At 38.4% G+C, this 72089-nt stretch overlaps 1 protein-coding gene across 1 annotated transcript; it reads right to left on the bottom strand.

Annotated features, from left to right (window-relative positions):
• Positions 1–54942: 54942 nt before the first annotated feature.
• LOC110919863 (probable serine/threonine-protein kinase clkA) lies at positions 54943–56178 on the bottom strand. Its single transcript, XM_022164110.1, has 2 exons — positions 56008–56178; positions 54943–55938 (listed from the first exon to the last, which is right to left on the bottom strand). Exons 1-2 carry the CDS (start codon positions 56176–56178, stop codon positions 54943–54945), a joined length of 1167 nt encoding a protein of 388 aa, XP_022019802.1.
• Between the last annotated feature and the right edge of the window lie 15911 nt (positions 56179–72089).

Below are 72089 nucleotides of genomic sequence, written 5' to 3'. Positions count from 1 at the left end.
AGCCACCAATCATATAGAACAATATATATAGTAAAAGTAATTGCCATTAAACCAAACCAAATCCATATGAAAGGTGATCCAAAATCATAAGTAAGTTATCATTGTTTAGCGGAAGCGTATAATCAACACCCAACATAATTAAGTACGAAACGTCATAAGTGTTTAATAAGATAATCACGATCCAAGCCCACAACGACCAGCTCCTCCATGTGCAAGCTGCATGTACCTAACGACCTGCAAGGCATGTAACAGAGGATCAACAACTAGTTGAGCGAGTTCACAGAAAGTAAATGCGTAATAGTAAGTTCGTATGTAACAGGTGGCTCTACTGGGTCGTTAGTACGTTCTATTGGTGGGGGCTTCCCATGTTGTATAACCACTAGACTATTCGTAACCATAAGTATCCTTCACAACCGAGGATAGTAGTAAGTATAAATACACGTAGGTTTTACGTGAGTATCCTTCACAACCGAGGATAGTGATAAGTATAAGTCTACGTAGATTGTAAGTATGTGTCCTGCACAACCGAGGACAGTGAATAGCATAAGTATGTGTCCTGCACAACCGAGGACAGTAAGAAACATAAGTATGTGTCCTGCACAACCGAGGACAGTAAGAAGCATATGCATATGTGGGCTTTACGCCTGTGTCCTGCACAACCGAGGACAGTAAGTAGTATAAGCATACGTAGGTTTACGTATGTGTCCTGCACAACCGAGGACGCTGGTATGGTAGTCTAGTATTAGTGTCAGTACGAATCTATTCAACCTTATTCCTTCAATCCCATTCCCAAGCCCTTGGGAATCCCATGCCTTAGTAAGGGTGTGAACTCACCTTGGTTTGCTCGGTATGCTAAGTTATGTGCTAACAAGAAATCAGTCAATCAATCAATCAAGGCCTAAGGTGATGCATATATATACAGTCAGTTCATGTTCGTAATGATTCGCATGCAAGTAACATCACAGTATAACAGATAGTGTGCTTAGCAGTTTGCATCTGGTATCAAGTAAACAGTCAATCAATCTCATGCAACTTCAAGTTTCACATAAGCGCTCTCTCAGTTAATTCCAACATAGTTATCCATTGACATACCCAACTGAGTTAACAGATTCATTAGAGTTGCATAACTTGACAGAATTAATACAGTTAACAGAGTTTATAAACTTGATTCAATTAACAGACTAAACACAGTTGATAGTTAATAGTATTAACACACTAACATATGTAACTAATTAACAGAGTTATCAATTGGGCCGAAGTCAACTTTAAACACTCGGACTATGCATATCAACTTAAAACTCTGACCCTTTTTCATCTTACAAAGTCGGACTAGCCACACCTTAATGACCTCGGACCCCTTATATATATATCATAAAGTTTGGACATCATCAAGCATTTAAAAGTCGGACTAATGGTTCCCTTTAAAACTCGGACCAAGTGAATCAACCAAAACTCGGACTGAACATGGTGTTTCTACCAGAAACTCGGACCTTCTTGTGTTGTTTGAAAGCTCGGACCCCTTTACAAGGGTTAAACATCGGACAAGGGGGCATGGGGTTAAAAACTCGGACCAATAGGGATGTGGGGATGGGGTTAAAAGGTCGGACCAGGTGAGGAGATTGAAACTCAGACAATCACCTCTCCATTGAGCAAAACTCGGACCAGCAAGATGTTTCATCAACAAGATCGGACCATGTTCACTTATAAAGAGTTCGGACTCTTTGCTACCTTTACAACTTCGGACATTAACATTTCCTTAACCAAGCTCGGACATCACAATCAAGTAAAGTTCAGGCATAAACATTGATAAACTCGGGGCTTGAATCACATAAAGGTCGGACAAGCTTGAAATTAAAAACTCTGACAAAACACATACTCATACGTTCATCGAGATTGTACCAGTTACACTTCTTTCATTCAACAGTTACGTTCTATTGTCATACAATCAAACCCTAATTACACTGTGTCAGTCTAGCATCATCTCAATCATCACATCAATCATGTATTCTTAATCACCAAACCAATCGATTAAACAACCATTCAGTGTCATTATAATTAGAATCAAATCAAAATCACAGAACATTATATGGAGAACTAGGGTTTTCAAGAGTTCACAAGAATTAAGAATCGATACAATCAACAATCATTTAGGGTTTACAAGTATTACAATAATTCATAAACAATTACCTTGAATGATTCTAGAGAAAGAGAGGAATCAAGAGTGAATATCTTGGTGATGATGATTGCTAGAGAAAGTGAATGTACGTGCTTTGGTTTTTGTGTGCAAATGATTAGTGAAAAGGGATTAGGGTTAAGTATCTCTAAGATTTCACTAATTACCCTCTACCTCCCTAAGTATTATATTTTACACATGTACACCATCTCATAACAATTTCATAGTTCCACCACCAAGTTTACATATTTGACAAGTTTATCACAATTAACACATAACCATGCACAATCACACAACACACTTCATTGTATCAAAACGTATACAATTCCATAGCAACTAATTGTGCAATCAATCAACTAAATAATACAAGAATGTGCAATAAATGCGAAATAGAAATCTTGGAAATTCGAGTTGTCACAGTTATCTTAGATTATTGGCAGTAAGTGGGGTATTGTGCACATTACTGTTGTAGTATCAATTTTAGGTGGGCGCGCCTAAATCATGATACACGCCACTTTTAGGTGAATGGACCTAATTAGTGATATACGTCTATTTTGGGTGACAGGACCCAATAGTGATATGACCACAGTCATAGATCCGGTCAAATGACAACTGGACCAGATAATGATAAGATAAGGGCAACTGTAATCGCTCTTAATACTGTAAATTATAACAAATGCGTCGTTTTAAGTAAAATGAATGATTCACTCAGTATTTCCTGCTCCTGCTGACAAAACCTTTTTAAAACGCGTTTCAGGTAATTACAGTAAGATTGGAGTAAGAGTTGGATACAACACCGAAAGGCTTCAAGAAGTGGCTTATTTTATTAATTAAATCAAATTAAGAAATATTGTTTTATGTAATTGGGTTATCCCTTATTAAAGCTACCTTTGTAAAACATGGATTTATCCCATCTATTTAATAAATAAAATCCGGTGTTTTCTAAACTCTGATATTTTTCCTAACTCACGGTCCTGATGAAATTTCCGCTGCAATATTTTTCAAAATAATCCCCGATACCACTTGGCTGTTCGCGGCTCCCGATTCCGGCCAGGGTGGGTCGGGGGGTCGTGACACCTTTATCCTCCTTTCACTTGATTCTGAGTTTTACAGAACCTTCATATATCCTTAACTAAGGATCGAGTATCCACAGAAGTCTCTAGTTATTTGGGCTTGACCCCAGTCTTTTGGGCCTGTCCCTAGTATCGCCAGTAGCGCACGATGATTCTGGTACAGCTCATGGCAATGGGACTAGTACTCGCTATTGGGGCTGACAATTTCATTGTACTGTCTGTATCCGGGATCCTACGTATAATGGTAGACGTACCATACATCCGTTCCTAAGGTTTCTAACGTTTTCATGTTAGCTAAGGTTTTGGCATTTTCATGTCACTAAGTTTGGATAGTCGCCAGTGAGGGCCATACTCCAGTTTACACAAGATCCTTTGGGCTTATTCCCAGTTTTTTGGGCTTGTCTCCAGTTTTTTGGGCTTGTCCCCAGTTTTTTGGGCTTGTCCCCAGTTTTTTGGGCTTGTCCCCAGTATATTGGACTTGTCCCCAGAATTGTTGGGCTTGCCCCCTTTTCTCTTATGTCGGCTTAGTCCCAAGTTCTATTTCATTTCAGGTTTCTGAAGTTAAACAACTAAGGATTCTTGATCCTTACCTTCTACTAAGGTTTGTCTTTTGGTTATCTTGATTATGAATATTAAAGGTTTAGGATCCTAACTTGTATTCTCAGGTATGATCCTTAATCATTTTGAATTTATTCATTATTTATATAAGTGACCCTTATCCTTTGACAACATGATTTATGATCCTTAAACTATACTACTTTTTAGAATTTGTCGATTATAGGATACTTGATCCTTGATCATATCTTAAACTTTCTGAGAAGATTTATTAAACTTTTATTCTTTACTTAATAAATTCAAACAAAGTGTATAACAATAGTTGAAAAATGAAGATTAAATTTTTATTTATTCACAAAATGTTAAACCCTTAAAGGTTGTCAAAATTGCCAACCCAAGTTTCTACCAGCAATACGTGGCCCGTCCACTTAGGTTGGCAAAGGGTGTCCATTGTTAACAGGTCTTAAAAGTGCAAGAAATAAAAGATGGCAGGATAACAAGTGGTTTCATCCCCCAAGCAGAGGATCCCTCCACCACCTATTATCCTACCTATTATCTAAGGATCCAGGATCCTCAACCCTAATAGCTATTGTTTAGTTATTATAGACCAACATTGTTTCAAAACATCACAACCAAAAAACCACTACCAAATCCTAAAAAATGGGCTCCGACCACGTCTAGAAATATCCTTCATCGCCCATTTCTGCAGCTCACACCTTGGCTGCATCACCACTAGCATCAGCGCCTCCAGCTTGATCATTCCCGCTGCCACTCGCCTCAATCGCCAAGACCTCCGTAGCCTCCTCCTCATCATCCAGCTTAGCCAGCTTCGCCTTCCAGCCCTCCTGGTCCCAAGTGGTCCTGTCAAAGTCAGGATCCTCTGCCTCCTTGGACATTTGCAGCTTGATCTTGTACATGGTGATGGCGGCTGAGATTTTAGCATCCTCCAGCAGCTCATGCTTCTCATGATCAGCATTTATCTGGGCATGACCACCTGCTTCTTCGCCAGATTGAGGTCTTTTTCGAGGGAGGAGATGGTTTGATCCTTGGCCAGGGAGATCCTTTACAAGTCCAGATGCTTCTGCTCAGCCTCTTCGACATACGTATCAAAGAGCATCTGGATCTCGGTGAATTTCTGCAAAAAAAGATAAGGTAAAGTTCAGGATTCATGATCCTCAAGTGGGCAGGATAGTCAATCAGGATCAGTGATGCTTACATAGGAGAAATACTCCTCAAACTGGTGGCGGATTAGAGGCAAGCCTTCCAGATTGTCAGCTTCGGTGGCCTTCCTCTTCTTTCCCCCTGGAAGTGACATGTTTGGGGATTATAGCGTTCGGGCTAGCAACAGTTTTCTTCTTTGCAGACCGAGGACCCATATTGCTGAGATCACTGACACTGAAGCGGGAGGCTTACTTTGAGGATTTTCCAGCGCCTACCAATCCAAAACAACAGATAAGTATTCTTGTTTTATTTTCATTTAAACATTTAATTATATACAAACATGGATACTTATTTGACATTGTGACTGAGCCTGAGGATATTTTTTGAGAATCCTTGGTGTTTGCTTGGAATGATCTTGCTGCAGGATCAAGGTTCCAGAAAGCAGTGATCCTCTCTTCTGTTGCAGGCGATGGAATGATATGAGAAACAGAGATAGCTGCAAAATAAAAAAAGAAAGAGTTAGTTATCTTCACAAGAACAGGGTTATCCTATGATCCTTCTATAAGGATCATCTATCCTACCATGAGTGACCCATTTTCTGGGGAGTTCCTTCCCATCAGGGATGGAATCCCTCCTAACGAAGAAGAATCGCATCTTCCTGTTGGTGTCATTTTTTGTGGTCTTGAGGATTGGATGAGGTTCACCGGGTTTGAGTTTGAATAGAAAACGGTGTGAACCATGGCTCACAAGGTTATACAGTTCGGCAAGCTCTAACATCCCCAACTCTATACCTTCCTGCTCAATAATTCTCTCGAGTGTATATAAAACCCTCCACATCATTGGCATGGCTTGAATGTAGCACATGCCGGTGAGAGAGAAGAAGGATTCAGTGAAGGTAGGGAAAGGATAGGAGTATCCTATCAGGAATGGAGTGGCCGGAAAAGCGAACCAGGTATCAGAAACGAAATCACTCTTAGCGGTAGGATCGAAGGGTTTGAAGACAGTGTTCGCCGGAAAGTAGTGACGGATCCTGTCGATCTCAGGATCAGCAAAGCAGCAGCGTTCCTTCGGAGAATCTTTGATGATTCCTTGGCTCTTAAGAGGGCTATCTTTTTGGTGATCCTTAGCCGGTGAGGAACTTAAAGTCATCTTGGCCATGGTGATGGTAAAGAAAGAAGGAACAGAGTAAGAAGGTGAAGAGAGAAAGGAGAGAGAAGTACCTGCTTGATCTTCGAATGAGGATTTAAAGGGAGTATTGCTCGAATTTAAATGCACATTAGTCCTTATCTCTAACCTATATATAATGCTGATTTTGCAGGGATGTCGCCGCAGTGACGTATAATCTGCAACAGCTAGTTAGAATGTAACGGCTATATATCCGTTAGTTTGTTGCAAATAAGATCAGAAAATATAACTCGCTAATTTACACTTTACTCCTTATATTTTGGGGGCAATTGTTAGAGGAGGATTTTCCAATCCTAAGGATCATGGATCCTCAAGTATTGCCAGGGTTATCGATCCTCAATTCTATTTGAATTAAGGATCCTCAGTAGGCGTTGTAGGATCAGGATTCGGGATCCTTTTTGTTATCCTTATACTAACGATTGTTTTCATTATATGTGAGCTCGTTTTGTAGGAGCAAAGGCATGGACCAGTTCTTACCGATATTCCTGGGGAATATGCTCTCGATATTCCGCACGTGCATGGCCTAGTGAATGTTATGCAGATCGTGGGGAGCTTGCACATTTAGCGGATAGTTAGTTATTTTAGTTGTTTCCTAAATTTAAAAGGGGATAACAAGCTTGAGTTAGAACACTTGGCTAATTTTAGCAAACACACACTCTCGAACAGCTCTCGGCAGCTTACTTAGTAATTTCATACACTTTTACACTTTTGCACACTAGTGATCATTGTAAGAAGCTTGTTATCATCCCGAGTTGTAATACATTTCTGTTTAATCTTAGTTGGTGATCGGTAGTTTCCATCACCCGAGGTTTTTTATGCCGGAGATCAACTCTTGATCAACGGCTTTTACCTCGTATAAATCCTTGTGTCACCTCTTGATGGAGAGTGCAAAACACGAACATTAAGTGTGTTAAGTTACGTATTTTATTGTGTTTTAAGTGATTACGCGTCGTGAATATGATAACTACGGGTTGTTTATGGTTTTTCAGGTTAAATGCGTAATACGACGAAGTTAGAGAGCTTAGAGATGAAAAGGGACGAGCACAAATGATTATTAGAGGGATATCAAGTTAAATGGGAGTTGTTCGACTCGAGAGATAGCTCGAATGTGAAAGAAACGCGAAACAAAAAAAGTTCAAGGGGTTGTTTGTCATTAAAAGCAAGTTGAAACGTAGCTTATGGTATGGCTTGTGTAAGTTACGGCCAGGAATAAATAAAAGAAACAGAAACTATAAACTGTAACCTACGGTAATAGCCGTAGGCTACGGTTGAGTCTTAAAGGGAATCCGTCAAGATCATCACGCAGACTTCTAGATTGAGGGGACTTTTTTGGCCGACAATATATGTGTCTTGAGAGATCTTTTCATCATCAATAATAGTCAACAACCTCATCATTATTCTGGGTTGAAGGATCACGTGAAGATAGGAGCAATATCAATCACATCATATCATCGATAATATATATCATTGATATACATGCAGCTTGTTGGGGAGTCTTGTACGTGAACAATAGGTCAACAACATAAATATATCATTCACATATTGGCGGCGCACGTGAATTAAGGAGGCAAGCAACACGTGGACTTGGAGGGAACATTTTGACAGCCGTACAAAAGAAACGGAAGTCACGTGGAATGTTATAAAAATTGATGATCACAATATAAATACTATATTATACATTCATGAATTCGGGGGTGGACATGGGCAGCCTATGGGCAGACATAGTGGGCCAATTGAAACAAGACTTTTGTCACAACAACACAAATATATATCATCACGGTAGATTAGAGATGGGCCGCACAAGGATTTTTGGATTGGGCCGACATATATCTCGTGGACACTTTGGACTTAGCATCAACACTTGTTACGGCAAAAGGGAAAAACATAATAATCATCATCTTCGACGTCATAAAGGAAAAGATCAACCAACCATCATGAGCGGCTAGTGTTTTATGGTTTCCTCCGGATGGAGGGTTTGTGTAATTAGGTACTTTTATGTGTTTTTAATCATTGTAACTTGGTGATCTAAACATTCGATGCTTTTCACCATGGATTTAAATGACTGATTGTAACTGGTTGCATTTATTTAAACCTTGATTTCTAAGCATTCAGTTCCCGAGAGTTCTAGTAATTGGGATATATTTGACATGGGATTAGGGTTTGTAATTGTAATTGATAATCATTCCATAACCTCCCGTTATGTATTGACCGGAGTACTTAGTCGTTGGTTATCAAAATTGGTTAATTAGGTTAAACATTTATGTCTATGTGAATGTTTTGATTAAACACATAACTGAACTTGTTTGCAAACCTGAAATATGGAGGAACCTTTCTTTCTTATTGTTTAAAACCATAAGTTTTTAATTCATAATTTAGTTAATCTACAAATCAAACAATCATCAGTTTATTTTTTTATAGTAGTTAATTAAAACTGAGCATTACACACTTTCCACAACCTCCTCTGGTTCGATATCCGACTTACTCTAGCTACTAGTTTATGTCAGTTTTTGCATGTCCTTAACGACAGACATCAAAATGGCGCCATTGCCGGGGAGGCGTGCGCAAAGTGTTTAGTGTTAAGTTTTTGTAAAATAGATAAAAAATTCAAAAAAAAAATCAAAAAAAAAAAGAACCAAAAATAGTATTTTATTCGTCACATATTCCACTGTTTGCCTTTACCTTGGGTATACTAGTTTTGTCTGTGCAGATTTATTGCAGATCTTATTATAGAAAGTGCTTACTGGTCATGCCGTGGTTGTGGTAGTCCATGTCACACGCGTGACGATTGTCCTGTGTTCCGGAAAATATGTGAGGACGAACAGAGGAGAGCAGATGAATTAGATTTTTATTCTGATGATGATGTCCACCCATACTATTCTTATTCTGATTCGCTGCGAGTTGCATATGATTACCAGTCAGATACGGATTATTGTTATGATGAGCAGACATGGGATGAGAGTAGCTATGATCCGCGGATGGTACAAGGCTCGAGTTACCAAGAGGAGTATGACGACTGTTTTGATGAATACTCTCACTTTTCTTATGAAGATTATCAGGTACACTATCAAGATGCCTATCATACCCAGTATACAGTTGATCAGGGTGAGTCTGAATGTGCACCCCAGTCACATGGTTAGTATCAATCACCCCAATTTGGAAGTCTTATGGAATATATGAGACAACGAGACCTGGCATACGTTGAAGAGCAATTGGCGAAATCTGACCTATCAGTAGAGGACCAGTTGGACATGTGGATTACGAAGTATAACCTTTTGATGGCTGAAGTGAAGGATGATGGGCCAAGAATGACTCCAATGGAAAAACGCCAAGCCAGGGATAGATGGGTCTCTCTACAGATGTCTTCTTCTCAAGTAAGGGACGAGGGTGTTTATACTTATCAGACCGAGGAGGAGAAAGAGCTTGCTATGTCGGAAGTGACTTTGTCCAAACTCGAGCAACATTTATCAGCACCCAACCTTTCCGATGAAGATCGAATCAGCTGTTTAGTTTCTAAGTGTCAGAATTTAAAAATGAAGATAGAAATAGAACAACGCCTTTCAAGATTACCTGATGATATTAGAGATTATTCTCACATGAAGGAGGAGGTTGTGGAGGATAATACCACACCAATGAGTCCTTTATCTGATGAAGAGTCACTGTTGGATCAGATGGTGTGTGTAGATGATGAGGCAGAATAGTCTGAGGAGATGAATCTGTGTACGGAACCTCTTCCCATATCAATCATTCAAATTAATAAGTGTGGGGAAGAGGGTTCGAGGAAGAAGATGAGGAAGGTGACGGTGAAGGACATCGAGCGGATCATTATAAAGTGGTTGTGCAATAATCCAACTTATTTGCTGATATTGAGTAAAACGAAACGCTTGTGGAGAGTTAACTATCGAGTGTATGTTGGGAACTCGATAGGAAAGTGTGGACTAAGGCCGGACTGCAGTGCTTCAGTGGACATCTTGATAAAAATTAGACCCCGCTGCATCAGTGATATCAGGTAGCGTGCATTCGTGGGAAATAGAAGGGGTAAATGTGCACTGAGACCACCATAGCACATATCAGGTACGGTTTGGCTGAAGACCTTTAAACTTAGCGCTCTCAGGAGGCAGCCCGAGGATGTAGAGTATTGTATTGTATTTTGGTTTGGTTTCGTTTGGTGTTGTTTGGTTTTGACAGATTTCTACGTTCCATCTTCACTGATGCAATGAGTCAAGTGTGGGGATGTTTGGCAACATCCCCGATGAGATCTCAAATTATCTATGAGGGGCGTATGTTCCGGTTAGATCGCAGCAGCTACACCCCTACAAACACTCACTTGTTTTCTGATCAGGTGCATGTGTCTCTCTATCTTGTCTTTGATTTCATTTGTTTTCGTGTTTTTGGTGGTGTGAAACTTTTGTGTTAGGAGTGGTTTTTGTTTGTGAGTCAAGTGTTCGTTAGCCGTTCATGGTTTGTGGGTGGTATCTCTCGAGTTTAGATTATAAATTGCACCATACATTGGGGACAATGTATCCCAAGTGTGGGGATGCGGTAACTCGAGAGAGGGTTGCTAGGATTGATGATCTTAAATGCTTGAATTGGTTGAAATTGGTAAAAATTGAAAAATTTTTGTTTCTCAAGTATTCTTGAAATTCATGAAAACCAACATTTTCAATCGCTAAAGGGTTCCTATTGATATTAAACTAACTTAGATCCCTAGTCATGGTTGTCCCTTTAAGTTTCATGAGAGTATTTCTGACAAGTTTTTAGAAAATAGTTGAGAAGAGATGCCTAACTAGGGGTAACATGCTTTAGGAATTACACATGCTATGTGTCGGCAACCCTTATTCCTTTTATTCGGTGAGATATTTGAGCCTACTAGAATTATAATTGAATTGCAATACATGTTCATTTGCTGAGAGTAGGCCATATGTTGCTTTGTGTTAGAACTTGTGTGGTTTGATACGTGCCGAGACTGTGGTTTAGCTTATGCACATAGATGATAAAGGCATTAGGTTCCTTTCATTGTGTTATTTGTTGATTGTTTATCCATCCCACCTTAGTTAACGATGTTGAGTCTTTTACCTTTCGTTTGTTACACCTTGTTTGACCCGTTTGATTACCAATCATGAATGACAAATACATGTTAGATGTTTGTTAAAAAAAATGAAATGAAAAGAGAAAAAAAAGAAAGAAAAAAAAACAAAAACAAAAACAAAAAGTATTATTATGTTGGTGTGGAATAAATGGGTCGAAAATCACCCAATGTGTTAGTATTGTTGTGAATAAGTTGTCATGGTTTGGTATTCATTTGTGTTAGCCAATAAACATAAAAAAAAACCAAAAACATTTCCTTACCTTTACCCTTAACCCAAAACCAAAAAGTCCTTTTGATTTGTGCTACGTTATTTGATACAGTGGAGGTGTGATTGCTATACAAGCTTATGATTGCAAGGTAGCATATTTGGTTTTGAGTGAATTACATACTAGCACATTACACGCTAGTCTTGATTAAATCGAGAGGAGTGATTATTGTGAGGGGCGTGTGGCATGTGTGTAGTAATATAAGCATGTTAGTTTAGTTAGACAAGTCTTAAAGTTTATATATTTGTCAGATTGTCAATCTCGAATGTGTTAGTCTATGAGACGGGTATGACTTGGGATCTTAAACTGCTAATTTGGTAAGGGATTCAATGGTGATTTGTTAATAAGGTGAGTGATGTTTATGAGGGTTGCTTGTGGACAATCAATGACAAGTGTGGGGATGTGATGGAGAGTGCAAAACACGAACATTAAGTGTGTTAAGTTACGTATTTTATTGTGTTTTAAGTGATTACACGTCGTGAATATGATAACTACGGGTTTTTATGGTTTTTCATGTTAAATGCGTAATACGACGAAGTTAGAGAGCTTAGAGATGAAAAGGGACGAGCATGAATGATTATTAGAGGGATATCAAGTTAAATGGGAGTTGTTCTGGTCGAGAGATAGCTCGAATGTGAAAGAAACGCGAAACAAAAAAAGTTCAAGGGGTTGTTTGTCATTAAAAGCAAGTTGAAACGTAGCTTTTGGTATGGCTTGTGTAAGTTACGGTCAGGAATAAATAAAAGAAACAGAAACTATAAACCGTAACCTACGGTAATAACCGTAGGCTACGGTTGAGACTTCGAGATTGAGGGGACTTTTTTGGCCGACAATATATGTGTGTTGAGAGATCTTTTCATCACCAATAATAGTCAACAACCTCATCATTATTCTGGGTTGAAGGATCACGTGAAGATAGGAGCAATATCAATCACATCACATCATCGATAATATATATCATTGATATACATGCAGCTTGTTGGGGAGTCTTGTACGTGAACAAGAGGTCAACAACATAAATATATCATTCACATATTGGCGGCGCATGTGAATTAAGGAGGCAAGCAACACGTGGACTTGGAGGGAACATTTTGACAACCGTACAAAAGAAAAGGGAAGTCACGTGGAATGTTATAAAAATTGATGATCACAATATAAATACTATATTATACATTCATGAATTCAGGGGTGGACATAGGCAGCCTATGGGCAGACATAGTGGGCCGATTGAAACAAGACTTTTGTCACAACAGCACAAATATATATCATCACGGCAGATTAGAGATGGGCTGCACATGGATTTTTGGATTGGGCCGACATATATCTCGTGGACACTTTGGACTTATCATCAACACTTGTTACGGCAAAAGGGAAAAACATAATAATCATCATCTTCGACGGCAGAAAGGAAAAGATCAACCAACCATCATGAGCGGCAAGTGTTTTATGGTTTCCTCCGGACGGAGGGTTTGTGTAATTAGGTACTTTTATGTGTTTTTAATCATTGTAACTTGGTGATCTAAGCATTCGATGCTTTTCACCATGGATTTAATTGACTGATTGTAACTGGTTGCATTTATTTAAACCTTGATTTCTAAGCATTCAGTTCCCGAGAGATCTAGTAATTGGGATATATTTGACATGGGATTAGGGTTTGTAATTGTAATTGATAATCATTCGATAACCTCCCGTTATGTATTGACCGGAGTACTTAGTCGTTGGTTATCACAATTGGTTAATTAGGTTAAACATTTATGTCTATGTGAATGTTTTGATTAAACACATAACTGAACTTGTTTGCAAACCTGAAATCTGGAGGAACCTTTCTTTCTTATTGTTTAAAACCTCAAGTTTTTAATTCAGAATTTAGTTAATCTACAAATCAAACAATCATCAGTTTATTTTTTTATTGTAGTTAATTAAAACTGAGCATTACACACTTTCCACAACCTCCTCTGGTTCGATATCCGACTTACTCTAGCTACTAGTTTATTTCGGTTTTTGCATGTCCTTAACGACAGACATCACCTCTTTATTTGATTTGCAAGTTATTCATACAATTGTGTCACATCTTTATTTGATTTGCAAGTTATTCATACAATTGTTCATACCTCACTACAAAAGATTTGGTTGCATTATCCTTGCTTGATTTTTGACATACAGGACATCATATTCTGCGGCGAAAAGGCACGCGAAGGAAGCCAAGGCAGAAAGGGAAGATAAGCGAACCAGGATGTCAATCCTCACAACTGATAAAGTGATCATGTTCGATAGTGATGACAGGGATACTGTCCAGGATCCTCACCATGATGCTCTGGTAATAATGTTATATGTTGCTAACCATTTTGCACGCAGGATACTGGTGGATAATGGCAGCTCCGTCAACATAATTCAGCTTGAGACACTGAAGAGGATGAATGTATCCGCGATGGATATTACTTCGAAATCCACTACGCTCATTGGGTTCAGTGGAGAAGTCAGGAATACTGTGGGAGAGATATAGTTGCCCGTGTATGTTGAAGGGGTCAACTCAATGCAGCGCTTTTGTGTCATGGACTCCTTATCCTGCTATAATATTATATTGGGTAGGCCCAGGATCCGTGATATGAAGGATGTGCAATCAACCTATCATCAATGCATCAAGATCCCTAACCCTTGGGGAGTAGTCAAGGTGGAAAGTAATCAGCAGGAAGCAAAGGAGTTTTATTCTTCTTCGATGAAATCCTCGACAAAGTCTAGTGCAGCATAGCAATTAAAGATGCGAGCCCAGGATATCATGGAGGCTACAGAACAGGATGTGAAGAAAATTATCCTGGATCAGGATAATCCGGATATCTCGGTGTTCGTGGGAACCAATATCCCACAGGATATTGAAAACCAATTGACTAACTTTTTGAAATGCAGGATGTCAACATTCACGTGGAAACACGAGGATATGACAGGTATTTCCAAGGATATTATAACTCACAAGCTCGGAATTGATAGGTCTTTCAAGCCTGTCCAACAGAAACGAAGGAAGTTTGCTCAAGAACAGAACGCAATCATTCAGGAAGAAGTTGAAAGATTATTAAAGAGCAAGATGATTAGGGAAGTGAAATTTCCCAAATGGATGGCAAATGTAGCTGTGATGCAAAAGAAAAACGGGAAATGGAGAGTCTGTGTAGATTACACATACTTGAACAAAGCTTGTCCCAAGGACCCATTTCCTCTACCTCATATTGATTCAATGGTGGATGCTACTGCTGGCCACGAGATGTTAACCTTCATGGATGCCTCCTCAGGATTCCAACAGATTCAAATGGAACCCTCGGATCAGGAGGATACTGCTTTTATGACGCCAACAGGTATTTATTGTTATACTGATATGCCTTTCGGTTTGAAAAATGCAGGTGCAACGTACCAAAGATTGGTGAACATGATGTTTAAAGACAAACTTGGGGACACTATGGAGGTGTACATTGATGACATGGTGGTAAAATCTAAGAAGGCTGAGGATCATCTCCGGGATATTGAAGAAGCATTCGACATTCTGGACCAGTACAATATGAAGCTAAATCCTGCCAAATGCCATTTTGGAGTGGGAGCAGGAAAGCTTCTAGGATACATGGTGACTAAAAGGGGTATAGAAGCAAGCCCGGAACAGATCAAAGCTATCCTGGATATCAAGTCACCATCCAACATGAAAGATGTGCCAAGATTCAGATTAACTGGACGAGTAGCGGCATTGAACAAATTTATATCAAGATCCTCAGAAAAATGTAAAGAATTCTACGATATCCTGAAGAAGAATAAGAGGTTCGAGTGGGGAGAAAAGCATGAAGCAGCCTTACATGAATTAAAGAAATATCTTTCGACTGCACCTTTCTTGATGAAGCCCGAGGATGGTGAACCATTATCCCTGTATCTTGTAGTATCAGGGAATACAGTAAGTGATGTTTTGGTAAAGGATCATGAAGGTCAGCAGTATCCTGTCTATTATGTTAGTAAAAGTTTATTAGATGCTGAAACTAGATATTCACACGTAGAGAAATTGATATTGGCCCTAGTTATGGCATCAACTAAGCTTAGACATTATTTTGAGACACATAGGATTCATGTTAAAACTAATTATCCTATTAAAAATGTGCTTAGGAAACCTGAGATGTAGGGTAGAATGGCTAAATGGTCAGTAAACTTAAGTGCATATGATCTAATATATGAACCTAGAAATGCTATAAAGTCTCAGGCTCTAGCAGACTTTGTGGCTGATTTCAGTAGTGATATTCAAAATGAAGTAGACCTAGAAGTACAACAACTAGGAGAAACCTTAGAATCCTGGACATTATATACTGATGGTGCATCTAATGTGAGAGGTGTAGGATTGGGTATACTACTAAAATCGCCACAGGGGACATATTACCCCAGGCTATTAAATGTGAATTTTCTGCTACCAGTAATGAAGCTGAGTATGAAGCTCTGATAGCAGGATTAGAATTGGCTAAAAATATAAATATTAGATGTTTACAAGTATATGTTGATTCCCTGTTGATTACTAACCATTTCAATGGATCTTATGCAGTAAAAGGTAGAAAGTTAGCTGAATATCTTGAAATTGTTAAAAAATTAGCAGGATATTTTGAAATTTTTACACTTAAACAGGTACCAAGAGAAAAGAATGTTGAAGCTGACGCTCTAGCAAACTTAGGATCTACTGTCAGGATACCGGAGGGAACTCAAATACCAATAGTGCACATCTTGTATTCTGCAATGGAACATTTCAAATCTCAGGATCAAGAAGTAGCTTGTATCCAGGATCCTTGTGAAGGATATCTTGAGAAGGATCCTGAATCCTGGATGACTCCAGTTGTGAAGTATCTTAAAGAAGGAGATATCCTAACGAATGCAAATCCTAAGGCTTTCAGGATGAAGGTATCTCGTTTTACTATTATAAATAATGTTTTGTATAAGAAATCCCTTGCAGGTTCGTACCTAAGGTGCTTGGAAGATCCTGAAACCAAGGAGGTACTTCAGGATATACACGAAGGAGACTGTGGCAACCATACTGGGGGCAGATCTCTGTTCTCGCAGGTGTTGAGAACAGGATATTACTGGCCGACCATGAGCAAGGATGTCGCGGAGTATGCTCGAAAATGCGATGCATGTCAAAGACACGGAAATATCATGCATCAGCCTGCAGAACCATTATATCCTATTGTATCCCCTTGGCCGTTTATGAAATGGGGTATGGATATAGTGGGAAAGCTTCCAAAGGCACCAGGAGGAAAGGTTTTCATGTTGGCAATGACGGATTATTTCTCCAAAGTGGATACTATTGATGAAAGGAGAGATGCGACAAAGCTAAGAACGGTAGCATATCAACAGAGGATATCCAGAGCATATAACAAGAATTTAAGGACTAGAAGGTTCCAAGTTGGAGAGTGGGTGTTAAGAAAAGCTTTTCAGAATACTACAAATCCTGCTGATGGAAAGTTGGCTCCAAAGTGGGAAGGACCTATGAGATTGAATCACAATCAGGAAAAGGAGCATATTGACTCAAGAATATGGAGGGGGATATGCTACCAAGATCCTGGAATGCTATACACTTAAACCTCTATTTTAAGTGAGTTTAGAATTTAATTTCTAACTCAGGATGGTATGAATTCTATTTCTTTTAATATGTTTAATATTATTTATTCTTTTAAACCCAATACTGACTTAAGCATCGGAGGGGTGTTAGCCAGGCTAGCACCCACATTAGCTTACAATTGTTTTGCAGTATATGCTTCAGGATATAACTTTAGGATACATACTCGGGATATTTCGAAAGATTAGAGGATTGACCCCCTCTCTCACGATTAAGGGATACTGATCCCTTCACAGGTTTAAAGGTATTCACCTTTCTCTCGAATTGGGTTTAAACACCCCGCTTGGAGCGCAAGTTATCCAGGGATAGTTCAAGATAGCGGGACCAGTCCATGTAAAAGTGGCTGACAATTTCGTTATCGTTGGCTATATCCTGGATCCTAAAGGTATATGAGGATTGATCACCCTCTCTCACGAAAGGGTATTTTCATACTCTCTAAGGTTTAAAGGTTATCACCTTTCCAAGTCTTGGAGTTTATACACTCCCGCCTGTAGCGCATGAAAATTTGGGTTTCTCCCCATCAGGATACTAAGGATTTATCTCTAGTATATTTTTGAGTTTGCCCCTTGTGATACAAGAACTGTTCAGACGATTGGAACCAATGCTCAAAAAATTTCTAAAGTGTTTAAAGACTTTATGCACAGGGGACATTCCCTCTAAGGCGATTGTGTAAGGCTCAAAGGATCAAATTCGGACCTAGTGTACCAAGTATTTCAGACTGGGGACACCTAAGTGGAAAAAGTTGCAAAAGGATTGGAGTTTGATAATACGGTTACACTCTATTCCTGGTATGATCTCTCCTTTGTAAACTTTCGCAAGTATGTTTGATAAAAGGCTTAAATATCCTGATTAGGATATATTCTTAGGATATATTCTCAAAATATGTTTCCGGAATATGTTCCAAGATATTAGGTCGGAATACTTGGGATATAACACTTGGGTTAAAAGCTAAAACCGTATTTTAATTAAACAAGTATTGTCAAAACAAACATTATAAGGTGGAAATGAAATGTCCTTATTTCTTTAAAAGCTTTATTTGAATTACATGGATTTTAAACCCTATTAGGCAAGAGTCTCAGTAGGATATTACCGAGTATACCGATCAAGACATTTTATTGAGACATTGGAAATTATTACACTAATTTGTGGAAAATCGAAATTTAAACTAAGGCTATACATAACAAGAATTAAAAAAAAGGCAAGTAAGTCAAAAGTAGGTTATATTATTAACAATATCAAAAGTTGTGCTTTTGGTTTCACCTCAAACCGAGGCCCATCTGCCAAAAGCATAATAGGTTCCTTACCATATTTACACAACGGTTGAAGGTTTCATCTCAAACTGAGATACATCCTCCTCCAACCGTTGTATTGTTCAAAACATGTTATACTAATTGGTGACCAAGGGCTTCATCCTGAAACCCAGGACCCATCCACCCTCGGCCATCATGTTATTCTAATGCAGGAAATATAAATTGTTCAAAGACTGGAAAAGTAAATTGTTTAGACAAACACAACCATTGAATCTAAAAACGTATGCTCAGGCCTAGGCACGTGTATCCATCATCGCCCACTTCGCTGCTTAAGGAGCAACACCTTCTTGATCAGCAACGTCTTCCTCAACGCCTGCACCAGCATCATCCTCGGGATTCTTCTCAGCATCGCCACCAGCATCGGCCACCGCCTCTGTCACCTTAGCAGGCTCCTCACCAGCATACTTTGCAGGATGTTCCACAGGATTGCCTCCGAGATCCACTAATTTAGCTTCCCAGGCCTTGACATTCCAACAGGGGCATTTGAAGCCCAAGGCTTTTGCCTCATAAGCCATCCTTAACCTGGCTTTGAGAAGGGAAACAACAACGGATCCTTTGAGGCCATCCCGATAGGAACTCATATCCTGCTGGTATTGAAGATGAGCAACATCTAGCTTGGCTTGAGCATCCTCATTGGCTTTGTGAATGGCAGCTTGGTGCTCTTGGGTCATCGCCTTCAATTTATCCTCATAATGCTGAGACTTGGCAGCAACGATCATCCCTTGGTCAGCAATGGTGACTTCAGTTTTCTTGAGCTTCACCTCCAGCATCTTGTTAAGCCCGCAGGCTTCTTCATACAAGTGCACGAGACGTTCCAGGCCCTGCGATCAAAAATACAGGTATCAACATATATAGGATGTCCAGGATAATGATTAACATATGTGTACATGATATCAGATGAGAATTTTTACCTGATTGAGAAAGCCGGTCATGAAACTGTTGGATTCAACAAACCCGTGGTTTTCAAAGGGGAGGGTCTCGGATGAGGCTGGAGAATCAGTCTCCTTTCTCTTGCGGGAACTGGAGGCGCGTGGCTTAGTAGCAGGAAAGGGCTTAGGAAGGATTGCCGGTTTAGAGGTGGATGCTGGCTTAGAAGTGGAGGCAGGTTTGATGAGTTCTTTCTTCACTTGGACAGGAATGGGGTAACTGTCCAGTTCATCGTGATCGAAAACCTCTCGAATTTTGGTTGGTGCTGCTAAATAGGGAAGATATCTAAGTCATTATTCTTATTTTTTATTTTACAAATATACAAATATTATGTGATTCTTACCAGACATATCTGATGAAGAATATTGGCTTGAACTCGGAAGATGTTGTGTAAAGGATCTATCACTATCGGGCAGCTGGTAGATCTTGTTGATTCGTTCTTGGGATTCTTCAGTAGGAGGGGCTAACTCTTTGAAGTTTGCTGCATAAAACACAATCAGGATATTAGTACAGGGTACACTACCAGGATATGTTTAGGGATGTCCAAAAGCCCTAAACCCTACCAGAGGTCAACCACTTCACCGGAAGGCTTTTGCCCTCAGGAATGGAGTCCCGTTTAACAAAGAAAAATTTTCGTTGCCACCCATCCTCGTTTTTTGAAGCTTTGAGGATGAGGGGGTTGCTAGAAGTTGTGAAAAGTAAAAAGCGGCTGTTGCCATGTGATCAGAGACGGTAGGCAATCGGAAGGTCTTCGATACAAAGATCGGGGACATGAAGGGTTTTGATCTGGTTAAGCATGATGAGTACTCTCCAGACCATGGGCATTGTCTGAGCAAATCCATGATAAATTCCGGGAAGGGATATCGAAGGCCAAGAGAAAATGGGTATGATGAGAAACAGATCCACTCCTCGGAAGATACATCGGAACGAATGCTCCGGTCGAATGGACGAATGATCGTCGTGTCAGAAAAAGCGCCATAAGTTCTTAACTCAGCAATATCAGCATTATCGAAGGAGCACACCTCCTTCTCGGGATGTTTGAGCAGATTTTGATCGACAAATGACGAGGTGGACTCGCCGGAGTGAGAGCGTGTTCTGGTAGCCATCTCGAAATTTGAACGAGAAAAGGCTAAGAGATGAGAAAGGAAAGAACCTGAAAATTCCGGGAGGGGTGGTTGTTTATCAACAATGAAAAGGGAATATATATAGGGGCTAATTGGATAGCCATCGAGTAGAAAGCGTGTTGGGAGTTGCACCAAGTCACATCAAGCGTCGTTTCGATTTAATAACCTCGATTTTAGAGATAAACTTTAAAATATATCCATTAGAATTGGTATACCAACAGATATATTTTGGGGACAATTGTTATGGGTGGTTTTTTAGACATATATCCTGACTAATATTCTGCCTCTGTTTGTTTGTTTTTAATCAGGATACCGGATCAGGATATTGGTAACATCCTTATACGATATCCTGGTAATAACTGATTTAACCACGTGCAGATTGAAGGGTGTAAGTCTCCAACGTTCAAGTGGACTTCTTCTCCTCAAGACTCGGGCAAATCAGTTGGATTATAGACGTTGAAGCCGGAAGACGTGGACCACAACGTTCACTTGTGGAATATTCGAAGCATCCCGGTTTTATAGGATAGTTTGTTGTTTTCATATTAATATAAATGGATTGATCGGATCAGATAGCAACACACATAATCATTCGCACACTCTTTCTCTCTACTTGCAAACACTTTCAACGCACTAACACTTGTACTCAAGTTTCATTGTAACACTTAGTTGATCCGCATCATATCCTGCACTGTATCCTGATATTTGAAGTAACAGAAGAACAAGGCAACTGCGATTGTCAGCTCCCGAGTTTTTGTGCCGGCGATCTAGATTGATCAAGGGCTTTCCTCGTACATCCTGTGTCACCCTTTACATATTTGCTCATTGTTTGATCACAAATATGGCTTGATATCCTGAGCCGTATCCTGAAACTGTTTTTGCAAACAACTTAATTAGCATATTTTCAACACACGTTCTTAGCACACTACCTCACTTAACTGATTTGATCACTTAATTGCTTTGGTAATTTTTGACCAAAACAGTTCACCATCCTCAGGCTTCATCAATAGAAGTGCAGTCGAAAGATACTGCTTCAATTCCTGCAAGGCTGCTTCTCTCCCCATTCGAATTTCTTATTCTTCTTCAGGATAGGATATCGTAGAATTCCTTGCAGTTCTCCGAGGATCTCGATATAAACCTGTTTAACGCTGCAACTCGTCCTGTTAATCTTTGTACCTCTTTCATGTTGGAAGGTAACTTGATATCCAGGATAGCTTTGATCTGTTCCGGGCTGGCTTCTATACCCCTTTTGGTCACCATATATCCTAGAAACTTTCCTGCCCCCACTCCAAAATGGCATTTGGTAGGATTTAGTTTCATGTTATAATGGTGCAGGGTATCAAATGCTTCTTCAATATCCCGGAGATGATCCTCAGCCTTCTTGGATTTTACCACCATATCATCAATGTAGACCTCCATGGTGTCCCCCAGTTTGTCTTTAAACATCATGTTCACCAGTCTTTGATATGTTACACCTGCATTTTTCAGAACAAAAATACTTGTTTGTGTCATGAAAGCGGTATCCTCCTCGTCTGCAGGTTCCATTTGGATCTGCTGGAATCCTGAGGATGCATCCATGAAGGTTAACATCTCATGACCGGCGGTTGCATCCACCATCGAGTCTATATGAGGCAGAGGGAACAGGTCTTTAGGACATGCTTTGTTCAAGTCTGTGTAATCTACATAAACTATCCATTTCCCATCTTCCTGAATTATTGTGTTCCGTTTGGGAGCAAACTTCCTTCGTTTCTGCTGGTAGGCTTGAAAGACCTGTCAATTCCGAGCTTGTGAGTGATAATATCCTTGGAAATACTTGTCATATCCTCATGTTTCCATGCGAATGTTGACATCCTGCATTTCAAAAAGTTAGTCAATCGATTTTCAATATCCTGAGGGATATTGGTTCCTACGAGCACCGAGATATCTGGATTATCCTGATCCAGGACAATTTTCTTAACATCCTGCTCTGAAGCCTCCACGATATCCTGGGCTCGTATCTTTAATTGCTTTCCTGCTTTGGGCTTTGTTGAGGATTTCATTGAAGAAGAATAACACTCCTTCGCTTCATGTTGAGCACTTTCCACTAAGACAACCCCCTAAGGGGTAGGGATCTTGATACACTGATGATAGGTTGACGGCATAGCTTTTATATCATGGATCCATGGCCTACCCAATATAATATTGTAGCAGGATAAGGAGTCCATGACACAGAAGCGTTGCATTGAATTAACTCCTTCAACATATACCAGTAGCTTTATTTCTCACACAGTATTCCTGGCCTCCCCACTGAACCCGACAAGTATAGTAGATTTTGAAGTGATATCCATTGGGGAAACATTCATTCTTTTTAGTGTTTCTAGCTGAATAATGTTGACAGAGCTGCCATTATCCACTAGTGTCCTGCGCACAAAGTGATTAGCAACATATAAAGTTATTACCAAACCGTCATGATGGGGATCCTAGACAGTATCCCTGTCATCACTGTCTGACTTAGCCTCCTTTGCATGTCTTTTTGCTGTAGAATAAGAGGTTCCACAGATATCGGATCCTCCTGATATAAAGTTAACTATCTTGGCATCCGCAGGAGGTGATGCTGCTCGTTCAGGATCCTTTTAAGTATCCTGACCCTTATTCTTCTTTCTTCCCAGAAGATCCTTTAGATATCCCTTGCTCAGGAGAAAACTTATTTTCTTCCTCAGAGCAATGCAATCTTCCGTGACATGTCCGAAATCCTCATGGAAGGCACACCACTTGGATTTATCCTTCCAATCAGCTTTTTGTTGGTTCTTCCTAGGCCACCTCGCTTTGTATCCTAAATCCTGCATAGCATACATTAGTTCAGGTACATTAACAGAAAAGCAATATTCTGACAATTCAGGATACTCCTCAGGATCCTCGTCTTCAACAGCATTCACTTTCTTGTTGTCATTCCTGCCATATGCTTAGAGCGATATGGTTTATACGAGGATTCTGACTTCCTGTTAGTTGATTCATAAGTTGCGGATGAATTCATCCTCTCTTGCATCTTTTTATCATCTTCCAACCGAATGTATCTCAAGGCCCTGTTTCGAGCCTCATCCAGGTTCCTGTAAGGATTCATTACAAGATTATGATAAAATTGGGAATCCTTTTGCAAACCCATTTTGAATGCCTACACGGCTGTTGCAACATCAAGATGTGGGATATCCAGAGATTCCCTGCTAAACTTGTTCACATAATCCCTTAAGGATTCCTGTGGACCTTGAGTTATCCTGTAGAGATCACTGGTCAGTTTCTCAAAACTTCTACTGCAAGAAAATTGACTATTAAACAAATTAACTAAATGAGCAAACGATGTAATTGAATGAGGTGGAACATTTAAGAGCCATTTTAAGGCTGATCCTCTCAAAGTAGAACCAAAACCCTTGCAGAGGCATGCTTCCTTGAGATTCGGAGGGATAGGGTTAATTTCCATCCTTTCCCTATACTGAGCAATATGCTCTTCAGGATCCGTAGTTCCGTCATAGAGCTTCAAGTTGGGGGTTTAAAATCTTTTTGGGATTTCAGCATCACAAATGGGATATGCAAACCGGGATATCATGTGGCTATCCTGGGACACTTCTGGAATTGGTTGGACCACCCCCGATACATTGGATATCATGTCCTTCAATTTCTGAAGCTCCCTAGAGAATGCTGACGTCATACCTGCATCTTGCAAAGATCCAATACCTTTAGTAGCAAGAGTATTAGTATTATTAGACACGTTTCCAATCTGAGGATTCTGGCCATATCCTGAAGCATATCCTGAACTTCTCACAGTTGACACCCTAACCGAAGAGGGTATCTTAGGAGTATGATTCAGGGAATGGCTAAGCACAATATTGCCCCTGTTATCCTCGGTATACAATGCCGAACTGAAGTTCAAAGCCCTGGGCTGTAAGGGAGTGACGGTATCCTCAGCAGGCCTGCTTGAGCTGGATTTTAAGAGTTATATCTCTCTTATCAGCATTTGGTTGGTCTCCTGCTGTTGCTTCATCTGATCCTGTATACTTCCAAACAAAGTTAGAATTTCATCATTAGAAGCCAAAATAGGAGTACCCCCTGAGACAGCAGATCCTTGAACATTCTGAGTGGGGATAACATCCCGTTCCACATGAGTTTCAGTTCTTCTTGAAAGATCCTGAGGCTGTGAAGAGGCTTGCGTCCTCGGAGGTGGTGGGAGCACCAAACCAATTGTTGCAGAGGTTGTAGCAGACACGGTAGAAGAGCTTATGTTTGATCTTGAGGCCATTGAAAATAGTGTAGAAAAAAGTTTTGAAAACAAAAAACCAAGTGGTAATTTTGCAAAAGCTTTTAGTAGAAATAGCACCACTTGCCCTACGGTGGGCGCCAAAATTGTTTTGGTAAAAAATTACCTAAGAAATTTAGTGATCAAATTAGTTAAGTGAGGTAGTGTGCTAGAAGTATTCGTGAAAAATATGCTGGTTAAGTTGTGAACAAAAACAGTTTTCAGGATACGGCTCAGGATATCGAGCTGTATTTATAATCAAACAATGAGCAAAAAGGTAAAGGGGTGACACGAGATGTACGAGGAAAGCCCTTGATCAATCTAGATCGCCGGCATAAAACCTCGAGAGCTGACAATCGCAGCTGCCTTGTTCTTCTTATTACTTCAAATATTAGGATACAGTGCAAGATATGATGCGGATCAACTATGTGTTACAATGAGAGTTGAATACAAGTGTAAGTGTTCGTGAGTGATTGTAGCTAGTAGAGAGCAAGAGTGTACGAAAAATTGTGTGTGTTCTATCTGATCCGATCAATCCTATTTATAGTAAAATGAAATTAACAAACTAGCCTATAAATCCGGGATACGCTGAATATTCCCTTTGTGAACGTTGTAGACCACTTCTTCCGGCTTCAACGTCCCCATTTTAACTGCATAGTCCGAGTCTTTGGGAGAACAGGTCCACCCGAACGTTACAAGCCTGCCATGTTAATCTGCACGTGAACCAATTAGTCATTACCAGGATACTGTGTCAGGATGTTACCAATATGTTGATCCAGTATCCTGATCACAATAAAAAAAATAACAGAGTCAGAATATTATTCAGGATATATGAGCAGAAAACCACCCATAACAGACTGTTGGTCTATAAACTTTTCAATTCATTAGAGAACGAAACTCTGCCTTATTTGCGTCTTTCTATTTTGGCCAATCATTTCTTAATATTCATTCATAGGCAGATCTTAATCTTGATCCTTATCATTTAATCATTTTAAGCTCTACATTATATACAAAAGTATAACGACGTCGATTTTTATTTAGGATTCCATACAAATCTTAGACATGATATAACTTATCGAGATCTCTTTATTTTCAGGTACCTGAGGTTCTTCTTGAACCACCATGTCTATTGTCTCTTCAGGAGATCTTATTACTATAACATCGACTTGACCATCTTAATTACTTGCTCCAATTTTCGAGGAATTTTATTATTGGAATCAACTAGTCTACCACGTTTTAGGCGTGCAATAGACTCATTACAAAAATACGTGGTTGTCCTCTTAGGACACAAATATAACCGAAGCATAAGTAGTTGATTATGTGACTTACTTAGTCACTCTATTCAGGTCAGTGAACTTGTCTGGTAATTTGTTCTTTAATATTGGTAAATGGATTATACTTTAAACTTCTAGTTTACAGTTTAGAGTCTGAGGATCAAGATGACATGATAATTCATTTCACTTTTCACTTTCCAACTGCTTGTTATCTCCCCCTAATGTTGGGAACATTCATTCACTAAAGTGAAAACCAATGAGCCATAAACAAATGTCTCATTAATGACTTTAAGTATTCAATCATAGACGATTATTTATACCCAACATATTCTCAAACTTTTTAGAAGTCCCATCTTTTTGCGGTGTGGTGGATAAGTTTCAATATATGTCGCCCAACCAATATCTTTGATGAGACATCTTTGGTTCCTGACCAAAAACCAACTGTATGGGGGAGAACTATAACTTATTGGCTTGATGTAAATTGATGGTACTATATATAAAATTACATGTACCTAAATGAACTTTTGCTCCTCTCATGATCATTGGGTTTGTAACCAATAGTAGATGTTTAGTGATCATCTCAACAATAACACTTATTCCAATGATCGTTAATAAGTTGGGAATCAAATTCACTATTATCAAATAAATATACTAATCTGGATTAATATGTTTGCTATCACATTAGCTAAGCCACAATCACACAAGATTTAGGTTGTGGATTTGATAACCATTTACCCGATGCATCGATTTAAAAAAAAAAAAACTAAATGGTTTCATGTTAGAATATGCATATCCTTTAATCACTTCCATAATATTAGGTGTATCGTTTATTTTGCAAATATAGAATTCCCCTCGTGAGCAAACATTAAATGCTAATTATTATCTTGAAAAATCTTCTAGTTCTTCATTCTGTTTTACATCATCATTGACTCGGTGTGGTCTAACTGGTCATGCCAAATAACTAAATAATTATGATCCATAAACTTCTGGTTTATGATTGTATGTGTATTACTTGCTCGTATGTAATACAAAACGTATGATACGAGAGAATATATTACAACTTCAAAGTTAAAACCATCACATTATGCAATAACTCCTTAGTTTGCCACTTTTGGTGGTCCATTTCATTATCAAAATGGTCATCATTACAATTCTTATATTCAATCTCATCATCACAAATCTCTCAAATAGGTCCATATTACATTTACAATGATGAATATATAATCACATTCACTTTTGGGAATGGAGTAGAACCAAAACAAGCTTCATAGCTTTTCATTATTTACTCGGTCATAATAGTATAAAATCATCTCTTTTTTTCATAATTCTTATAGTGATATTGCTACTTTAGGAGCATATGTCTCAAGTGTGACAAATGAAAAGAATTTAATCGATTTTCCTTGTAAATAATGTTCTCTTTGCTTACCATCAATTGAGAAGTAGTTGAGTCGTATAAAATTTATCAATCTTATATCTTACGACCTTTATAACGATCATTGTATAGTCATCACATTATTAACATGGTTGATCTCATTACATGAGCATCATAACAATTTCCTCAACTACCATGATTACGAACTTTACACCAATTATTATATTATCACATTCAGTTCAGTGAATGGATTATTACCAAACAACTATCATGGTGACATCATTACAATTTTCTTAGTTGTTATATACATGATTGTGACCTTACATTGGTCATTATATCATCACATTCACTTCATGAATGGATTAGAATCACACAACTTTTATGGTGGTTGTTTCAAACCTTACATATTCTTTAACAATCTTGCTTCTTCAAGAGCATATTTGAGGTTTGACAATGGAACTTGTTTTATTCCACATGTATAACTAATCTTTTCACCACATAACATCAATTATATTGCAGAATCACTAAAATTTATGAGGCCAAAATCTTACAAGAATCAATAAATTAACAATAAGCTTTAGTGAGTTTGAAACTTCCAATGTCACATTATAAATGAATCTTGATCACTATTCAATCATGTTTATAACATGTGATCATATACACAACTTTAATTTAGCTGCCTCATTGAAGACTGTCTATATACATAAACAACGGCATATTAATGTACAAAGTCAAATTGTACAATATATAATTTATATAAGATGCCTTCTCATCAAATACAATATAATAAAATATACATTTTTTATTTTCCTTATTAATCATGGTTAAATAACGAGAATATATTAAAACACTATTAAAACGTTTAATGTAATATATCCACGTTATATCTTTCTTATGATAATATGCTAACTGCATAACTCTATGATACATTACATAGGTTTTCTAAACAATTATAAAGTTTTTAATCATATAGTGTCACCCGAGTATATGAATCATATAAGAAGCATTTCTATATATGAATTGTACTCAGAGAAAGGAACACGTGACTATTATAATAAACCTATGTACATACATCATGCATTCAACCATAATATAACATAACTATGTACACAATCATATATGAAATAAAAATAAGATTCCTAAAAACAAATAATACTGTATGACGGATATCATACAACATATATTTTTCATACAAACATTTCAAATATTTAAATTCTCAGGTAATTAATAAAAAAAGGATTATGAAGTTAAAACATAAGTATGGATGTGGTAACATCGATCAATATAAATTATACAATTTCTACATGATAACATAACTTTACATCATACTATTATAATTATTATAATGTGGAAAATAATAATCTTCCCATAATAAAACAATTAAACAGTTAAACAATTGGGCTATTATATATGTACACATTAAACAATTGCATTGTTATACATTTACACTTCTACTCATATTGACCTTTTAATTACAATAATACTAATAATATTAATTATGATAATTATGAATAAAGATAACATGAGATAACTTCATAATAAGAGCAGTGTCGTTTCTATACTTCTATAATAATAATAATAATAATAAATGTAAACATAATATATTATTAATAATGAATAATTATAATAAAACTTTTATGACATATAAAATACTATTTATAAAAAATAAAAATATAATGGTGTTTTTTTATATTGGTGCGGTTCTGTTAGTTAAGTTATTTTTACACATAAAACCATAACCGGACAATAAAAACAGTAATAAAAAACAAAAGTAAACCATTGGTTTCTCAATCAATTCGCTTATTCGATTTTTATGCTCACCCTACCGATATACCTTAATCGAATCGTTGGCTGTTCATTTTTTTTGTCATGATCCAATTTTTCTGCACCTGGCTAAAAGAGGAAACATAACAGTTCTACCCACCAAAAACAAAGATACAAATACATCTATGGTGGTTCTCAAAGATCTTAAAAAAGGTATTTAACAAAGAGAAAATTACAAAAATGGCCAGCTCATGCGTCCTTGGAGCTGGGCATCACGGATTACGAGGGAGCTTATGCGTCTGCAGGGGTGAATGATGCCTCCGCCAATACTCAAGTGACACGTGTCTCAATGATTGGCTTTCAAAACTAAAGACGCTTCGAAGGCATCTACGAGACGCATCACTTTAGCTTGCGTCTGACTTAGTGTGATGCGCCTGGCTCAGACCAATCTCCGATGCGTCTTTGAGAGTCTTTGGATGCGTCCGCCAAGGCATCACGTGTCAAGTTTTGGATGCCTCTTTAGAGTCTTCTAATGCGTCCAAAGACGCTTCCCTTGTCAGCTTTTGGATGCGTCTCACGCTGCTTCTTATGCGTCTCCCGTGTCAGCTTCAGAAGACGTCTGACTCGTTTTCTTATGCGTCCAGTCCAACGCCTCTACTTATGCGTCATGAGACGCTTCAAGTGTCAGTTTGAGAAGGCTGAGTTGTGACGCTTGGCATGCGTCAACCGAAGACCTCTTCAATTTGACGCTTTAGGACGAATATGGACTCTTGTGAGGAGTCCCCCAGACGCTTTAGCGAAAAAAGTAGTTTTCCTTTTTATTTATTTTATGTATTACTCGTTTTTTGGGTTGTCGGGACCATTACTCAAAACATTTTACCAAATTTGATCTCCAACTTTTTACAAAAAGTATCTTCATATTTTTTTTCTTTCTCTTGATATGGCAGTTAGATTTGTCGTTTACTTTGTTTACTTTGGTGGCAAGTGGGAAGTCGTTGACAGGAGGCTTGAGTACGTGCTCAAAGCAGATTCACTTAGACGTGGTTTTGAAAGTTCTACTACAATTTCTTAGAACACGTTTTTAAAAAATCTTAGTGAGTCAACAGGTCTTCAAAACATCACATGTTTATCTTACAAAATGTCAAGTTTTAGCGATCCCGTTGATATAATTGATGATTTCGATCTTACTTTTTTTTTCAATATTGCGGAAAGAAACCCTTACGAGTTGTTTAAATTATATGTGGTGCAAGAAGTTGGTGTTGGTTCATCTTTGGGTTCTTCCAATGACTTTAAATGTCCCGATCTTAACGAACATGTTTTTCCTCACGATGAATTTAACGCAACTGATGTGTGTAAAATGCAACATATAAATTACATCAATTAAGGCATAAAACTAACCCTTTTTAAGCACTAATGTTGGAAAAGAGTGTTTTTGTCTTCCTTTTGTATTTTCAGGATGAAATGAGCTCAAATTCACAAAAGAAGCAAAAAGACAACTAATTCTAGCATAAATACAAGAAAAGGAATAAAAGTAGACTGCCCGAACCCTCAACGGCATCCTCCAAAGCAAAGAAGAGAAAACAGAAGCCTGAACACACCCCGTCCAGTGAGCACGGGGGCGTGGTGAAAAGACAAACTTGTAGAAGCTTCTATTGCCCACCACGGGGCCGTGTCCAGTGAGCACGGGGGCATGGTGAAAATACAGCAGGCACATTAATTGTAATTGCGAATTACAATTAATGAGGAGAGAGAGTGTCAGACGGGCACGGGGGCGTGTCCAGCGGACACGGGGCCGTGCCCAGCCTTCTGTTCAGGCTATAAATAGGAGTGCTTGGTTTCATTCCATCTCATCCCTTGGCACACCACCTCTCTCACACTTCATCCACCACCCACCACCACCATAACACCATCATCCACCACCATCATCCATTGTCCATCGTAGAGTGTGTGAGTCGTCTCGGGATCCAAGATTGATAGTAAGAGTTCTTGACAATCAAGGCCATGTTTGCCTAAGTCTCTTACATTACTTGGTGAAGACAAGTGTTTAGTATAATACTTTTTATTTTTAATCTTTTGCACTTTTTATTTGGTTTTGTATTAATGACTTTAATAACTAGTTGCTTATGTTGAAGGTGATCTTTCCTTATCGTTTGTCCGTGGTGTCTTGGCATTATTTTACTGTCTATATAAAATAAAAGATTTTCACCATTCATATCTCCACGGTCTATATGGAGATATGTTGGCTACCTGGTCGGGGGTTAAGGGACCGGTTTGGTAAGGGTCTTGCCCTTGTTCAGCGTTTAGAGGTCCTGCTTGGGACCTGGGTCAACTTTAGTAGGATCTCCTTCAATACCCATAGGTATTGGATGGCGGGGATCCAAACTCTTTGACCCCCTCATAAGTTAACTACTATTAATACTATAACCCGGCTATTTAGGACTGTATCCCTGCTGACTCAGACTACTTAGCCGAGGGTAACGTCACCGCCAAAAGCGGGGCCTACCATAATTTGCATTAATAACTTAATTCATTATCTTCCAATAATCCAACCCTTTAGGATTGTATCCTTGCTGACTCAAACTACTGGGTTGAGGGTAACGTCGCCTTCAAAAGAGGGGCCTACTACAATAACTAAGATAATTTCTTAAACAAGTGCAAAAGTGCGAAAATAATCAAAGGTTATACTAATACACGAGTCGAAGCCAAGTGATTCATCTTGTCTATCTGTTTTTATTTTTATTTTATTTTTCAGCATTTAGTTAGTTTTTATTTTCTTAGTTTAAAAACATTTTTTCTCACTTTTTGATTTGATTAGACGTTGAGGATAAACTGGTATTAAAAGCTCTTGTGTCCTTGGACGACCTCGGTATCTTACCAACACTATACTACGTCCACGATGGGTGCACTTGCCCATATGTGTGTTTAGTGTTACTGAATATCGTGTTTTATAAATTTAAAACTTGGCTAAAGGTGTAAAAAGGGCTTAATTATATATCTAAATTCTATACACACCAACACACATCAAGATTTTGGCACCGTTGCCGGGGACACAAGGATTTTAAGAAAGCTTAAAATCGACGGCCTAATCAGTTTTTCAAAACCTTTTCAAAACGCGCGCACATTTTTCTGCATTTTAGTTTAGTTTGCATTTACAGTAGCCTGAACACGGGGCCGTGCTCGCTGAACACGCCCCCGTGCTGCATATTTTTAGTTAGATACCCAGATACAGAGTCTGAACACGGGGTCGTCCTCACTGAACACGCCCCCGTGTCCAACGTGACCAGTAACTTTAATTAAAACGCCCAGATACAGACCCTGAACATGGGGCCGTGTTCACCCAACACGGGGCCGTGTCCAGCCTCTGTTTCCGTCTTTATTTTTGTTTTCTGGTCCCGAGACTCAGTTGTGGTCTGTTGAGTGATTCTTATGGATCAATACTCAGGAGGTTACAACTACACCTATGATGAGGATGATTATATAGGTAATTATTGCACTAATTGTCGTAACACACGCTCGGTTCAATATAATACTTCATATCAACCATCCAATTCATACAACTATTATGAGGAGCCCAGGTACGAGCCATCAACTTCATACACATCCTATGAAGACCAAAGGTATGAACCTCCTCCCTCATACTCATATTTTGATGAACCAAGGTATGAGCCCTCATACTCATACTTTGAAGACTCAAGATATGAGCCACCACCTTCATACTCTTATTATGAGGAACCATGGCGTGAACAACCCACCTCATATGGGTACTATGAAGAACAAAGTTTCGACCCTTATCCATCATATACTTACAATGAAGAACAATGGTGTGAACCATCTACTTCATATGAGTACTATGAGGAGCCAAGGATCGAACAACCGGATTCAAGCTTTGAGGATCCAAATTCTTTTTCTCTCACCGAAGTGACCAATAGGATATTAGAACATATTAAAACTATCGAACGTTACATGAAAGAATCTTGCGCAAGGGAAGAGGAATCCCACGCAAGAGAAGAATTAAATTGTAATAATAACGTAGAGATAGTTGAAAATGTAAAAATGGAAGAACAAGAAAGTGAAAAACCGACACATGAGTTAAACAATGAAAAAGGTGAGTCCGATAATGTTAAAATTCATGAAGAGTCTAATTTTGAAGAAATTAATCTCTTGTCACCTACTTTCGAAAATCATTGTTTAGTAACCCCTCATGCCAAGTTTTTAAAAGAGTTAAACACTAGTGCTAAAATCAAAGAAATAGTGAGTGTTAAGTTAACTAATGATCAAACTTCGCTAATAAAAGAAGACCCTTTTGAAATTAACATTACACCGGTTCCATGTTTCTTTCAAAATTCATTTATTAGTAATATCACCATTGATAAAGATCTTTGTGTTAACATAATGCCTAACTACATTTTTGAAAAATTAAGTATTAGTGACTTTACTCCACTTCAAATACCCATTTTTCTATCCGATCGGAAAGTAATAAAATCAATCGGTGAAGTTGAGGATGACTTGGTTCAAACAAATCAAATGGTAATCCCAACCGACTTTGTCATCCTCGATGACGCTCCTCTAGTGTTGGGACGACCTTTTGTAAAAACTCATGAAGCTTTGAAAAACCGGAAGTACAACAATCTACCTCTTCAATTAGGGGCATTCAAAAGGAGCATAGATCTTGAGCGCTCAATGAAATATCCTTTTGGCAATAATGACCCCCTAATTGAAGATGAGCCAGAACCACCCGATAAGGAGGGTCTAGCCAAGGACCCTTATAAACGTGGCGCACCACGGAGGCATTCCGTGGAACTATCCTTAGTTTTAGATTAGTTTAACTTTTATGCTTTCTAGTTTAGTTTTAATTTTCAGGAATAAAACACACTCGGGATGGTGAAGGATGCTAAGGGAAGCTTGAACCAACACCCCATGCACAAAAACAGAGCCTCTCGACAATTTTTCTTCATTACAGCAAGTTCATCACGGGGTCGTGCTCAACCCAACCCGCCCCCGTGCCCCAAACTCTGCAGAAATGCCCAGTTCAGGTATCTGGACACGGGGCCGTGCTCACTGAACACGCCCCCGTGCCCAGCCTTCTGTTTACTTTTGGTACTGGCAGTCTAGACATGGGGCCGTGCTCAGCCAACACCACCCCGTGTTCAGCTACCCAGTAACATAAAATCTTGTTTTTAACCCACTTTTACACATTCTAATCAACTGAAAATCTTATTTTTGGGACACATTGAGGACAATTTGTAATTTAAGTGTGGGGGGATGCTAAAACCTTGAATTTTGCAAGTCCTAATTACAAGCCTTACACAAAGCTCTATTGGAACCGCTAAACACCCCAAATTTTTTCAAAAAACTTTTCATTTTTTTTTCTTTCTTTACTTGTCTTGGTTTAATTTGGGAATTTCAAAATTCTAAAAAGGTTATATTTTTATAAATTTACAACCGATAACGTCGTGATAAAAAGAACCAACATGAGAAAATTATGAAACGGCATGACAAGCTTAGTTAAAATTTGATTATAAATACTTGATCACATATAAACCCATTCTCACAATAAGTGAGTTTTGAGCCTTTATTGAGCATACAAATACACATCTTTAGATTAAATGCTCATTTTTCGTTTCTTGTGTGAATAGCCGCTTGGTTTCTTACGACTCTAGAACTTGCCACGACGATACATTCCCGGTCCTTACCAACTTAAACCCGAGTAAGTAAATGATGGAGGCATTAGGACTAACCCCTTTTTATTTCTACACCATTATTTTTCTTTTTTTTACCACCTACCCAAAGTCCCCCTAGTTAACCCCTTTGAGCCTAAACCTTTTCATTTCATTACCCTAAACCCTTTTTACCCACCGAAAAACCCTTTTTATTTTTCACCCTTTATTTTAGTAACAAGCTCGGTTTTTCGCAAGCTCGTTCTTTTATGTGACTGATCAAATATATATATATATATATATATATATATATATATATATATATATATATATATATATGATGAAGTTAAAAACAAACAAAGCTATACAAACAAGAGCTTGTTTGGAGAAATACTAAAAGTCAATAAAAAAGTGTGTTACCAAAACCGACGCTTTTTACGCTTTTCGCCCTTTTACTAACCACTAACCCAACCACCCACCTTTAGCCCAAGCCTAACCCTTCACCCAAAAAGTCCTCTTGATATTTACAAAGGTATAAAGTTAAAAAGGAGGAGGATTGATTGCTTGGCAAGCCTATGGAAGGCGTAAGCTCCATGCCGCTCTCGAGTGATTCACTAAAAAAATACACCTTCGGCCGAGTGTTGAGTGATTTCTCCCGTGAGGTATGTGAACTTGTATATAAATAAAATTTTAAAAAAAGGCATGTTATGCCCAAATAAGTAATTTATCCTATGAAACGTTCTAAATAAATCATAACGAATAGCATTGTAAATAAATAAAAATAAAACCCAAAAAGATCTTGGATTCCCGACACTCTATGACAAGCCGAAAACCTTCTCTTCTACCCATTCCATTTGGGAGTGAAAGCCACATTTAAAAGAGTTTTGCTTGAGGACAAGCAAAAGTTCAAGTGTGGGGGTATTTGATGTGTGTAAAATGCAACATATAAATTACATCAATTAAGGCATAAAACTAACCCTTTTTAAGCACTAATGTTGGAAAAAGAGTGTTTTTGTCTTCCTTTTGTATTTTCAGGATGAAATGAGCTCAAATTCACAAAAGAAGCAAAAAGACAACTAATTCTAGCATAAATACAAGAAAAGGAATAAAAGTAGACTGCCCGAACCCTCAACGGCATCCTCCAAAGCAAAGAAGAGAAAACAGAAGCCTGAACACGCCCCGTGCTCAGCCAGCACGGGGTCGTGCCCAAGAAGCAGCAGAAAAGACAAACTTGTAGAAGCTTCTATTGCCCACCACGGGGCCGTGTCCAGTGAGCACGGGGGCGTGGTGAAAGTACAGCAGGCGCATTAATTGTAATTGCGAATTACAATAAATGAGGAGAGAGAGTGTCAGACGGGCACGGGGGCGTGTCCAGCGGACACGGGGCCGTGCCCAGCCTTCTGTTCAGCCTATAAATAGGAGTGCTTGGTTTCATTCCATCTCATCCCTTGGCACACCACCTCTCTCACACTTCATCCACCACCCACCACCACCATAACACCATCATCCACCACCATCATCCATTGTCCATCGTAGAGTGTGTGAGTCGTCTCGGGATCCAAGATTGATAGTAAGAGTTCTTGACAATCAAGGCCATGTTTGCCTAAGTCTCTTACATCACTTGGTGAAGACAAGTTTTTAGTATAATACTTTTTATTTTTAATCTTTTGCACTTTTTATTTGGTTTTGTATTAATGACTTTAATAACTAGTTGCTTATGTTGAAGGTGATCTTTCCTTATCGTTTGTCCGTGGTGTCTTGGCATTATTTTACTGTCTATATAAAATAAAAGATTTTCATCATTCATATCTCCACGGTCTATATGGAGGTATGTTGTCTACCTGGTCGGGGGTTAAGGGAACGGTTTGGTAAGGGTCTTACCCTTGTTCAGCGTTTAGAGGTCCTGCTTGGGACCTGGGTCAAATTTAGTAGGATCTCCTTCAATACCCATAGGTATTGGATGGCGGGGATCCAAACTCTTTGACCCCCTCATAAGTTAACTACTATTAATATTATAACCCGGCTATTTAGGACTGTATCCCTGCTGACTCAGACTACTTAGCCGAGGGTAACGTCACCGCCAAAAGCGGGGCCTACCATAATTTGCATTAATAACTTAATTCATTATCTTCCAATAATCCAACCCTTTAGGATTGTATCCTTGCTAACTCAAACTACTGGGTTGAGGGTAACGTCGCCTTCAAAAGAGGGGCCTACTAAAATAACTAAGATAATCTCTTAAACAAGTGCAAAAGTGCAAAAATAATCAAAGGTTATACTAATACACGAGTGGGAGCCAAGTGATTCATCTTGTCTATCTGTTTTTATTTTTATTTTATTTTTCAGAATTTAGTTAGTTTTTATTTTCTTAGTTTAAAAACATTTTTCTCACTTTTTGATTTGATTAGACGTTGAGGATAAACCGGTATTAAAAGCTCTTGTGTCCTTGGACGACCTCAGTATCTTACCAACACTATACTACGTCAACGATGGGTGCACTTGCCCATATGTGTGTTTAGTGTTAGTGAATATCGTGTTTTATAAATTTAAAACTTGGCTAAAGGTGTAAAAAGGGCTTAATTATATATCTAAATTATATACACACCAACACACATCAGCAACAGATAAATCTGGAGTTACTGATAATGTTAATTGTCCTCTTGAAAATAAATGCCCGTTTTACATAGGTTATTTTTTCCGTAACAAGCAGGAAATGAAAATAGAATTAGGAAAAATGTGTCTTTCTGAATGCTTTTCGTATAAAGTAGACAGATCATCCAAAACTCGTTACGAAGTATCTTGTATTGATGAGAATTGCCTGTGGAATTTCAAGGCAGCTAGTCGGGAATCTTGTGATGTTTTTTACGTTAAACATTTTAACAACAAACATACATGTTCTAAGACGCAGATATATCCACATATGCGTCAAGCAAACCCAATGGTGGTGGGTAGCTTATTAGAAGAACAATTCAAAGATTGTGGCCGGATATACCATTCCACAAAAATTGTAAAGGATTTTAGAATTATAGAAAAAAGTAACTTTATCATACATGCAAACATGGCGTAGGAAATGTAATGCATTAGAACTTTTGCAAGGTAGTTCGTCAAGTTCTTTTGCCGAACTTCTTGTCTATTGTTATAACTTGGAGAAGGCTAATCCAGGAACAGTGACACACATATGCACTGATTCTGAAAGTGGTTTTGAAATGTTATTTGTCGCTATAGGTGCGGTGGTAAGTCAAACACTATATTAAATGTTACACTAAAATATAAATAAATAAATTTTACCACAAAAATTTAACAATATCGTATTGCTTTCAGATTCGGAGCTTTCTTGGAAATTTAAGACCGCTTATTAACATAGATGCGGCCCACTTGAATGGTGAATTTAAAGGAACAATGTTTTTGGCTGTTGGCATGGACGGAAACAATCAGATTTTGCCTATTGGTAAATCTGAAGATGGTGAGTCGTGGACGTGGTTCCTTTCAAAACTGAAACAATGCATCGGCGAGCATCCAAATTTGGCGATCATTTCTGACCGGGCAGCTTCTATACAATTAGCTGTACGGGTTGTGTTTCCAAGAAGCTTTCAGGGGTTATGTTGTCGTCATTTGATGGTCAACCTTCGTTTACCGTCAAAAAAAGGAACACGAGAGTCTTTGGTGGAAGGCTTGCAAATCTTATAGGATATCCGACTTTCAAGAACTATTCGACGCGCTATGTGCCGTTGTTCCAAGATTACGGAACATTATTATAGAAATTGGGTTTGACAAATGGTCAAGAGCACATTGTCCAGGCAAAAGATATCATTACATGACATCTAACAGCGCTGAATCAATGAATGCTTTATCAAAACATGCCCGGAAAATTCCAATAACCCAACTCATACAATTTTTTCGACAGTTTGTCCAAAAATGGTTGTATGATCGCCGGAACGAGGGAATTCAAGGCGAATACTTGCTTACAATGTGGGCTCAAAAAAAATTCAAGGCAAAGTTGATGGTTCTTGTTCGTGGAGGGTTGCTGGAATTGGTCTGAACAGTTTTGACGTTGATGACGGTGGAAAGAGAGGTTTAGTTGACTTATCTAATGGAACATGTAGTTGTCGGGTTTGCCAAGTATCCGGGTTCTCTTGCGGGCACGTTATTGCAGTATCTAGATTTTTAGGTGAACCCGATTGTGCTCGTTATGCGATGTCATGTTACACTAATGAAGTTTATAAATCCACGTATGAAGAGCAGATAAATCCACTCCCTCATAAATCAGAGTGGGAAGTACTCGATGGACTGGTCAATCTGCAACCACCGCTTATTACGAAACGACAAGCTGGACGTCCTAAAGAAAACAAACGAATCCTATCCTAGGAGAGGACCTCACTCCCATATATTGCGGTAAGTGCAAAACGGATGGGCATTCTCGTGCGAGTTGTTTAGAACCGCCCAAAACAATGAGTTCTTCCCGGCGCGTGTCTAAGCCACAACCAACACCCGTCCAAGTTGAAGCAGGAGAATTTTAGGATTACATAATTCAAAATACATACCCCTCGTACAATTTGGATGATGATTAAAGAAGTTTTTGTATAAATTTAAGCCAAATGTATATCCTAATTAAGATATACTAACAGCCCCATATTTATATTTATTTTCCCAAATAAAATATTATGTTTAGAAAAAAAGTCTTTATTCATAATTGACATTGAAGTTAACTATTCGAGCTATGTGTCCCTTATCATTCGCTTTTTACTTTAAAAAAAATAGAAGATAATTAATAGAAGATAATTTCACTAAATAAAGAATTAACAAAAGGTTCAATTCAATTAATTAATTTCACTAAATACAATTCATTAGGTTTGAAAATTAATAGAAGATAATTTAGCTTGGTAATGTAAACTACTCTAGGCATTATTTATTAACTAAATTATTAATGGGGTGTGAAACGCACAACATAGAGTTGCTCTACCATAAATCTTCTGTATCTGATACAGGCATCTTGCATGTTTCCTTCCTGCCAGTTTGGAAGTGTACTGTTTTGCACAAGATTTTGCAGTAACATACACAATATCACACCCGAATTCCGACCAACCTGTTGTTCAGATGTAGGCCAGACAACATCTCCGGTGTTACGCATCAGCCTCGCTTAGTCCAACGTTTTCCCAATATTGTGTACGACCGAGCAACCATAAGAACATACTCTCGAATTCTACTAGAGTTTGGTGTATCTTTATGTGAACGCAGAATCGTTCCCCACAATTAAGTGCATCATAATTATTGGTAAAATAAACGGTAATATTTAGTGAGTGCATATCTATCTTGAAGATTATCCAGACTTCTTTGTCTTGCGATACTAGTATGTAAACCTGAAAAGGAGATACGGTAATATTTAGTGAGTTCATATCTATCTTGGTCATTCTTACATTGTAAAACTGTTTTTACCGTATCCACTTTCCAAAAGGCAGGGTATAGTGCTACATCGCCAGTAGCGTATCCGTAAGCATCCTGATCCTGTTCCACCAGAAGGTTTATAAAATTTGGGGGGAGAATGGTCCAACGAACAGTATCTGATGAAGATGTCCCTTGACGATTTTCTGTTTCTCTATCTTGTATCAGCTTGTTCCACCATACACAGACATGCTATAAATTAATAAAAAAGATCAGATTTAGAAATTATAAATAATAAAAATAATAAATTATGTAAAATAATCAAGTTACCGTTTTTTGTATAAAACCATTTCCACAATAGTCTAGTACTCCACCCCACCACTCTCTGTCTAACGGCTTTTGCCCCATATAAGTTGAATAGCAATATTGGTTATCACCGTCGTAGAAGAACTCAAGAACATTTTGTGACCAATAAACAAATAAACAGATTGGTCATTCCGATTAAGTCAAACGGTGTTCTCTATAGAATCTGGAATACTTGATTAACGCCTTCCTTTTGACGACATTATTATGGTATATTGTGGTATGAAGAAATGTCCACCAAGGTCCATAATAATAATAATAATAATAATAATAATAATAATAATAATAATAATAATAATAATAATAATAATAATAATAATAATAATAATAATAATAATAATAATAATATGTTGTAGTTTAGAGTAATAATGATGATCTGATACTCTGTTATGAAATAATGATTTGTATTCATTTATTTGACTAGGATTGGTATTCCTGCATGATTCATCTGATGATTGTATGATTTAGACTGGTTGAACGATTGTTTGTTAAAGCCTTCAAAACTGTTAATGATAACTAGTGTTGCAGTACAACGTAACTGATGTGGATGATGTAACCGACGAAAACCCACCCAACGAAAACACATGGATCAACGAAAACACAGGGAACCAGACGAAAACTTTTGGGTGTTTTCACCATATATTTAACCTGACAAAAAGCCTTGGGATTTCGTCACCTGGGGGTTTTCGTCCATAGTGATTTCGTACCAGGGGTTTTCGCCACAAGGGATTTCATCGCAAGATGATTTCGTTGAATGCTTTGTTACAGTAAACTCCTGTTAAGTTGTTAACTCTATTAGTTTGCAACTCTGTTAACCCTGTTAGTTGATTATCCCTGTTATGTATGTTAATCCCGTTAAGTTTGTTAATTTTGATAAGTATGTTAACTCTGTTATGCATGTTAAGAATGTAAACTCAGTTAAGTCTATTGACTCTAGTTAGTTTATTAACCCTGTTAAACTCATTAACTATGTTAAGTCATTAACTCTGTTAAGTATATTATTGGGTAATTATGTTAGATGAAACTGCAAAAGACATTCATGTGAAACATGAAGTGTATGAATGTAACTAACTGTTGTGTGATGCATGATGTTAGCTGCCAAACACACTATGTGATATTGATTTCATGTGAAACTTTACGAACTTGAACTGATTAAGTATATATACATACTTTAGGACTTGACTGATTACTTGTGAGCACATAGTTTAGCATACCGAGCAAACCAAGGTGAGTTCACACTTTCTACAAGGCATGGGATTCCCAAGGGTTGGGAATGGGTTAATAAACTAAAACGGAATCTACATATCTTCCTTGGGTAGGATATGTACAGCCATCCTCCTTGGGTAGGATGCCACTATAACTCCTGCGTATTCTCCTTGGGTAGAACTACGTACGTTCGTCCTCCTTGGGTAGGACAACAACCTTAAACTTACTAGACAAAACCTCACACTGTGTCGTTCAAACGGGCGTGTACTAATGGACTATGGCAAACTGTCAGTGATGATAGACACTGATGTAGGGCACAACTTATATTTCGTTAGTAGTCGATATGGTATGGTCTAGTGGTTCACAGGGGAAGCCCCCCACTGATTATGGTTACGGTTTGGGAAACAAAAGAACTGGTTAACTCGTGGTTTACGAAACAACTTATGATTTTAAAACAAACTGGTAAAACTAAACAACCAACTGTGAACTTGCTCAACTTTGTTGTTGACACATTGTTACATGCCTTGCAGGTCGTTAGGTATTCTTGGAGATTGCACGGGAGCCGAAATCGTTGTGGGAACATGGACTGTTGAATCCATGTTAAACATTTACACTTTATAAACTTATTACTTATGTTTGGGGTTTTTACATTTATGCTTCCGCTGAATACTTTAACCATGCGTTTGTTATGAACACCTTTCATATTGTGTGGTTGAATTTTATTTAATACTTATATGTTCAATATGATTGGTGGCTTGATCCTGGTCAGTCACGCCTCCAAGCGGTGATACTCCGCGAGTGGATTTTGGGGGTGTGACAGATTGGTATCATAGTCATTGGTGATAGTGAACTTGGTTTTAATAAGGGGAAAAAGTTTTTGTTAAAACCAGACTATAACCTGTACAGTGCTCAACGATCCATCATGACGCCTCGCTCCACGTGCAAGACTCAACATTCTAGGTGGTATGGTTGATGCTTTTATTGCCTACTTGCTAATTATAAAGAATTTTGCTCATGGTATGCTTAGCTGAACGTAATAACTGTTGTTTGAGAACACAAGTGTGCTTACTCTCTTCTGTCATCGCACTTTCGCGAACATCTCTCACTCATGTTTCCTTTGGTATGAAGATCATGAGTGGACGCGTTAACCTAACTCAAGCCCAGCTAAGGACTCTAATCAATGAATATGTCACTGCAGCACTCGCAGCTGCTCAGGCAGGAGGTATAACCTGCCATTGCAACTTACTCTAGGATCTTTAGATCCTACTCTCGTAAACCAACACTTGTGCTTAACTTTGTTCATTCTTACACACACGACAGGTCAACCTGCACAGCCTCCTGCGTGTACTTTCAAAACTTTTATGGACTGCCAACCTACTACTTTCAACGGCACTGAAGGAGCTGTAGGCCTCCTCCACTGGTTCGAGAAGCTCGAATCCATTTTCGAGATGTGTGAATGCCCTGAGGCACGTAGGGTGAAGTATGCTACTGGTACTCTTGAAGGTCTAGCGTTGTGGAGCGCTCAGGTTCAAATGCTGGGAATTGTTGCTGCTAACACCACCCCGTGGAATGATTTCAAGGAACTGATCAAAGAAGAGTATTGTAGCCATGACGACATTTATAAGTTGGAAGTCGAGTACTTCAACTTAAAGATGACATGGTCAGAAATCGAGGCGTATACGAAAAGGTCTAATGAGCTGGCAATCTTGTGTCCTACTATGGTGGATCCTCCCATCAAGCGAATCGAGTTATACCTCAAAGGTTTAGTGCCAGAGATCAAGAGTCACGTGACAGCAGCAAACCTCGCCACCATCCAGCAAGTCACTCGACTTGCTCATCGTCTCACTGATCAGGAGGTGGAACAGAACAAACTGCCCAAGCGTATTGGTACTACTGCTACAGTCACTACTACTTCTGATGCTCCCAGCGACAACAAACGCAAATGGGATGGAGTCTCAAGCAAGGGTTCAACATCGGCTCAGTCTCAGTCTCAGTCTCAGCAGCGAAAGACTGATGACTACCAAAGTCCTGGTCAGCAATCGTCTGGTAGTCAAGGGCAGGGTGGATACAGGGGAAACCACCCCAAGTGCAACTGATGCAACAGGCATCACAGTGGGCAGTGCAACAAGGGTCGTTATCAGAGGTGTAACAAGTTTGGGCATGAAGCAAAAGATTGCAGGAGCCCGCGACCTGCGAATCAGAATCATCAACAGCAACAACAAGTTCCACAGAATCAGCCGCAGCAGCAGCAGGGTAACAGGGGATGCTTTCAGTGTGGTGCTGAAGGTCACTTCAAGAGAAACTGCCCACAGTTAAATCAGAATCAGAATAGCAACAACAATAATCAGGGAAACAACGGGAACAACAATGGGAATAACAACGGGGGAAACAATGGAAACAATGGCGCCCGGGGCCGTGCATTCGTGATTGGGCAGGGTGATGCAAGGAATGATCCTAACGTGGTAATGGGTAAATTTCTTCTCGACGACTTCTTTGTTATTGTTTTATTTGATTCAGGTGCCGATACCAATTATGTGTCTCTAAAAGTTAGTAAATTGATTAAGCGCACACCAACACCTTTGAGCACCAAGCATGTCGTAGAGTTAGCAAATGGTAAAAGTTTAGAGGCCACACACGTAGTCAAGGGTTGTAATCTCATCTTAGCTGGTCAGACCTTCTCTATCAACCTCATTCCTATTGTCTTGGGAAGTTTCGACATTGTTATTGGTATGGATTGGCTATCGCAACATCGAGCAGAGATCCTTTGCAAAGAGAAGATCGTTCGCATTCCTCGTACAAATGGAGAACCTTTAGTGATTCATGGCGACAAGAGTGGTGCCGTGGTGGGCATCATTTCTTTTCTTAAGGCCCAGAAGTGTTTGCGAAAGGGCCACACCGCTATTTTAGCACTCGTTACTGACACCTCGAAGAAAGAGGATAAGATAGAAGATATCCCGGTTGTACGTGATTTTCCTGACGTATTTCCTGAGGAATTACCTAGTCTACCACCCCATCGTCAGGTTGAATTTCAAATCGAGCTAGCCCCTGGAGCAGCGCTAATAGCTCGAGCACTTATCGTTTAGCTCCATCAGAACTTGAAGAACTGTCTACGCAACTACAAGGACTCTTGGATAAGGGTTTTATTCGTCCTAGCTCTTCGCCTTGGGGAGCTCTAGTGTTATTTGTGAAGAAGAAAGATGGTACCTTCCGTATGTGCATAGATTATCGCGAACTCAACAAGGTGACCGTAAAGAATCGCTATCCACTTCCGCGTATTGACGACTTGTTCGATCAGCTCCAAGGGTCGAGCTACTATTCGAAGATTGATCTGAGGTCAGGATACCATCAACTGAGAGTCCGTGATGAGGATATATCTAAGACAACATTTAGAACTCGCTATGGGCATTACGAGTTCCTGGTTATGCCTTTTGGATTGACAAACGCGCCTGCAGTCTTCATGGATCTTATGAACAGAGTGTGCAAGCCTTACCTGGATAACTTTGTGATTGTATTCATCGACGACATCCTGGTCTATTCTAAGAGTCAGGAGGAACACGAGCACCATCTATGGCTTATTTTGGAACTCCTCCGAACAGAACAGTTGTACGCTAAGTTTTCAAAATGCGACTTTTGGCTTCGCGAAGTCCACTTTCTAGGCCATGTGGTAAACAAGGATGGGATTCATGTTGATCCATCCAAGGTAGATTTGATCAAGAACTGGCTTGCACCCCGTACACCAACAGAGATTCGCCAATTCTTGGGTTTGGCGGGCTACTACAGAAGGTTCATCAAGGATTTCTCCAAAATTGCGCAACCTCTCACTTTATTGACTCAGAAGGGCGTCACCTACCGTTGGGGTAATGCACAAGAAACAACATTTCAGTACTTAAAGGATAGACTTTGCAGCGCACCAATTCTCTCATTGCCAGAGGGCACAGACGACTTTGTGGTTTATTGTGACGCATCAATTCAGGGTCTTGGTTGTGTATTGATGCAACGGGATAAAGTGATTGCTTACGCCTCGCGCCAACTTAAGATTCACGAAAGGAACTACACTATGCATGATCTGGAGCTGGGAGCTGTTGTTTTCACGCTTAAGATATGGAGACATTACATGTACGGCACCAAGTGCACCATTTACACCGATCACGGGAGTATCGAGCATATCTTCCAACAGAAGGAATTAAACATGCGTCAACGTCGATGGGTCGAGTTATTGAATGATTATGAATGCGCGATCAAGTACCATCCAGGCAAAGCCAATGTGGTGGCTGATTCCCTCAGTCGAAAGGAGACTACACCTAAACGCGTGCGTGCGTTACAACTCACCATTCAATCTAGCCTTCCTGCTCAGATACGAGAAGCTCAGGTTGAAGCATTGAAACCAGAAATAGTCAGGGCTGAGGCCCTACGCGGATCAAGGAAACGGTTAGAACAAAGGGAAGATGGCGCTTACTATGTAACGGGGCGTATTTGGGTCCCACTTTATGGAAACTTATGCGAACTAGTGATGGATGAAGCACATAAGTCTCGCTACTCGGTGCATCGTAGTTCGGATAAGATGTACCACGAATTAAAGACTACATACTGGTGGCCTAGCATGACGGCCCACATAGAAACCTACGTTGGCAAATGTTTGACTTGTGCGAGAGTCAAGACTGAATACCAGAAACCATCAGGCCTACTTCAACAGCCAAAGATACCACAATGGAAATGGGAGCGAATTTCCATGGATTTTGTTACTTACCTGTCTAGATCTCAACGTGGAAACGACACCATTTGGGTGATAGTGGATCGATTCACTAAGTCCGCACACTTCTTGGCTATCAAAGAAACAGACAAGTTCTCTACTTTAGCAAACATCTACTTAAAGGAAGTGGTTTCGAGGCACGGGGTGCCAACCGCCATTATATTAGATCGTGATGCACGTTTTACTTATGAACTGTGGCAAGCAATGCACAAGTCCTTTGGCTCACGTCTAGACATGAGCACAGCTTATCATCCGCAGACGGATGGGCAGTCGGAGCGCACCATCCAAACCCTTGAAGACATGCTTAGGGCATGTGTGATTGATTTTGGTAACGGCTGGGAAAAGCATCTCCTGTTGGTGGAGTTTTCGTATAATAACAGTTACCACACCAGCATTCAAGCCACTCCGTTTGAGGCATTGTACGGGCGTAAATGCCGATCACCTCTTTGTTGGGCAGAGGTGGGTGATAATCAGATCACGAGTCCAGAACTTGTAGTAGACACAATGGAAAGGATTGCGTAGATACGACAACGAATGGCGGCAGCTCGTGACCGTCAGAAAAGTTACGCTGATAAGCACAGGAAACCACTCGAGTTCCAGGTTGGGGATCGAGTGCAACTCAAAGTCTCACCTTGGAAAGGTGTAGTTCGTTTTGGCAAACGAGGCAAGCTCAATTCGCAATACGTTGGACCTGTCGAAATCATGGAGAAAATAGGCAAGGTGGCCTACAAACTGAACCTACCAGCAGAACTCAGTGGAGTTCACAACGTATTTCACGTGTCCTGAAGAAATGTCTGTCAGATGAGACCCTCATAGTTCCTTTGAAGGAGCTCACTATCGACGACCAGTTGCGATTTATCGAGGAACCAGTTGAAATCACAAACCGAGACGTGAAGGTCCTTAAGCGCACCAGAATACCTCTTGTTCGAGTTCGTTGGAACTCCCGTCGTGGCCCAGAGTTCACCTGGGAACGAGAGGACCAAATGAAACTCAAGTATCCCCAGTTGTTCGGAAACAGTGCAACCACTACTAAGGCTGAAGCTACTGCGGAATTTCGGGACGAAATTCCAAATCAACGGGGGATGATGTGACACCCCAGGAAAACCAGTAAACCACGCAACACAACTAGCTTCCTTAGTAACCACGTGCTAAATTTCGGGACGAAATTTCTTTCAAGTTGGGGATAATGTGACAACCCGAGTTTTCAAGGTCTCTATTCGACTTAACTTAATACTTATTTGCAAAGTATGTCATTATATTTATTTGAGGTGCAATATACGTGTTGATTGTAGATTCGTTGTGTTATGGGTGTATGTGTATACGTATTTGGTATTAATAATAATTAATAATTAATAATTAATAATTAATAATATGAACTGTATAAAAATTGAAACATGAAACATTTGCCGAAAACCCTTACCCACGAAAACACACCCACCCGAAATACCCCCTCCACGAAAACACTTCCTGGCGAAAACAGTTTGGGCTTCGGCCCAGTAGCGATTAGTGTTATATAGTTGTTTACCCTCTGTTACGAAAGAGTTAATCGCCAAACCCTAGGACCCTTCCTCTGTGAGTGACGGCAATCAGTATTATCATCATCACTCCCGAGACGCCCCAGCCTATTACTCGAATCCTTATTCGCCTCTGTTAGTTCATATTATTGTAAATCGTTACGTGATAGATGCGTGTTTGTGTATGTAAATTCAACTAATGAAGTTATGTGGATTTTGGATTACATATTCAGGGTTGGGGAGTGGGATCTTGTGTTGTTATTAGGACTATATATATGAGTTCGCTAATTACCTGAATAGATGATAGATTGCAATATGTTGTTGTTTAGAGTAATAATGATGATCTGATACTCTGTTATGAAATCATGATTTGTATTCATTTATTTGACTAGGATTGATATTCCTGCATGATTCATCTGATGATTGTATGATTTAGACTGGTTGAACGATTGTTTGTTAAAGCCTTCAAAACTGTTAATGATAACTAGGGTTGCAGTACAATGCAACTGATGTGGATGATGTTGTCACACCCTGCTCATAGCGGAAGCGCGAGGTGTGATCTGTTGGTTCTCATTGCATAACGATATAAGTAAACATACTAAATGAATAAAACATACTCCATTGCCATTACCATAATTGTTCAAAAGATGCGCAACATACATTAAGTTTATAATTTACAAACCATTCAAAGAAACTAAGTTGTAATTATTTCATACATTCAAAACCAAAGTTTTAAACACTAAGGCTTTGTCCACTATATCACCGCAAAGCGGCAGTATAATAGATAAACCCTTCAAAAGATGGCACGGAGTCTTGATACTTGTTTCCCGATTAGAATCCCTGACAAGGTCCACTAATTCCCTGAAATACTTGTTTAAGTAGAAAAATCAACAAAGGTTGAGCGAGTTCATGCAGTTTAGTTGAGTATGATACACCCGAAAAATGTAGAATGTATTTGCATTTGAATCAAATATAGTATGAAAAGTGCCAATGAAATCGTGATCATTAATGTTTTGCAAGGACATTAATATGTGTGACGAAATAGGAAGCAATCCAACCCTAGACGATTTTAATTGTATCGACACCATGTCGTAGGGCAACAAACGCACTACTAGGCAATGAATGACCATGAGTGGGGCTCGCCAAAACCCATTAGATCTATCCCTTTGTTCCTTGGTCCAAACTGGATTAATGGTGCTTTAGTTATGGCCCTAATTTCTCACATGATCTAAACTGTTTCATTCCTTGACTTATCATACTTATTGTACATATATTTTCCCCGATAGTTGTAAAGCTTGAAAAGCATTTAAAATGAAAAGGGGACATGAACTCACAGTATTGCGTCAGTGAGTAGAAGTAAATATGATTTCACTTGTGGTAGTCCTGAACAGTGTTGCGACCTACAATCGTTGTTATATTTGTTAGACACTTCGGTCTTTGTAATTAACTTGAGTACAAGTCTTATGTCTTAAATATGTGTAAGACTTGTATGTCTTTATTGTTTGTTGAACTTTGTATAATTGTATTTCTTTACAATTTATGTTATTGGACTTATCCCAAGAATTTATGATATTGGGCCCAAATAGTGCTGGGCTTAATTAATGTTGGGCTTTTGGGGCCCATAAGGTTGATATTGGGCTTGGCCCATGAGTTATCGGCTATTGGGCTTAGCCCAAGTATTTAAGCCCAATCTAATTTATAAAAAAAATATAAGCCCATTTATATAAATATTTAGCCTATTTGAAAAAGATAAGTCTTTCATTTTTATAAAAATAATTTTATAAAAATTTACTAATTATACTTTTTAGGTAATAAAAACATAATACTTTTTATAAGTTTTCAAAATGTCGGAAGTTTGTTAATGGTAACGCAAATTTCGTGTCCGTGTCGAAAGATCGTCTAGATGTCGTATTATGTCCTCGGATTGTTAATATGTCCATAAGTTCATCCATCGTCCGTTTTGTCCATAATTTATGTCCGATTGTTCGTAGTGTCCGTAATATGTCTTTAAGGAGTATTTATATGAGATTTTGTAAGACTTTAATTATAAAGTCTCTTGAGTTTGTTATTACCATTTATCAAGTTCCTATCTTTGATATATATAACTAATACACCAATTATTACATATCACACAACTTGTTAAAATGAACAAATATATATTTTCTCAAAAATATATATTTATCTAGTCTTTTCTTTTTATAAAAACCTTTCTTTTAAATCTTTGTAAATTTTGTAAAGATTTATCCATAATGATAGTTTTTATAACATAAAGTTTTTAAGAAAATTTTGCCATATAACCTTTGTTTTTAATCACTTTTCCATGTTTAATAAACATATCTTTTTCTTTTCAAATCAACATTAACAATTTACTCATAAGTTTTATAAACAATATACATAAGATTTATAACATAATCTTATCAAGATGATTTCCAAATCATGTAGGGTTTTGAACATGATCATAACATATTTTAACTAGTTCAAAAACCAAGTTTACTTCTAGTTTTAACAACTTTTATAAATATCTCATGTTGTATGTTACTTTTTATTATCTTGTAAAAAGTCTTGTTTTTAATTAAAACCTTTAGATACTTTAATTACACCATAGCTTTTGATCATCCATTATCTAAAAAAAACTTTAACATATTCATGTATACTTGTTAGATCATATTTTTAGAACATCATCTAACAAGTTATACATGTCTTAATCATCTCAACAAGATCAAATATTTAAATAACAAACCTTAATCACAACATAAACAAACATATACATCATGATTTGTAATTTTTGCTTCTTTGTATCTTCATGTTATTATTTATGATTACTTTGTTATTACTAGTTATAATAATAATCATAACAGAAATAAGTATGAAAAATAAAGTTAGAAACTTACTTCTAGCTCTAGGCTAGGGATGATCTAGATGATGTTAAGAAACAAAGAAGATGAAGATCTTGTTGTTTGAAGACTCTTGGATGGATGAAAAGACTTGATTTAGCTTGCAAATGCTTTAGATCTTCTTAGGTTCCATGAAAATCCATGTTGATCATAAGAAACACGAAGAAGATGAAGTAGGTTTTCTATGGTGTTCTTGATGAAATGATGAAGATGAAGAGAGAGTTCTTAAGTGTGTGAAAGTTAAGGTGTAAGTAAATGGTAATGAGTTAGTGATTTAATGAGAAGTTGTTATAATCATGCCACCACATCTTCCACTTAAGCATTTAGATAAGTATCCATGAAATAAAATAATAAAAAAACAATGGGTGTGGGCCCCCTTGTGGTTGACAGTCACATGGGGGGGGGGGTCTTGAATTGTAAAAATGGGTTGGTAAAATTAATGGTTCATAATTGAGATGAAATGTTTAAATGTTTAGGTGTTTTAGGGATTTAATGTTTCAAGAGGTTTCATGACATTGAATGACTATAAATAGGCCTTAAAAGACCTAAAAATAATATTCACTAGTTTGCTAAATGTGTGAAAATATAGTTCGGATAGTCTTTTGTCGCTCGTTTCGCAAGAAGATAGTCGAAAGGTTTGCTTATGAAAGTTGTAGAGAAACATTTGGTTATATTTTTGTATGATGTTCCCTATGTATTTTCATATGGAATTTGAGTTTAAACAACCCATTTTGCACTTTGTAGTAAGAATACTAATGCTGAATTTTTGCGGAAAAACATTGAAATGGTCATTTTTGGTGCTTTTTGGCAGTTTTGGGACAGTTTTTGTGCTACCGGACATTGGTAATATATTAGACCAAACCCTTGCATTTCCAATTAGGGATTATTGTATAATTGATGTTGGTTTTTCGTCTGAGTCCTAAAAATATCGTTACACTAGTTTCTGCGGATCCTGAGTTTTTGTCAGCACGCTAGTTTACTAGGCACTACTCTAGTTGTTTCGATGCACTGTTCACACTGTTTCAAATGTAACCACTAAAAATGAATCATGTGCATCATAAATGAATATTCCATAAGTATTCTAATCACGTATTTGTATAATGTAATTCATTGCTTTAAATGTAAATAATTTACCAGAAAGTGGCAATTGTCACATTCTCCCCCTGTTATTGAGAATTTCGTCCCGAAATTCGAGCTTTCTTATTCTTTGTAGGAGTCTTTGGAAACAAGTGAGGATATTTTTCTTTCATTTGATCTTCACGTTCCCAAGTATACTCGGGTCCGTGACGAGAGTTCCAACGAACTTTTACTAACTTGATACGACTTCTTCGTGTTTTCTGAACCTTCCAGTCCGTGACCTCAACAGGTTCTTCGGTGAATTGGAGTTTGTTGTCAATGTGAATTTCATCCGCAGGGATGATAACGGTATCTTGTGTTGGACTCTTTCTAATATTCGACACATGAAACGTATGGTGCACACTGCTAAGTTCCTCTGGTAACTTCAACTTGTATGTAACAGTGCCAATCTTTTCTAAGATTTCAAATGGTCCAAGGTAACGTGGGTTTAGCTTTCCACGCCTACCGAACCTCGCTACGCCTTTCCAAGGCGAGACTTTCAACAAGACTTTGTCTCCGACTTCGAAAGATAATTGTTTTCGCTTTTTGTTTGCGTATCTCTTTTGTCGATCACGAGCCGCCTTGATACGGTCTCGGATCTGGAAAATTTTGTCCGTAGTCTCTTGGACTAGTTCCAGACCAATTAACTGACTATGGCCTATTTCCGCCCAACATAGCGGAGAGCGACCCTTTCGACCATAAAGAGCTTCAAACGGTGCAGCTTGTATACTAGTATGGTAGCTGTTATTGTGGGAAAACTCAACTAAAGGTAGATGTGTATCCCAATTGCCGCCTAAATCCATAACACACGCACGAAGCATATCTTCGAGTGTTTGGATTGTCCGTTCGCTCTGGCCGTCAGTTTGAGGATGAAAGGCCGTACTCAGATTTAATTGTGATCCAAAGGCCTGTTGAAATGAATTCCAAATTCGAGAAACAAAACGACCATCTCGGTCCGAAATGATTGAAATAGGTACCCCATGACGAGCCACTATTTCTCTGACATAGATTTCCACTAATTTCTCAGTACTATCCTTCTCCCGAATTGCCAAGAAGTGTGCGGGCTTTATCAATCTATCGATGATTACCCATATCATGTCATGACCTTTTGAGGTCCTAGGTAACTTCGTAATGAAGTCCATCGATATTTGTTCCCATTTCCAAACGGGGATCTCAGGTTGTTGTAACAAGCCCGAGGGTTTCTGATATTCAGCCTTGATCTTCGCGCAGGTTAAGCATTTTCCGACATAAGTCGCGATATCACCTTTGAGTTTAGGCCACCAATAGTACTCTTTCAAATCCTGGTACATTTTATCCGATCCAGGATGAATCGAGTATTTAGACCTATGTGCTTCCTCAAAAATAACATCTCGAAGGCCTCCAAAGTGGAACCCAAATTCGACCCATAAGGTATAAAGTTCCATCTTCTTTTGGCACTAATTGCTTTTCCATGACTCGAAGTGTTTCAGCTTGAATATGCTCTTCCTTGAGCGCTTCTTGTTATGCATTATGAATCCGAGTGATAATATCTGTACGAATTGTCATTTCTAATTCTCGGATTCTTAGTGTTTTAACTCGCTCCTTGCGGCTCAATGCGTCAGCTACAACATTTGCCTTGCCCGAATGATACTTGATTTCACAATCATAATCGTTTAACAGTTCAACCCAACGTCGTTGACGCATATTTAATTCTTTTTGGTTGAATATGTGTTGTAGACTTTTATGATCCGTGAAAATAGTACATTGAGTACCATATAGATAATGTCGCCATATTTTCAAAGCAAATACCACTGCGCCTAATTCAAGGTCGTGAGTGGTATAGCTCTTTTCGTGAACTTTTAGTTGGCGAGACGCGTACGCGATAACTTTTTCACGTTGCATGAGTACGCAACCCAAACCTTGATGCGAAGCATCACAGTATACAACAAAATCATCGGTACCATCGGGTAATGATAAGTTAGCGGTTGAGCAATCTTTGAAAAATTCTCAATAAATCTCCGATAATATCCCGCTGTGCCCAAAAATTGTCGCATTTCGGTAGGAGTCTTGGCCGCTTCCCAATTCTTAATTGCTTCTATCTTGGACGGATCTACTTGAATGCCTTTCTCGTTCACTACATGCCCGAGAAATTGTACTTTGCGAATCCAAAATTCGCATTTGGAAAATTTCGCGTATAGTTTCTCCGTCTTTAGCAACTCCAAAATTGTTATCAAATGTTGTTCATGTTCCTCAGTCGATCGAGAGTATATCAAGATATCATCAATAAACACTATAACGAATTTGTCAAGATACGGCTTGCACACGCGATTCATTAGATCCATGAAGACCGCTGGTGCATTCGTTAAGCCGAATGGCATAACGAGAAACTCATAATGACCGTAATGAGTCTGAAAAGCCATTTTCGGTATACTTTCCTCTTGAATCCGTAATTGATGATACCCCGATCGTAAGTCTATTTTTGAGTATAAGCTCGACCCCTGTAGTTGATCGAATAGATCATCAATCCTCGGTAATGGATACCGATTCTTGATGGTAAGTTTATTCAACTCGCGATAATGGATGCACATCCTGAAAGTTCCGTCCTTCTTCTTTACAAACAAGACTTGAGCTCCCCAAGGCGAGTAGCTCGGTCTAATGAATCCTTTATCCAACAACTCTTGAAGTTGTGTGGATAACTCTTGCATTTCAGAAGGTGCTAATCGATGTGGAGATTTAGCTATGGGTTCAGCTCCTGGTACCAAATCAATATGAAATTCGACTTGTCGATAAGATGGTAGTCCTAGTAAGTCTTCAGGAAAGACTTCAGGAAATTCTTTTACTATTGGAATATCTGTCAACTTTGGCCCATCCGCCTTCTTGTCCACAACATGTGCAAGAAAGGCAATACACCTTTTCCGTAAGCACTTCTAAGCTTTCATGCTATTGATGATCCGTAATGGGGTGTCGCGCTTCTCTCCATGTATCACCAGTGTCTCTTCGTTCAGTAGTGGTATGCGAATGATCTTTTCATGGCAAACGACTTCGGCTCCATTATTGGATAGCCAATCCATGCCAACCACTACATCGAAACTACCCAACTCAACAGGTAAGAGATTGATAGTGAATTTTTGTTCTCCAAGTTGTAAGGAACATTCCGTAACAACTTCCCCCGATTCTACTAGTTTACCGTTAGCCAATTCTATAGAATATGGGACATCTAGTTTACTAGATTTTAGTCCCAGAGTATTTTTAAATTCTACAGAGATAAAGCTAAAATCGGCACCAGTATCAAATAATATGGATGCAAAATGATTGTTAAGGAGGAACGTACCAGTGTCCACATTAGGGTCTTGGCGCGCATCCTTGGCTCCAATCACAAATGATCGACCACGAGCTTGGTTTTCTTTAGGGCAATCCCTTTTGAAGTGATCTTTGCTTCCGCATCCAAAACATCCTTGTTCACGCCCATTTCCATTCTTATTGTTATTTCTATTCTCCGTTCCTGATCTATTTCCTGATCCCCAGCATGACTCGGTACGGTGGCCAAGCTTGCCACACTTGTCACATATCCTACAATTACCCATGTGATGATACGAGCATCGCTCACACTTGGGCATAGTACCAGAGTACTTCTTCGGGCCAATATCATTGGTGGCTACAAACGCCTTTGCATCCCTTGCCTGAGTATTCTCTTGTTTTATGTTATAATTGTTGGGGTTGTTGTGATTGCGATTGTTGTTATTGTTGTTGTGGTTATTGCGGTTGTAGTTGTTGTTGTTGGTATTGTTGTTGGTATTGTTGTTGGTATTGTTGTTGGGGTTGGTGTTGTTGTTGTAGTTGTTATTATTCCTACGAGTTCCCTTCTTGAAATTTGAGTAACTCCTTTTTCCACCCGTGGAAGACTCGACATGTGAATCTTTATTCTAATCTCCTTTCACATTATATTTCTTCATCCTGATCGCGTCTTCATTAAGGCTCACAACTAAAGTTACCGCCTGCGTGATAGTCGTGGGTTCTGCTGCAGTAACATGGCTTCGGATCTCAGGAGCAAGTCCCCAAATATAGCGTTCAATACGCTTGTATTCTGGTGTAACCAAATAAGGAATCACACGAGACAGGTCGTGAAACCTTTGTGTATACCCAGTAATATCAGATCCGACCATAGTAAGGTTCCAAAATTCATTCTCCAACTTCTGGAGTTCAGCACAGGAACAATATTTTTCTCTCATCCTTTCTTTCAATTCTTCCCACGTCAATCCGTATGCTACACTATCACCTAAAGTTTGCACTTGTAAATTTCACCATGTAAGGGCCTCATTGATGAACAAGCCAGTGACGTAGGTGACTTGCTGATCAATAGAGCATCTGCTCATTCTTATGGTGGAATCCGTTTTCTCCGTCCCACGCACATAAGCCACAGCACCGCCTGTGCCATCATAATTGAGTGGCTTGCAGTCTAGAAACTGCTTGAATGTGCATCCTGAAATAGACAATAAACGGATTAAGAATGAGCAAACAGTGAAACGCACGAATAGATTTTAAAAAGGAATTGGGTAAGTTGTGACAAAACAACTAAGTGTTACAATTGGTATTGGTTCCGCCATAGGTACCGCCGTGTCCTGGGCCTCCTGATCCGCCAGTGCCACCGCTGTGTTCGGCACGTGAGGCCTCATAAAGGGCTATAGCTTGAGAAATCCTTTCTCCTATTAATGCATTCAATTCCGCCTCATTTGTAGGCATTGGTGGAGGTGGGGGTGGATTAGATGTTCGTGTACGTGGAGGTTGTCTTCTTGGCGCCATTATTCTTCCAAAAGAATATACGATTAAGTTTAGGCGTTGGTTTGTTAATAAATATTTTTACTAAGTATATAAAACACATTTATAACATTAATAAAAATATAATCCAGCAATATGTCATGCGAATAGACCAAACAATACAAGCAACAAAACATGTATCATATAACATTTAGATGCACATATAGGATAACACCAAGTTTTCTTATTTATATAACTGACAACTGATTACATGATTGTTTTTGAAAAGGAAATCAAAATAGACTCGGGCTACATCCCCCGGTCTTACTAGACTAGTACATATACAAGGTGGCAAAATTTTTCCTTCATTCCATGCGGTCTTTAGTCTTTCAGTTGTCTTGAAACTTGGTGTGAGTCTATGTACACAAAACGCTGATATAACTACCTGTCACAAAAGAAGTACCTGCAAACACAAAGTCTATGGTGGAGGAAAAACTGGCGGTGGGACCGGAAACAATGACCTGTAAACATGAGAAACCCTATCCTCCATATCATGAACCGAACGGTGAAGGTAAATCATCTGTTGCTCGAGTGTCAAAACACGATCAGGTAAGTCAACTGGTGGTATCTGAGGTGGTAGTGGGGGTAATGGTGGTAACTCTGGTGGTGGTGGTGGAGCATGAGGTGGTGAATGAGCTGGTGGTGATGGAGTCAAAAGTACCAAAGCCTTAAGGTGAATAAGCTCCTCCTCGAGTTCATGAACTCGACGGATAATAAAGTCTATCTGATGCTCGAGAGTCAGCACACGAGCACGTAACTCGGTAGTAACAGATGGGTAATGCAATGGGTGGTACGGATCTGTAATAGGCATAACATGTGGTGAAGAATGTTGTGCGTTGGGCGGTATATGGGCATGTCCAGATGGTCCTGCCTCGTCAGTATGGTCTGTATGTGGTAGGATAGAGGCAACATGCATTTGTCGAATACGGTCCATAGATCCCTCGGAAACAGGGGCCTGACTAGGCTCCTCAGCAGGTAAGTGAGCTAGAGAATGTGGTGCTGTAGGAATATGACCAGGTGCAGGGACAACTGGCTCATTTGGTAGGACATCATCTAACTCGACTGCGTATCGATGTAGACCCGCTGCTAGTAGTGCAGAAGAGGTAACAGATGCACCCGTTGGAGCATCTGAGTCAGTGTCAGAATCTAAAGAAAGAACAATAATCGGTACTACCGGTGCAGCAACATCTAGAATAACCAGATCATAAACATCCCCGTCTCCCAAGTCATCATCTATATGCTCCACGGGAATCACCGGGACAATGCCGTCATCATCCTCGTTGAGGTCCACAAAAGGCACCATAGCAAGAGGAAGTACATCCAAAGGTATAATCTCGAATACATGTTCACCCTCCGGGTGACCTATAATAACTATGTCATTGAGTGGTGGAGGTACAGCTAATACATCATCGTCAACAATATCCCCTAGATATGCGAATGGCTAAAAATCATCCATATCGCTATCAGATCCCGTCTAACTATCCGATGTAATGACCTGAACCTTGGGTATGTAATCATTATCTGAAGAAGGTGTCATAGGATCCACATCATCATAAATGTTACTTCCTTCGGATGAAGACATAATATCCTGTAACATAATTGGTTTGACGTATGTATTAATAAATTAATTTTTCAAATATATATATACACAAAATGTTGAAATCACATAATTTCATTTTAAGTTATTCTATTTGTGTTATGCGGATTAACTTAATGTTTCATGTCTACCATTTAGAGACTAATGCACTTAATGTCCTTGCTTGATTTGTATGATATGAATTTGGTTTTTGTTGTGCTGGACCTTGAGAAAAAAAAATGTTTATGCAATGAAAACTCTTATTTTTGTATAAATTGTTTTCGTGAGAGGTTCCCTAGTGATTGTAGACTAGACTTGAGAAAGAATCCTCGTTCACTACAATCGAAGCTCTGATACCAATCTGTCACACCCTGCTCGTAGCGGAAGCGCGAGGTGTGATCTGTTTGTTCTCATTGCATAACGATATAAGTAAACATACTAAATGAATAAAACATACTCCATTGCCATTACCATAATTGTTCAAAAGATGCGCAACATACATTAAGTTTATAATTTGCAAACCATTCAAAGAAACTAAGTTGTTATTATCTCATACATTCAAAACGAAAGTTTTAAACACTAAGGCTTTGTCCACTATATCACCGCAAAGCGGCAGTATAATAGATAAACCCTTCAAAAGATGGCACGGAGTCTTGATACTTGTTTCCCGAATTAGAATCCCTGACAAGGTCCACTAATTCCCTGAAATACATGTTTAAGTAGAAAAATCAACAAAGGTTGAGCGAGTTCATGCAGTTTACTTGAGTATGATACACCCGAAAAATGTAGAATGTATTTGTATTTGAATCAAATATAGTATGAAAAGCGTCAATGAAATCGTCATCATTAATGTTTTGCAAGGACATTAATATGTGTGACGAAATAGGAAGCAATCCAACCCTAGACGATTTTAATTGTATCGACACCATGTCGTAGGGCAACAAACGCACTACTAGGCAATGAATGACCATGAGTGGGGCTCGCCAAAACCCATTAGATCTAACCCTTTGTTCCTTGGTCCAAACTGGATTAATGGTGCTTTAGTTATGGCCCTAATGTAACGCCCCGCGTTTTCATACTTCCTAAAATTAGAAACCATCGTTTGTAAAACTATTTTTGTAAACTTCGTGGTCTTGAAAACGTTCTCTCATTAAAAGCGATGTAAAATCCGAGACTTGGATCATGAATAAAACTCGTATTTTGTTAATCACATGTTATACATACTTTATATATGCTCATACGTTCAATTTCGTGGAACAAATTATGCTTATTCATAATTCTTTCTTGGAAACTAGGTGCTAAACTGGTAAATACATGAAACTTATGCTTCGAACATATTTTGAACAAGGACGACACTTGAATTAATACTTATACGCTTAATTATACTTGGTTTATACTCCTCATACTAAATCATGTCTTGAACTATGCCTTTATGGCAAATATGGCCCTTAAATACCTTAAATATATCAATTACACAACTCTAGGGGCCAAAATGTAATAAACGAAACTTAAATCCGGAACCACAAAGAGCTCGCGGCCCGCGTGAACTTGCCCCATCCTCTTACGCGGCCCGCGTGAGGTCCCTGATCTGCAGAAAGTTGGATGGTCGCGACCAACTTCCATTTTTTAGCGGGATTTCGAGTTTAAACCGAGTTTAGGCTCTTGTAAACACCTCTAAACAACCCTAATCACCTCCCTATAAGTACCCAAGCTCTCCCAAGCACTTGGACACTTTCACCACTCTCATATCTCACCAAAACACTCCCAAATTCAAGCAAGAATCTGCATTTTCGGACAGATTCATACCTCTACACTAAACTTGGTATAACTTGCTCATTTCTTGATGAAAACACTTGATTCTTCTTCCTACTTGCTTGGTTAATCATGGAGTTTGATTCCTTGACTTCTCCTTGGAGAAATCAGACCTGGAATTGCTCCGAATTGACCAAAAACTTTCTGTTTTGTTACAAACTTATGTAAACTTCATCCAACTTGTGTTTGGCACAACTCAAGCCAATGTCCTAATGCTTACAACCCCTCTTATGGTTGGTTAAGCTTAAAAACATGGTTGAGATATCTAAATCATGGGTTAAAACCTCATAAACTTTCTGTTTTTTTTATTTGGGTTTTACCCACAAGTAGTGTTCAAGTATGAAACTTGATGAATGTGTGATGGTTGGACTAGCTTGGGCTATCCTTCATAAAAATCCACTCATTACTTGATATTTTGCCATAGTTTAGTTGTTGTTAATACCATAATACTTGTATGTTCATGACCCTCCTTGTTGTTTATAGCAACAAGTGTAGCGGTGAACAATAGAGGTGCCTAAATGGAAGCTTGTTCTTCCTACCTCATGTATGAACTCTATGACACAAAGAGGTGCCTAAATGGAGACATTGATCTCCTACCTCATGCTTGAATCATAAGACTCGTAACCAACATAATATCTAAGCTATTCTATGTACATACATATATACCTAAGTAACCAAACTTGATGGTAACTTAATAGTTACTTGTAAAGAATATGTTACATCATCTTGCTCTTGTTACGACTCTAATGGACCTTTGAATCCATGAAATCATACCAACTCTCTTGAGTTCAAATAGTGTCAAGAACAAGGGTTATGTGTACAAGATGATTATTTTCACATGCTATTCTCATATCTTACTTTTATAGTGTTTTAAATACCGAATCTCGACTCCAAGCATACTTGAACTTTAACCCCGCACATTCAATCCTCTAACCTCATCAACTCGTCAATAATTGAATAATCGGAAATCATATGCAAACTTTGCGAGTATACTCGTATTCCCTCTTTTTACTTTTACCACTTTTGGGGTGTAACATGTTTATCTATCAACAAATAAACACATGAACATTTTGCTTAAACACATGAACATTCCTATAACATGCTTGTATACGTGATGGCTTGATGCTTTAAACTTGGATTTATCTTATGTGTCGAATTTATCATTAACTTCGTACGAGCCAAACCGTGACATATGTAGCGCTATAGGATTAACGACCCGCCTCTTTATCTTCGGTTATGTCATGAGCATATTGTGTTTCCTTGGTTTGATATGTTAGACACATACCATATTTAAATGTTCATCTTGAATCACATGCTTGCTATGAGGAATTGTTCAAAGTTATCTATTGCTATGTACGTATCAAACTTGTATACTCGCCTTTGCTTTTGCATTGAACTTTATTTTAACATGTTACAGGTGGATGTTGACGATGCATGGAATCTAGTAGGATGCTTAGATACACACTTAGAAAGAATTGTATTTGTATTGTATCATTTTATTATTCATGTTGTTGTACTTTGTTTCAAAAATCTTGTACTTGATTCTTTAGAAATGAAATGAAAATGATTATATAAATACTTGTCACAATTATTAGCGTTATGATGTCTCGAGCAATCTTCACACTTCGTCTCATCCCGATGTTTCCGCCATTGGTTGGGGTGTGACACCTAATTTCTCACATGATCTAAAGTGTTTCATTCCTTGACTTATCATACTTATTGTACATGTATTTTCCCCGATAGTTGTAAAGCTTGAAAAGCATTTAAAATGAAAAGGGGACATAAACTCACAGTATTGCGTCAGTGAGTAGAAGTAAATATGATTTCACTTGTGGTAGTCCTGAACAGTGTTGCGACCTACAATCGTTTTTATATTTGTTAGACACTTCGGTCTTTGTAATTAACTTGAGTACAAGTCTTATGTCTTAAATATGTGTAAGACTTGTATGTCTTTATTGTTTGTTGAACTTTGTATAATTGTATTTCCTTACAATTTATGTTATTGGACTTATCCCAAGAATTTATAATATTGGGCCCAAATAGTGTTGGGCTTAATTAATGTTGGGCTTTTGGGGCCCTTAAGGTTGATATTGGGCTTGGCCCATGCGTTATCGGCTATTGGGCTTAGCCCAAGTATTTAAGCCCAATCTAATTTATAAAAAAATATAAGCCCATTTATATAAATATTTAGCGTATTTGAAAAAGAAAAGTCTTTCATTTTTATAAAAACAATTTTATAAAAATTTACTAATTATACTTTTTAGGTAATAAAAACATAATACTTTTTATAAGTTTTCAAAATGTCCGAAGTTTGTTAATGGTAACGCAAATTTTGTGTCCGTGACGAAAGATCGTCTAGATGTCGTATTATGTCCTCGGATTGTTAATATGTCCATAAGTTCATCCGTCGTCCGTTTTGTTCATAATTTATGTCCGATTGTTCGTAGTGTCCGTAATATTTCTTTAAGGCGTATTTCTATGAGATTTTGTAAAACTTTAATTATAAAGTCTCTTGAGTTTATTATTACCATTTATCAAGTTCCTATCTTTGATATATATAACTAATACACCAATTATTACATATCACACAACTTGTTAAAATGAACAAATATATATTTTCTCAAAAATATATATTTATCTAGTCTTTTCTTTTTATGAAAGTTGTAGAGAAACATTTGGTTATATTTTTATATGATGTTCCCTATGTATTTTCATATGGAATTTGAGTTTAAACAACCCATTTTGCACTTTGAAGTAAGAATACTAATGCTGAATTTTTGCGGAAAAACATTGAAATGGTCATTTTTGGTGCTTTTTGGCAGTTTTCGGACAGTTTTTGTGCTACCGGACATTGGAAATATATTAGACCAAACCCTTGCATTTCCAATTAGGGTTTATTGTATAATTGATGTTGGTTTTTCGTCTGAGTCCTAAAAATATTGTTACACTAGTTTCTGCGGATCCTGAGTTTTTGTCAGCACGCTAGTTTACTAGGCACTACTCTAGTTGTTTCGATGCACTGTTTACACTGTTTCAAATGTAACCACTAAAAATGAATCATGTGCATCATAAATGAATATTCCATAACTATTCTAATCACGTATTTGTATAATGTAATTCATTGCTTTAAATGTAAATAATTTACCAGAAAGTGGCAATTGTCACACATGTAACCGACGAAAACCCACCCAACGAAAACACATGGATCAACGAAAACACAAGGAACCAGATGAAAACTTTTGGGTGTTTTCACCATACATTTAACTGACGAAAACCCTTGGGATTTCATCACCTGGGGGTTTTCGTCCATAGTGATTTTGTCCCAGGGGTTTTCGCCACAAGGGATTTCGTTGCAAGATGATTTCGTTGAATGCTTTGTTACAGTAAACTCCTTGTTAAGTTGTTAACTCTATTAGTTTGCAACTCTGTTAACCCTGTTAGTTTATTATCCCTGTTATGTATGTTAATCCCGTTAAGTTTGTTAATTTTGATTAGTATGTTAACTCTGTTATGCATGTTAAGAATGTAAACTCAGTTAAGTCTATTGACTCTGGTTAGTTTATTAACCCTGTTAAACTCATTAACTATGTTAAGTCATTAATTCTGTTAAGTATGTTATTGGGTAATTATGTTAGATCAAACTGCAAAAGACATTCATGTGAAACATGAATTGTATGAATGTAACTAATTGTTGTTTGATGCATGATGTTAACTGCCAAACACACTATGTGATATTGATTTCATGTGAAACTTTACGAACTTGAACTGATTAAGTATATGTACATAGTTTAGGACTTGACGGACTACTTGTGAGCACATAGTTTAGCATAGCGAGCAAACCAAGCTGAGTTCACACTTTCTACAAGGCATGGGATTCCCAAGGGTTGGGAATGGGTTAATAAACCAAAACGGAATCTACATATCCTCCTTGGGTAGGATATGTACGGCCATCCTCGTTGGGTAGGATGCTACTATAACCCCTGCGTATTCTCCTTGGGTAGAACTACGTACGTTCGTCCTCCTTGGGTAGGACAACAATCTTAAACTTACTAGACAAAACTCTATCATGAAGTCCCTCCTCTTTATATCGACTTAATCACCGAGGCCAATGGCGAGAGGGTCATTAGTTAATAGCGCTATTAGGTTTAACAAACCTCACACCGTGTCGTTCGAACGGGCGTGTACTAATGGACTATGGCAAACTATCAGTGATGATAGACACTGATGTAGGGCACAACTTATATTTCGTTAGTAGTCGATATGGTATGGTCTAGTGGTTCACAGGGGAAGCCCCCCACTGATTATGGTTACGGTTTGGGAAACAAAAGAACTGGTTAACTCGTGGTTTACGAAATGACTTATGATTTCAGAACAAACTGGTAAAACTAAACAACCAACTGTGAACTCGCTCAACTTTGTTGTTGACACGTTATTACATGCCTTGCAGGTCGTTAGGTATTCTTGGAGCTTGCACGGGAGGCGAAATCGTTGTGGGAACATGGACTGTTGAATCCATGTTAAACATTTACACTTTATAAACTTATTACTTATGTTTGGGGTTTTTACATTTATGATTCCGTTGAATACTTTAACCATGCGTTTGTTTTGAACACCTTTCATATTGTGTGGTTGAATTTTATTTAATACTTATACGTTCAATATGATTGGTGGCTTGATCCTGGTCAGTCACGCCTCCAAGAGGTGATACTCCACGAGTGGATTTTGGGGGTGTGACAACCATGATCAACATTTAGATTCATTATTGTATAACAAATAAACATATTAAATTATGGCACCACTATTACATAAAACACATTTAATTTAACCCTCACCTTTGCCTCAATTAGCCGAGTTAGCTTCTCATTGTTCTCGTCGAATAGTGATTTACATTTTTCCACAAGAGACGATTGTAATTCATCCGCATTTGAAAATTTTCCTCCATCATGAATTGCAGACCTTCTTTTTCTTGGTTGTTGGGTGCCCATGGGGAACGACGATGCATAACCTTCATACCCATCACCAACCCCATCATTTGGTTTAAAACCACTGGTGTGCATCGTATCAATATTTGGCTGCATGTTAGGGGGTATCTGGCTTGCTATACGAATACTTTCTAAAAATTGCAAACTAGATATGTACCACTCAGTCTGCATCTCGTCACTAGTGGGCAATATGGATTGAATCGGACGGTAATGTTCACTCTAATAATTGAATAATGAAAACTTTTATCAATCAATTTATTCTAATACAATATAACTGAGAATAAAATAACAAAGTAGAACAATTACCTTTTGTGCTGATTCAAAACTGCATTCAACAGTAGCAGTTGTAACCCTTTTTCCAGGCCCCCAACCTAAAAATATCTGGGAATTGCTTCGCGTTTAAAAAATGAACCCACCTCCTTAAATTCTGGAAACACTTCATAAATCCACATCTACACATATACATAAATTTATTTTAATTAAGAGGTTGCTATGTATTGCATCAGATTAAATCAAACTTTGTACCTTGAATGGCCACATGCAACCAGGCAACGAGAACCCGGCGTTACCCTGTTGGTGTCGATGACTCAAATTATATACATGCAAATTTGTGCTCTGCCGAAGATAGCTACCCCACGGAAAGTTGTTCCATGCTTGTAAATCATCAACCAGATTCATAACCATTTTGTCAATGGTTTTGAAGCGTTGGGTACCTTTAAAACCTAACTCTAATAGCATCAATAGACAGAGACGAAGACAATCGTCGTCATCGTATTGTGCCAGTCTGAATCAAAAGAATCTTCTACATGACGTTGTTTTACATCGCGTATCCCCGGGAAAATTCTTGATTTGAACGAATTAGGTGATCCATTAGATATCGTATTTGTAAACGGTCCAAATCTAAACCCGGTGATAAGACAAAACTGAATGGGGGTAAAATGAAGAAAATTATTCCCGAACAAGCAAGTTATTCCATTGCTAGGATTAGGAGTGGCCACCTGATGTCGAGCAAAAGTGGGCTTTGACAAATCACAGACTCAAGATCCAAACAGTGACTAAAGACCGTCTGCCTCAGCCTATGTTCTAAATTACCTGTCATTTTCTTCTTGATTTTATCTAGAATTGTCCAAGCTGCTCTAACTCTAATTCTAGGAGCCTTAGCCTACATCAATGGGATAATGAATTGTAAACACTACAACAAAAAGTAAAAAAATGATAACACTAGCAATTAAAATTAAAGAATTACCAATTTAGTGGTAGTCAAAACAATGTTGTCCAGCATTGCAGCCGTCTCTTCTACCATGAACTCAATGTTAAAGTTTTGGATTGGGTCATCCTCCCAGCAATGATTCATTGTGCGTGTTTCCATTACAAAAACGGGTCAGATCGGGTCAGAGAGTAACTGAATCCTTAAGAAAAACAAATCGGGTTGGATCGTGTTAGTTAGTGAGGAATGATAGGTCGGAGCTTCGTCACATGTAGCCCCTGTTACCCGCTTCGGAAACGTCGAAAGGAACAGTGAAACCACCACATGTGGTGGTCCCTACAATGGGATACGTCTAACCCCACGAAGCGCCATGGACTCCTCGTCGAATGCTAAGCCACATGGGATGCGTCTGCCAGAAGCTTTTAAAGGGTCACATTAATTTAGGAGTCCGACCCATTTTTCTAGGAGTCAGGGACGCATGGGATGCGTCAGGAACGTCCAATCTCAATTAAGTTGTTTTTTTTAATCTTTTAATGCAATTTTTTTGTATAAGTAACTTTTTTTAGAAGTGTAAAAAAACTTAAAAAATCTGTGGTTCCCTAAATTAATAAAACGTATTCTTAATAAAGCATGTCTGAAAGGCAGGGAAAAGACTTAGCGGGTGAAGAATACTGCTCTCAACCGGCTAAAAAATCATCAAGTTAGATCCTTAATCGATGGAGGAAGCCGGTGAATGCAACAGAAAGCGGAACATCATCCAACCCCCCAAATATTGGAGAAGGAGATTGTCTACATAATAGACATAGCCTACATCAGCACAACCGCGGTAGATGGGCGATACACGATGAAACAGAAAATTGGTCGAAAGATGTGCTTGAATTCTACAACGGAGGCGACGCGCCGTTCTGTTATTCAGCTGTGTTTAATAGATCCGTACAGCTTGACAAAAACTTTTGGGGAACTTTATTGGGATTTCGTTTCAACGGCTATCTCAACGAAACAGTAAATTATATCAACAATTTTATGTAAACTATTTTTGTTAAAATATGTTACTAACACTATAATTTTTCCAGCATATCGTAGCCTGGGTTGGAAGACTGATGAATTGGAGAAGTAGAAAGCTTCAAAAAGACCCCTTGTTAAATCTACGTTGGACAATACTACCACTAAAGTTTTATGAGTGTTTATTGGAATCGGTTCCGAAAAACGTGGCTACTTACTGCAAGGGTAAATTAAGCCCGTTTCCTTTCTTTTTTGACATTGATTATGTTTTTTTCGATCCTGCTAGAAAATAAGGAGTGGCTAATGCTACGTCTTGAGCTGACAACCCAATAGCTGGTAATGTTCCCCGGTTAAGATATCTGTGCAGGCGAAAAATACAGACAAGTTGTCATCCCTAGGCTGACAAAAATATGCGAATTTTTAGGAGCAGTATTAGTTAATATGCGCTATAGGAAAAATACTGGAAAACCCGAAAAAATCATTTCTTTCGATATGAATGATGACTATGTGGTGTCAAACTGCTCCTTGTCTGGAAACGAAGCTGTGTATCTATGTACGCTGATGGAGCATCTCGTTACAGATAAACTCATAAATCTCACAGGTGTCATCAATAAAAAACTAAAGTCATATAGATGGTTCATGGCAGATAATTTGTATTTCTGACGTTGTTTACCACGTCCTAATGTTGTTTAATGTGGATTTTTTAATTTACTTTCATGATCTTTTTAGTTTGTGTTCTTTATCTAATAATTCGTTTATAATTTAATTAATACTATAAAAATAATAAAATCACTAAATACACCGTACGAAAAAAATCGGTACCGGTTCAGTACCCGTACCCGTACCCACTACCAAATGGTCATCCCTAAATAAGTTAGTCTAAATATATTTTCTTACTTTTTTAATAGTATAATTTACATTTTATAAACTACGAGTAAGAAGTAATAATAATTTATTAAATTCATCGCTTAGTGCAATAATGGGGGGGGGGTGTAATGATAACAAATTACTAAATTATATATAAAATTTTATTTTCATTTATCTTTTATAACAAATTAATTTCACCTAAAATATAGTTTTCTTTAATAACATATTAACATTTTACTTTTAAAAAATATGAAAATAAACCCTTTTTTTTAACATTCAGATATATATTTAGTAATAGAGGGGGGGGGGTGTATTTAGTAGCACCCATTACAAAATTTAATTTAGACATAATATATAGTATCCGGCTTGGATGAATTAAAAACAAAAACATAATTATTAACCAAGCTTAACATTGGTCACTTTTGTTTGCCTCCCGACAAGCCATGTAGTTTGACTGACTACCACCAACTTGCAAACAGGAAAACTGGAGTTCTGCCATCGTGGAGTCGTATGCAAAGCTTGCGTCTTCATCGGTGATACCGTCCCACTCATCATAAGTATTCCGAGGCGCCAGGTTAAATAATTTAGGATTTAAACGGATGAGCGTCGAGGTCTAATAACCGGTGTTCGGTAAGAAGCTGGGGGCGCCTGGTAGCCGGGTGGCAGTGCATGGTAGGCTGCTCGAGGGGTTAAGTATGATTCATGGGTTTTTGGTGGAGGGTTGCGACTAGAAGATGCTCTATCACTTGATGGTCCAAATTCACCACCACCCATCTCATTATTTGTGTGTTGGTATATTAGTGACTCAATTAAAATATATAGATGGAGATATGGATAGAAATGTCTTTTTTTTTAAATAATACAAAAAAGAAAAAACATACTTTTTATTTACCTTTATATACAACAAATAAAACAAATAAAAAACAAACCAAAATAAACCAACAAAAATTTACGGACTAAACAAGATATTTTTAAGCGATAACACAATGTGATTCAAAAATCTCGGTCTTCGATTCCTTCATAAAGCTCGGTCTCCAATTCGTCTTTGTTTTTGAACAATTTGGCGGCATAGGAGGACCGGGTAGAGGCCATGGACGGGAAATCTGATAACACCTCAAAGTGATCCAATGTGCCCTTTGTAGATGAGTTCTTAGAATTTCTTCATTAAACCACTGACCTTAAATGGCAAAGCGGATCACTTCCATCACTAGTGGCAGGTACCGTCATCCATAAACACTAGGACTTTTAAAGCTCAGGAAAATGTCATCTTCAACACAGTTAAACAACTTCATTTCTATTTGGAGACTATCAAAAGGTGGATAGATTGGCATTCTATAAAATTGGTTGTTGCATATATTGGGGAAAATGTTTCAGCTGATTTTCGGGATTTTCGGGTTGGTGAGAACATGTTAAAAACCATCAACTGATTTTCGGTCATTATATATAGTAGATGGGGAAAATATATTTTCAATTAACCAAAAACATTAATGATTATGTGAAATATAAAAAAAATTATATAATCACGCATACCAATGCCTCTAATGCGTCATACAACTCCTCCAAACGAGCCACAGCAACCCAGCCATTTGCCTCGAGATGCAGCTGATCCAGACGCATCTGCCTACTTTTTGGCCCGAATGCGCTGGCGGCGGACGCATCGGCTTACTTTTGGCACATGTCAATCCGGCATTGGCGGACGCATAAGATGTGGGATGCCCTGCTCCTAGGATGCATGAGCTGGCCATTTTCGTAAGTCAACTTCCTGGCTATTTTCGTAATTTTCTCTTTAACAAAATGTTGAAGACATTCAAATTCTGACTAACAACAAAGAAAAACAATCACTCATGTAGGATATTAGCATCCCAACATTCATGAGGGAAGTATGGCATGTTTATCACACGCGTCTTTCTACCTTCACCATTGCGATTAACGTAACTAACCCACCGGTATGGCATGTCAGGATCCTCGCAGAATTCTGGCTTTTTAATCACCCATCTCATTTCATCAAAGTCGACTTCAACAGGGAATGGATCGTATGGCCAGTAACCTGTCACGAACAGCTTTTCACCGAAAATTCCGAACTCTCGAAGCAAGACATGTGACGTCAACGAATTCTTCATTTTAGCGGTGTCAAGGTGGGGTTAGGACCGAGTCTCACTTCACATTAACCAATGTCTTTGTTCTGGGTATATATCTTTCCTTTAAAAAATGCTAAATCACTGATTGGGACGTCGGATGACAGATGAGTCCAGCTGGCTCGTTTACCATTAAACGAGAACGATACTGTCCTCGAGTGTCGGGATGAGATCACAAACACCCACCTATTCGCTGTTCGTGTAAAAACGAGGGTACCCTGAAAGGCGTTTGGATCAGTAACCACGTGAAAGGGGAAACGAGGGAAATTAACTTCATGCCTTGTGATAGGATTCACAAGCTGGAATCACGGGTCTTCCTCCCAAACAAGATCACGTAACCAGAAACTAAACTGACACAGGTCCTGCCGCTAGAACGGGGAAGGATGGTCCGGAACATTCTTCCGTCACAGTCCTCTAAGCAGCAATCGTTTCTATTAGCCACTCGAGTGGAGATGCGTATGGCCATCCGTTGTCTAGACAACAGGAACTTTTTCCTGTTTGTGAGGGCAATTGTCTACCACAACTTGCACACACCGCTGAATGCAAGAAAGTCGACAATTCCCAGCCGCATCATGATTAATAAGAGAATTTCTGGGATCGACCAGGATGGTGAATCATCATCTTCATTAACAGTATTGGGTCTCTTCCTTTTGCTTGCATTTTGATTCTGCTTTCCAGACATACCTACAGTATTGAAGGAAAACTGACTATTCAAGCTCCTGGTAATATATGGAAAGGCTCGATTTATAAGAAAAATAATGCGAGAGCAAGATTAGTTTATTTACACAACCTTGAAAATTTTTCAATCTTGAAAGTTTTAAAAGTGTAAGAAATTTATTGAAATGCATCTTTTATTCATCTATTTTGAAATTTTATTTACAAATTAAACAAACAGCACGCATAGAGTATCCTTCCAGTTTTGTAAGTTTGGTTAAGTTGGAAACTAGAAATTAATCGCAAAATGCAATAACAAAGATACTACTATAAACAAATTTACTTGATCTTAACAAAAATCTCCAAATGAACCATCATTTAGATCTTTGGAAACTTAGAAATCTTAAACAGATAGTATTCTAACCAAGAAACTCACTTTTATCAGTGTAATATTCAATAGCATAAATCTTTTGGAAAAAACAAAATCTCAAAACTTTAATAGTACGCTTTCATATAGGTGCAGTAGCGTGGATGGTGCCATAGTCACTGATTCTCAGGATGCCAAAGGCGTCTCCCACCTTTTCTTCACCACTGTATTCGATCATAATTCAAATTATAAGTAAATTAAAAAAGAACATTTTTAAAAGACTGAATTATAATAATAGCACATATTTAACATTCAAAATGTAGGTCCCTCGGAGGATGAGGTCAAACCTTAACCTTGTTATGTTAAACACACTAGCAAGTGCGGAATCCAAGCTAGAGTGCAAACCGAGATGAAACAAGCACAAACACAAGACACACAATATTCACATTCACCGATTAACACCACTTGTATTAATACGTATGAAAGGTTCAGTTACAAGCTCAATGTCTACAAATCTGTTTTGCAAACTCTCTAAGTGTGTGTGTGTTCTCTGTGGAGTGTCTCTCCAAGTGACTGCCTTGCTTCTCTAAAAAGAAGTGAACACATTACACGGGTATATATACCCAACACAGATCGTCTGGTCGAAGGATCAGATAG

This window comes from Helianthus annuus, chromosome 16, assembly GCF_002127325.2.
Source record: "Helianthus annuus cultivar XRQ/B chromosome 16, HanXRQr2.0-SUNRISE, whole genome shotgun sequence".
Classification (NCBI taxonomy): Eukaryota; Viridiplantae; Streptophyta; class Magnoliopsida; order Asterales; family Asteraceae; genus Helianthus; species Helianthus annuus.
Note: the sequence above shows the minus strand (reverse complement) of the source record. Positions and strands in the feature narration are given on the sequence as shown.

Coding starts and splice junctions, on each gene's coding strand:
- LOC110919863 (XM_022164110.1), bottom strand. CDS start 56,178: ATGGTCGGATCTGATATTACTGGGTATACACAAAGGTTTCACGACCTG. Junction 55,939..56,007: donor CCACGACTATCACGCAGGCG/GTAACTTTAGTT, acceptor AAAGGAGATTAG/AATAAAGATTCACATGTCGA.